The following is a 71,277-nucleotide window of genomic DNA, read 5'->3' on the forward strand; positions in this document are numbered from 1 at the left end:
CACATGGTATCAGGTCTGGGAAACAAGAACAAGTGGCAGAAAGATACGGGACAACTCCACATACTATCAGCAGAAGGGCCAGAATCACTCTGAGCCAAGAGAAAGGAGGATGGGCGCATGGAGTCTGGGCTGCTTGCCTGGCCCCACGCTCGTTGCTTTTCTTGTGGCCTTGTACAGTCTGACTGGCAGTGTCTCCCACAAAGTAGGTACAAACTCCGAAGGAGGGGCTCTTCTCCCCCATTTCACAGATGGGGACACTGGGATCCAGAGCGGTCAAGTAACTTGCACAAAATAAGTTGAGGGACCTGAGGAAAAGTGTGAATTTCAATGAAAAAAACACAAGTTGTGATCATCGACGAGATGTCAAGAAAATGTAAATGTTTTAACTACTACATTTATTATGATCGAAGACTAAGAATTTAGGTCTGTAAATAAATTTTCCAAAATGGAATTCATTGCAGGCTTCCTGATTTCAAGGCTGATTATATATCTACGATAATCAAGAGTGGGTGGTATTGGTAGAGGGACAAATACTGGGCTCTGTGGACCCGAAGAGAGAACCCAGAAATAGACCTACAGGAATACACTCCACCAATTTTTGATAAAGGACCAAAAGCAATTCAATGGAGGAAGAGTAGCCTTTTCAAAAATGGTGCTGGAGCAAAGGGTCATCCTCTTAGAAAAATTAACTTCAAGTGGAAAATGAACTTAAATGTAAAAAGTAAAATTCTAAAACTTTTAGAGAAAACAAGAAAGAAAATCTTCAGGCTCCAGAGCTAGGTAGAGTTCTTAGACTTGACACCAAGAGCATGTTCCATAAAAAGAAAAACTGATAAACTTACTTCGAAATTTAAAATTTTGCCTGTGAAAGACCCTTGTTATTAAGAAGATGAGGGGCGCCCGGGTGGCTCAGTGGGTTAAGCCTCTGCCTTCGGCTCGGGTCATGATTTCAGGGTCCTGGGATCAAGCCCCACATCACATCGGGCTCTCTGCTCAGCAGGGAGCCTGCTTCCTCCTCTCTCTCTACCTGCCTCTCTATTTACTTGTGATCTCTCTCTATATATCAAATAAATAAAAATCTTAAAAAAAAAAAAGAAGATGAAAAAGCCAGCTACAAAGTGGGAGAAAATGTTTACAAACCATATATCTGATAAAAGATTACTATCTAGAATATATAAAGAACCCCTAAAACTCAACAATAAAAAAAAAACCTCATTAAAATGTGGGCAAAAGACATTGCACTGGAGAAGACATACAGTTGTCAAATAAGTGTACCAAAAAAAAACAAACACTCAACATCATTAGCTATTAGGGAAATGCAAATTAAAATCACACTGAGATCCCACTCTGCATTTACCAGAGTGGTAAAAATAAAAAGCAGAGCCAACACTAAATGCTGACGAAATTGGTGAAAAACTGGATTGGTCACACATTGCTCGTGGGAACACAGAATAGTACCACCACTCTGCAGTCTGCCAGTTTCTTAAAAAACTAAACTTGTAACTAACATATGACCCAGCAACTGGAAATGTATCCCCATGCAATGAAGACTTTGGTTCACACAAAAACCTATGCAAATGTTTATTTGTAATAGCCTCAAACTGCAGCCAACCTGAATGTCCTTCAGTAAGTGAAGAGTCAGATGAGCCATGGTACGTCCACGCCACGGAATTCTCCTCAGTAATAAGAAGGAACAAGCTTCTGATACGCACAACAACTTGGACGGATCTCCAGAGATTCATCTTTTTTGCTAAGTGACTTATCTCTTGCCTCTTGGCCATTTTCCTGGGCTCACCGGGTTTCTACAGTTCTTCATTCCCTGTACATCATATGCCTCTGACCAAAGTCTAATTTAAGGCTCTAGCCTTCGAGGGCCCTGGTAGCAGTTTGAGGATAACCTCTACTTTTTAGTCCACAGTCTTAAAAATGGAGATTTAGTGCAATGAGCAACGTTTACAATGAAATGTTCTCAGGTCTTTCCAGGGCAGCAGTTCTGAGATTTTTTGGTCTCAGGACCTCTTTAGATTTCTAAAAGTTACTGAGGATCCCAAAGACCTTTTGTTTATGTGCCTTCTGTCTACCCATATTTACTGCACTAGAATAAAAATGAAGGAATTTTAAAAATATTTTACGAATTCACTTAAAAAGAGCAGTAATAAATCCTTTACGTGTTAACATAAATATTTTTATCAGAAAGAGTTCTACTTTCTGAAACAACATAACATTTAGTGAAAAGAGTAGCATGGCTTTCCATGTTTGTAAATCTTCAGTGCCTTGCTTTCTAGTTGGCCGATCTTGCCAACAGCTGATTCCCCTGTCTGTTTGGATCTGTCCTCATCTGTTGGTTGTGTTGAACTCTGTAAGGAAGCCCCACCTCCCACAGCTCTGCGGTTGAAAAAGGGAGAACCAGGAGGGGCCCCTGGAAGCAAGGGCTCCCCCAGGGACCCGCGGACCGCACTTTGAGAACAGCCCATCTGGTGGATTTCTCCAGATTTCATTTACGTGCTTCTTTCCTCGAAGCTGTAGAACATGTGAAAAGCTTGACCCGTTCTTCAAGTCTTTAGAGGACTTTGTCCTTTTCGACAACCTAAGGGATGTGTATGGAAAATAGGGTCATGAAGGAAAAGGGCACCTCCAGAAGGCTTTTTGTGGGGAAAGGGTGTGATGTCTTTTTTTTTTTTTCCCCCTTAAACAGAATACTCTGGAGATGAGATCTGAGCGAGCCCATGAGGCCCCAGCGTTTGCCGGAACTGAACAATGCGAGGAAACCAGCCCCAGCTCCTGAGGACGCCCAGGTGACCCAGTCCTGGGAAAACAGGGCGTTCAGAGCAGTTATGTAAAATCAGCGTCCATCTTCGCTTTCCTTTTAACGAGATTAGTCTTGCTTTCCCCCTCCTCTTTATTTCACGGTCTGCAGGCCACCTCTTGGCTCTCATGGTAATGTGATTAGCTGGCCTGTGGCCCACACCGAGGCCACTGTCACAAAGATCTCTGCTTCCTTGAGTGCACCTCTTTCCCGAAGGCAGAGTCTTGTGTTTATAGTCACTGGGGTATTGTTAACTCCGGGATTCCAATAGAATGGGATATTTACGACCTCCTCGTACCTCCCCCACCCCCATAAAAGTGGATTCAGGGAGACATTTAGGGAAGAAATAGACAGAAGACAGATGTGTTTCCTTCCCCAGATGCTAAAGAGCTTCAATTGTTCTGCATATGGAATGACTTTTTATGGCTCCTTGCAAATGCCTCTTTTGACTTTTAAAAAGGTGCCAAAGTCAAATATAGGTAGTTACTGAAAACATTGTGGTAATCTCACCGGACTCTCCAGCCGGCTAGAAACCCTCCAAAAGAGGATATATCACAAACATACATGCCTTTCCCATGTCAAGACGATAACCGTGATTTCTTTGCATTTCTATTCAAGACTGGGAACATACATACAAAAGACCATATAGTGTCTTCTTTGGGCACCAAATACCTTTCATAAACATTTAATGGTTCAATAATTCTTTTAAAAGCAGTTTATGTAATGATAACAAAAAGCAGAAGAAATTAATGGAGCATGCGGACCCTCATTTTTTTTTTTTTACAAATACGTTATTATCATGTCTCTGATTTTGCACGGCGTTTTACAATTTACAAAACTTTTTGATGTAATGTCAGCTCATGTGATCTTTGCGACAACACCGTTTCGAAGAAACTTCTTTTCTTTTCATGTAAATCATTAAATCCCATCATCCCTGAAGGGGAAGTGTGGTTTCACTTTCAAATGTGATTTCGATAATTTAGGTTAAACTGAGTGGAAAATGTCCAGGATTGGGAGAATCTTTACCCACGGCGCTGCATTCTTATCAGCTTTTCGCTGCGTTCCTCTCACTTGAAAGGTGGTCTGCTCATGGTCAAGAGGTCCTTGGTTCGATCCCAGCACACGGGGTCATCAATGGGCCCTTCTGACTTGATTTCTGAGGGATGTGTTCCACGGACTGGCTCCTACTGTCATTTCTCCTTCAGAGCATGGTGCTGAGAAAAAAATTCATGATTGATTAAAAAAAAAAAAAATGGCAAGAGAGAGCAGAGTCCATGGATGGATTTCCCAAAGCGCAGATTAACTGTGCTCAGTGGTAGGCTGGTAAATGTGTAACAACCAGCTCTTTGGGCAGAAAGTGAGCCCTGATTTGTGGTGTTTGTGATTCCCGTGGTAGAAACACCCCCACTCTAGCTGACTTTGAAACACCGCTGAGACGGACCGATGGGCTCTTGCCCGGATACCCCAGCTTCCTCGCGCCCTTCTGCGTTTCTGCTTAAATGATGAGTTAGATGCCTACAATGTTTGTCCCTCCAGGGAGATTTATAACCATGGCGAAGGCAAAGAGATTGTCCTACGGGATTTTACATCATTCACCATGCCTGGCACGGTGTCCCACAATAAAATCCCCCTATAAATCGTCCCTGAATTGCATCATTACTGTTTTTATTGTTGCTGTTCTTATTGTTGGTTAATATTTATTGAATTTAAATGTACTCTTCTAAGAGCTTCATTTGCCTTATCTCTTTGGCTGCTGATGAAAACAGGAATGTGTTAGAGACTCTGGAAAACAGTATGGTGGTTCCTCAAAAAATTAGAAATAGTTGAACACTACTTAACTGTGCACTTGGAAATTGTTAGGTGTTAATTTTTTTGTTATGTGTGGGTTTTTGTTTTTTGTTTTTTGCTACGATTAAACATTTTTTAAATAGAATTATTCTATAATCCAGCAATTCTACTTCTGGGTATATCCCCCCAAAAAATGAAAAACATGTACTTGCACAGATTTTTTTAAAAGATTTTATTTATTTGACAGAGAGACACACAGAGAGAGGGAACACAAGTAGAGGGAGTGGGAGGGAGCAGGGAGCCAGGGAGCAGTGATCCCAGGGCTTGGTCCCGGGACCTTGGGATCACAACCTGAGCCAAGGGCTGACGCTTAATGACTGAGCCACCCTGGCGCCCCTTGAACAGATATTTGTTCATCCATGTTATAACAGCACTAGTCATATTAGCTAAAAACTGGAAGTAATTCAATTGTCCATTGACAGATGAAGGAACGAACAAAACATGAGGTATATACAATGGAATATTTATTATTCAGCCTTAAAAGGAGAATTCCGACACACAGTACCTCATGGATGAGCCTTGAGGACATGACGTTACATGAAATAAGCCAGTCGCAAAAGAACAAATTCTGTATAATCCCACCTAGATAGGTGTCTGAGGTAGTCAGAAAGTGGAATGGTGGCTGCCAGGGGCTGGCTGGAAAAGGGAACGGGGACTTCTTGTTCACTAGATAAGGGGTTTCAGTTTTGTGAGATGAGGTTTCTGGGGCTGGCCGGTGGGGATGGTTTACAACAGAAGATACGTAATGCCACTAAACTGTACAGCTGAAAATCATTAGGATTTAGGATGGCAGATTGCGAAATGTGCTTTATGTTTGTGGGAATAAACATAAAAAAATGTTAAAGAATGTATTAGAATAAATAGATTTGTTGATAGAGTTGTTACCAGAAATACACTTGTTCAGGGATACCCGGGTGGCTCAGTCGCTTAAGCATCTGCCTTCGGCTCATGTCCTGGAATCGAGTTCTGCGTCCGGCTCCCTGCGGAGCAGGGAAGCTGCTTCTCTCTCTGCCTCTGCCCCTCCCACCACTTGTGCTCTCTCTCTCTTGCTCACTCTCTCTCTTTCAAACAAATAAATAAACTCTTGAAAAAAGAGAACACTTTCCGTATGTGAACTTATTTATTTATAAACTAGGAATCATACATTTTCTTCTAGCTTTTTTGTAAGGTTCAAATGTGTGAGGTTGTGTTCTAGAAGTACAAAGCATGATGTATGCCCACATGGGGAGAGTGTTAGTACCCAATAGTATATATTGCAGACACATTGATATGAAGTATTATATTTCTTTGGACCTTAGACCAGTGGTCTCATGCCCGATATAAACCTATAGGCATCTTACTGTACTGATCCAAATATAAAAACACTCCTGGTTATCATGAGCATGAAAAATGTTTATTAAATATTTATCGAATTTCCACTTTTGTTGTGTGTTTGTCCTTGAAGTCTGGGTGATTATCTGTCTTTGAAAAGAGCAAAGGGTTTGTGACCAGGAATCCCAGTCCTACTTAGCTACACCCATTGTTAATGCCTTAGGAAATGCTCTCAATTCCAGTTTCTGTAGGGGATAGTTCACTTCCCATCTCCCAAATTTCTGAATTCTGAAAAGTCTTGGAATTTCCAGTTTCCATTGAAGTTTTCTTCTGTGCTTTTATTTTTATTTTTTTTAAGATTTTATTTATTTATTTGACAGACAGAGATCACAAGTAGGCAGAGAGAGGAGAAAGCAGGCTCCCCATTGAGCAGAGAGCCCGATGCGAGGCTCCGATCCCAGGACCCTAGGATCATGACCTGAGCCGAAGGCAGAGGCTTTAACCCACTGAGCCACCCAGGCACCCCTCTTCTGTGCTTTTATTAATCAAGGCTGTTGTTGGTATAGTGCATGATTTTATCCTCAAAGGTGAAATCTGGCCAAAATACAGATGGGAATATTTCAGTAAGAATTTTATTCCAGCTAGTTTAGCCCTTTGTAATTATTTGGGCCATGTGTTCAGAGGATTTTCTACTTCAGATTACATATTCTCGAGTCAGTAACTTCTTGTTTTGTTTTTGTTTTTTAAAGATTTTATATATTTATTTGACAGAGAGAGACACAGCGAGAGAGGAAACACAAGCAGGGGGAGTGGGAGAGGGAGAAGCAGGCTTCCGGATGAGCAGGGAGCCTGATGCGGGGCTCAATCCCAGCACCCTGGGATTATGACCTGAGCCAAAGGCAGACGCTTAACAGTTGAGCCACCCAAGTGCCCCAAGTCAGTAACTTCTTATTAAATGAATGATGTTTTAGGGTTCATAGCTAGTCCTCCCAAAGTGCTGCTAGTAGACTGTTTCCCTCCGTTCCACAGCCCAGAAAGGAGTTCCAGCTTCATCCCCTTCTCCTCCTTACCCTCTGGCCCCAGAAGGGAACTTGGACTTCTGGGGTTTAAAGACAAACATACCAACTGTGCTCCAATAATAGACACCTGCATAAATTCATGAAAGAGTCCTTGGTTCAAATAGCTAGTTTTACATTCTCGGCCAGTTGTGGAACCCCACCCCACCCCTTAGCCCCTGGGCTGCAGCTGGGGGAAATCAGAGAAGGACTTGAAGTGATAGCACATTCCAGATGAAGCATGCTTGCTCACAGGGTCTGTCTTACTGCGCTTACAACCTCTCCAGGAACAGGAGGGAAGTAACTGCTAGGTTAGGATACCCATAAAACAGATGTGGAGATGGAGACACAGAAGAGGGCAGACCCCAGATGGGTGGACACAGTGAGCTCCTGGGAGTGCAGGCAAAACCAGGCACTCCCTATCCCCTGCTCCCTGCATCCTGACCCTGATGGAGTGGAGAGCTAGATTTACTAGAAAAAGGGGGTCATTGAAACCTCATCAGTTAAGCCCAGCAAGGAATGTTTCCTCCTTCAAAAACTAAAATACTTTTGTCGTCAAAAGACCTTTTCATTAAAGGAGTTATGTCAATAGCCATCTGGGCACGAGAAAAGAGCTCATTTGAATGTTCGTAAATGCTGTTAGTGTCACAGTTATTCAAACTGTGGGTGACGGTTGTGTTTCAGCAAGTGCTACCTGCATTCCTACTTCTCCAGGTGCCTCTTGGAAACCGGATCATTGTAGCTCAACCTGGCCATTTCCCTAATGAAAAAGGAATTTATGAGGCTGCCTACTTTCCTCAGGCTTCTTGTTCAAGAAGAGTTGATCTTTTGTCCTCTTCATCCTATTACTAAATATCGGTTCTGAGTAGAAGGGGCTTCTGGAACAGAATTACTTACTAGTATGAGTATATAAATTTATCTTTCCTGTAGTGCCTTTCAAAGAGCAGATTTTTGTGTTCAGAACTCTAGGATGGCTTCCAAACTAGGAATTTATTTGAACTCCTTTTCCAGAGAAGTCCACAGGTGAGTGTTCTTCTGAGAAGAGAATAGTCTTAAAGTCTAAGATACTTCCTTACTGGAATGACAGTAGCAAGGGAGCTGGGAGCCGGTCTAGGACAGTACTGCATGGGAGGAGGGCAAGGATACAGCCTCCCCTGGAATCTGCAGGATCCCAGTTCATTTCAACCAAAAGAAGGGAGTGGAAGATGGAGAAATGTTTTTGTCTTGTTCTCTTTTTAAACGAATGGACACTTCTCGAAAGACATGGAGACCTGTCATCACTGACAATTAGATACTGTGCAAAATAAAACTCCAACAATTCCACACTTGACCAATCATCGCACAAATGCAGTTAAAAAAAAAAAAGAGGGTTAAAAAGGGTTTTTAAAAAAGAGCATTTTTTAGACATCTGATAAAGCATTATAAAATGTATTTCATCCATACAGACCCCTGGACATGTCCTCCAACCCTGGAATTTGAGTTTTATGATCTGCCTGTGTAATTGAAGTTTTTGGTTAAGTTTCTAAGGGAGAGAAAATTAAACACCTTGAAAGCCAACACCTTGTTTCTCAAGACATAACCCGGGGCAGATTTTTATGGCTACACTAGGCTTTTAGTCCCTGGCTGGCACTCTCTTCCTAATTCTCAAACTGCTCCTAGCACTTCCTCTTTATGGCAGGGGGGCTGGGCTTCCGGCTGCAAGTTCAGACCTGTCCCGCCAGGCTCCCTGCAGAATCGCCAGGCTCCCCTGCAGAATCGCAGAATCTCGGGCAGCCGGGGCCTCCAGGTCGGGGGCTGGCGCTGAAGGGGACGAGCCCAGGCCTAGCTGCTGGCCAAATTATAAAGTCAAGGAAGTGAGAATGGGAAATACAATCATCATGTCTGAATAAATAACTAGTCTTTCTTAGGCCACAGTAGTCTTCCTGCCAGACACTCAGTGATGGGCCGGGCCAGCTGGTTCTGGCTCGCAAGAATCTCCCAGACCAGTTATTACACAGAGCCATTACTGGTCATTAAATTATGGAAAGGCAAAGGTAAGACTACTCGAAGATGATCAATTCCCTAATTCGCTTTTACTACATTTTACATTTACTCTGTTCTATAGGTACTTTTTTGGTTTTTTGTTTTGTTTTGTCTTTGTTTTTCATTTTTCAAAAATGATTTTATTTATTTACTTAAGAGAGAGTGAGAGAGAGAATGGAGGGAGAGAGAGGGAGAAGCAGAACCCCTGCTGAGCCGAGAGCCTGACATGGGGCTCCATCCCAGGACACACCACCCCATCATGACCTGAGCCAAAGGCATATGCTTAACCAACTGAGCCACCCAGCTGCCCTGTCCTGTAGGGACTTTGGGTTTCTGTGCCAGTCCGGGGACACACTCTTGGAGGGCGTATAACTGGGCATCATTCCCACCTCCACGTTCAGTGACGTCATGGCAGTCAACTGAAATCTGCCACGAGGGGAGTGTTTACACCATAAAAGTGGGCAAAATGTTATAAATCAGAGCTCAGTTTATTGTTTTGCTGATTGTCTGGACTTAAAGAAACTGACAGAGAAAAATGTCAGTGACACCGCCGATGAAACTTACAAGTGTGTCATGTGTTAGATGCTCAGTTGTGAAGAGCTGAAAAACTGAAAATATATTCTTCCAGGGTTTGCAGACATTAGCCGATTTAGCCGTCACACACATCTTTGATAAATGACTGAAGTTTCGACATCACCTTTGTCGTCCTATTTGGTCTTACTCTTAAAAATACCAACATTTATGTCAGAACTACAGTTTGTCCTCAGTTGCAACTATAGCTTGGCCACGGATATGAGAACTCAACAAAATCCACTGAAAGCGAGAAAGAGAATTATCATATGATCTTTCTGATATGAGGAATTTGAGAGGCAGTGTGGGAGGGCTGTGGCGGAGAAGGGAGGGAAAAAATAAAACAAGATGGGACCAGGTAGGGAGACAAACCGTAAGAGACTCTTAATCTCAGGAAATGGGCTGATGGTTGCTGGAGGGGTGAGGGGTGGGAAGGGTAGGGTGGTTGGGTGATGGACATTGGAGAGGGTATTTGCTAAGGTGAGTGCTGTGAATCCTGTAGGACTGATAATTCACAGACCTGTACCCCTGAAGCAAATAAAACATTATATGTTAATAAAATAAAATAAAAAATAAAAAAATAAAAATAATTTTAAAAACCCCAAAAACATCCGCTTAAAGCATTCTGTAAGGGTCATATGGCTGTGTGGAATTTCCAATCAATGCTGTATATTGTCTTATTTGTACATTGTGGGTCAGACATCTACTACATCGGTAACATTTCGAGTAAAGCTACAAATGAAACAGATCACACACACACACACACACACACACACACACACACTACCCCTGCACGCTGATTGCTAAATGTCGACTGGCACTCCCACACATACCCAGTGCAATGGCACTCCAGACTTCTGGGACAGTGAGTGCTCCAGAAACTTTCTGGACAGCAACCCACTTTGACAAACAAAAAATCATGGCCTACTTACTTCAAACAGTTTCCATATGGCAATAGGGGCATGGACGGATGATGTTTAAACACACGTGTATTGATGTGTTACCGTGTAATTACGGGGGGAGTGGAGGCAGATGCTGCACCACTGCACACAGCAGGGCTAATCAAACAACCACAACAAACGGAACTGACAATAAAGAAGCGAAAGCAGCCGGTGAGTTCTAATTTAAAAGCAAGAGAAGCCAGCAATTGCAAAGCATGACCAACTCAAGACAGAGGTTGATAACCAAGTGCTCCTCCCCCCGAAATGCAGGAATCCCAACCACGCTGCTCAGGAAGGAACCGAAGTGGAACGGTCAGTTTCTTCCAGTCCCGGGCTCATTTTGGTTTGAGAATGATAAATTGCACTGACTCCTAATGACTCACCGCTTGGGTCACAAATCATCAGGCATCAGTCATCTATAAAAATGTAAATGTCTGGAAGTGCCTGTCATTTACACTTGGGAAAGTTCTCTGTTCCCTGCTCAGCACGTGCGTGGGCTCTGCGTCAAGGGCAAGCTCCGGCAACCCATGTCCTAGGAAGCTCTGTGGCATCCCTTCATGCACAGATGCTCTGTCCACCAAACGTGACTCGGGCTTTGGAGTCCTTGGGCTAAAGAAGACCCATGCTGGTAGTTACTGGCCAGCAAGTGACCCATAGATATTTCGGGTCCTCAGGGAGTCAGCTGGGGCTGGGGCGGAGTCGGTCACAGAATGTCTGCAGGCTACCTTCTTCTCCAGGTGGATGGACAGGCTTCCCTGGCTCTGGTCACTACAAAGGCCCAGGTCCATGCCAGGCACTTAGGCAGACAGGCCCCCCGTCATCCAGATGAGGGCCGAGCAGCCGGTTATCTCTGCGGGGGAAATCCTGGGTCTGCTTCACCATGTGCTTTAAAGAGCTTATCTTTCTGTTTATTTGTTCTCCTGATGGAAACAGCGTTGGCCCAGCGACAGACGGCTCCCGGAACTGACCCAGCAGCCCAGCCTCCTCTGCCTCAGTCCAGGGTTGATTTGGGGGTTAAAGGTTATACTTTTGGAGAAAGGTAGTAAAACATTAATGATAAGTAAAGTTCTTTCTCTTCTCCCCCTTAAGTTAACTGGGTGATCCTGTCTGCTTTATAAAGTGAACTGTGTTTGCCGAGGGTAATTTGAGCTCGGCAGGACGAATGACCTTGATTTCCTCCTGCTGCTGGGCTGTGGCGTGGAGGTGAGCCCTGCAGGGTGTTATCAGGCGGCTGGGAACAGCCCTGTGGTGCCCAGGACTGCTCTCAGTCAAGCCCCCCAGGCAGGATAGATGCTGCAGGTTTTATGAGAACCACTGGACTTGACGCTGGAGTACCCAAAATGTGAGCAAGGCACAGACTTCCCAGAGCCTCCTCCTCACCTGCAAACGCACTGACGGTGTTCATCACACACACTGACGCCCAGTGACATTAAAAGCTGGGGAGTCTCACTCACTTTCATCACTGAAGGCTCTGATTTTATTCCCATCTCCAGCCCCCAGAGTCCCGGGTGACCTTGCAGCCTGCTTCGGATTCTACATCTAGAATGTGATGGATTTCTTTGTTCATCGTCTTCCCACTGGAATCAAAGCTCGTGAGAGCAGGACCTTGGCCTGTTTTACTCACTGCTGTCTTCCCGGGGCTTGGAGCAGTCCGCGCTCCGTGTGTGTCTGTCAAGTGACCACGTGGATCCCATCACCTGTTCTGCACTTGTCGCCCATTGCCTTTGTGGCCTTTGGCACCTCCCTGGGCAGACGTGGGTGATATGTGGCAGTCGTGAAAGAATGAGGCAACAACATAAGACCCACAGAGCCAGGATCTAACACATGGGCAAGGCGGGTACACCTCGGCAGGAAGTCCTCGGGCTCGGAGGCCCTCGTGGGCTAAGGGCTGAGGTCAGGAAGGTGCCTCTGTGTCTGCTGGGCAAAGATCAGGCTGGTGTGGGGTAAGGGCTGGGTGAGCATCGTTGAGCAGAAATTACATTCTAGGTTGCCCTAACAACATGGAGAAAACTGCTAGTTTTTAAAAATCGAGCTGAATTTTGTCTTAGTGGGCTTCAAGAGCATGGTCAAAGTCATTTCTAGCAGATCACACCCCATCTGGTTTGGGGCAGTTCCTCCATGCCTGGAAACGTCTATACCTTCTATACCGTGCCGGGGCTCTTATGGCTCCATTGTTTGTGGTCCTGAGACTTGGCTTTCCTAAACACGGCCCAGAAGTTCTCTTCCCAGCACTGGGCAAGTGGCTGAGAAGTTGCCCATCTGAGGAAGCACATAGAGAAGATGAGACAAACTTATTGGTCATCACATTTAAAAAAAAAAAAAAATTGTCTCTCAGGACGACTGGGTGTCTCTCACTGAAGAATCCGACTCTTAGTCTCAGCTCAGGTCCTGATCCCAGAGTCATGAGATTGAGCCCCTTGAAGGGCTCTGAGCTCGGCAGGAAGTCTGCTTGGGATTTTCTCTCTCTCTCTCTCACCCTCTCCCTTTGCCCCTCCCCCTGCTCGCGCTCTCTCTCAAATAAACAATCTTTAAAAATAAACAAATTTTTTAAAATGTCTCTCGCAATGAGTATCCAGTTTGCTTACGTGGGGCCTGAGGTTTGTAAGCAGAAAAGCACACGGACATCCGCGGTCACAGCTGACGCTGGGGTGACACCCTCCCTCTGGGGCAGGCTGTTGTAACGGTCCCGGTGGCACAGGGGAAGACTTGCAGCCGCCAGCGGTCAGGCTCAGACAGCAGCTGTTCCGCAGTGGGCACTCTGAAAGCCTGTCCCCGACGCCTGGTGTCGTGCTCTGTGCCGTCTCAGGGGTCAGTGTGTGTCGATGCTGTTTGGAATGTGATAAAAGTCCCCCGCGAAATGACGGAGGCTTCCAGAAGACAAACCGATATTCCACACCTTGTACCGTCTTGGACAAATTAGGTTTATCCTCAGCACAGAGCAGTGGCCGCCCGGCATGTGGCAGCATTCGGGGGAGTTTCTTATTTTCCCACGAGGTAAACATCAAAACCACGCAATTGAGGCAAATAACCAATCTTTCAGGATCACGATTACCCAATTTGGCTGTTTACTTTAATCAAATCACAAACTAATGATCAAATTTGGATTGGATTATGCGCCTATAAAGATAACCAAGGATCCCACGAAAGTGACCGTCAAAGCCTTTCAGACAATAGCTAGCATTACAACAGGCCAATTACATTTTTATCAGGTAGTTAAGATAATTACCTGTGGTAAATGTGTTAGCCGACAATCTAGATAGCTGTAAACATTTGCCGACCACTTTAAAATGCTGCCCGACCGTGTGGGAGGAATCAAGGGTACAATAGTATGCAGATGTATTTACACCCGGCTGATGGCATAGAAAATCCAATAAAGTTTTTCATCGGAAGCCTGTGTGTCCTTTTGCCACCACAAGATGGCTCCGTACCATTTCTTCCTGGGAGCAACAGGGGCTCCAGAACCAAATCACGTTAGCGAAGCATGGACAAGCCCTGGGGTGGGGGTATCATCCAAACTGGACAGACAGCTTGAACCGGTGAACTTCAGCCCCCTTGTCCCTCCCTCTCTCTCAAGTCCCTGATGCCCTGGGTTTTCTTCCAAATGCTGGACCCATGGGGCATCAGCCTCCAGTCGAGGGTGCATTGCCTGACGTTCTCCCCCACATGCAATGCTGGTGAAACTGCATACAATTTTTAATATACACTTTATTCCCTTTGGCTCTTTGTATTAAGATGATCCTTTTCCTGAACCCCAAACTTTGGTGATTCAAGACTTGCTTTCCGTCAGGAATGTTAGCCGCATTCCCATTCCTTCCTCTCCCTATTTCTAGATGGTACCAACTCCTGCCGGTCCTTTTTTAAGGAAGTCTGGGCATTTATCTCATTATCTCCACAGCATTGTCTTTTTCTCCCCCCCTAAGAGCCTCCAAAATGGTTTCACTGCATTTGACTGTTCTGAGTGTTTACCACGTATGAACTCCTTCAGCTTCTCGACTCTGCTGAATCAGTTACCAGCCAAATTTCTGCTTTGTAGCCTCCAAAATTTTCCTGCTGCAATCTTGTCTCTTGTCTTTTGTCCTTCTGGGATAATATGCTTTTGGGGAACATATCCATTCAGTCTTTTTATCAGGGTTTCGGAAGCAAGCCGTCAACGCTCATACTTTAGTCCATCATCTTTATTAAGAAGCCCAAAGGGAGCCCTCAGCATGTGGGCGCTCATGTCCTTATGTACTTATCACAATAACCTTGGCCTGTCAATGTCCCCATTTTTCAGATGAGGAAATGGAGGCACAGAAGAATCAAATAACTTGCTCAAGTCCACACAGCTAGGAAGTGGAGAGGAAGCTAGAATTAATTCCAGGCAGCCTGACATGGGCATTACGTCTACTTCTGGAAGAAACAGAACTGACTGACAGTCTGTTTAAGAACTGGTCAGACCCCAGGTACAGTGTTGGTGTGCCCGTGCACGTATAGCCCCCCCCTCCCCACTCCTTGCTGTGCAGTCTCCCCTTGCCTCTTCCATCAGAAGCTTGGAGTTACTCCCAGTGAAGAAGGTGAAACATGAGGTTTTTGGATTGATGGGGGTCTAGCACAGTGGAGGGTAGGGGAGACAGAGAGAAAATGTATCTAACGAACAGGGAGATTCCCAGTCTCCTCCTCCGCAAAGCTTCTGGGATTCTAGAACCAGAAGCATTACCTTTTGCAGAAACCTGGCACACGCGACCAGCTGGAGAGGACAGCCCTCAAGACACCAGGGTTCCCAGTGACATGGTGCAGCTCTCAGTCAGCACTCATGGGCACATGGATGAAACTGGCCTTGAAGGAAATTTGAGGGGGGCCGCCAAGGATCGCCACGCAGCTGAAGAAACTCTGTAACCTAAGACTAGGCTGAACACAAAAGGGAGAAAGCAGAGTGGAGAAACCAGAATCTAGGCAAGGAGGTGAAGATTTCAGAACTATGATCATTAATATCCTCAAATAGAGAAGAGAAGATACCAGATGCATGAAACAGGAACAGGATGCCATTGTGTGTGTGTGTGTGTGTGTGTGTGTGTGTGTGTGTGTGTGTGTTTTAAACAAACCCAGAGAACAAATTTTAAAAATTTCAAAACTTGATAGCGGAAGATATAAAAACATACAGTTGTGTAGAATATTAAGAAAACTCAGTGGATAGCTTCGAAAATAAAGGTGGGGAAATCTTCCAGAAAACAGAGCAAAAAAGTCAAAGAACTAAAAAGTAGGAATGAAAATGTGGGCACAGGGGCGCCTGGGTGGCTCAGTGGGAAAACCTCTGCCCTCGACCCAGGTCATGATCACAGGGTCCTGGGATTTATCCCCGCATCTGGCTCTCTGCTCAGTGGGGAGCCTGTTTCCTCTTCTCTCTCTGCCTGCCTCTCCCCCTACTTGAGATCTCTGTCTATCAAATAAATAAATAAAATCTTGTTTAAAAAAAAAAAAGAAAGAAAACAAGACAAGGTGGGCACCTAAGGGAACTGAAGGGCATCATTTAAGAATCAGTTAAGGAGAAGGGTACCTGGATGGCTCAGTCGGTTATGTGTCTGCCTTTGCCTCAGGTCATGATCTCGGGGTCTTGGGGTCTAGCCCCTCATTGTGCTCCCTGCTCAGCAGGGAGCCTGCTTCTCCCTCTCTCACTCCCTCTGCTTGTACTCATTCTCTGTCTCTCTATCAGATAAATAAATTAAAAAAAAAACCATCTTAAAAAAAAGCAGACTCTTCCAACTGTAGGACACAGGTTTCCAGAACATGTGAGCCCACTCTGCCTGGTCCAGCGGTCAAACAGACCACACCAAGACGCAGCACTGCCTACCCCTGGGAGATGTCAGGACACCAAGGAGAAGGAGAGGATGCTGAAAGCTTCCGGAGTCCTCGAGGAAAAAACAAAATCAATTCATAAATGAGATACAGAGATATAGATAAGGATAACACGTAATATACAAAGGATGAGGAGTCAAAATGTCTTCAGAATTTTCTAGCACAATGCTAGAGGCAAGAAGGCAATGAAACCACAAAATCCTGAAGAGAAAACATTTCAAACCTGGAATTCTATACTCAGCCAAACAATATAGTGGGAGAGTAGACAAAAGATTTTTTTAAGTACCTCCCGAGCGTTCTTTCTAGGGAGGCCACAGAACACTCCACCAGGATGACAAGCCAATGACACTGTAAAAATATGATTCAGGGATGTAAATGAACATACCAGAAAAAAAAGCTAAGAGGAACATAAAATGTTTGCTTCTGAAGACAAAATTGGAGGGAGCCTGGGGTGAAGGTGGGAAGGGCAGACATATGTTGTTTTTTGTAATAAGCCTTGTCAAATGACTTAACTGTCGGTTCCCCAGAAGCAGACCCTGAGACAAGGATTTGGGGACAGGATTTAGCAAGGAAGTGCTCCCGTGGGAGATAGGAGGGGAGGGGAGAGAGGGCTGGGGTGGACTCAGGCTGACTCTGCTGCAGGCAAGGTTGCTGGGCCAGCCTCTCCGCACCTCTGGCTGGGGGCCAGGTACACCCACAGGCCCGCAGGTAAAGGAGGCTCCCGCCGCCCCAGGGCACCCTGCCTCCGGAGAGAGAGTCCTAGGTGCCCGCTCGCTCGCAGAAGGCTGGTGTCAGGCTTAAGAAATGTACAAAGACCTGGGTGGTGGCCTTTAGCTAGCTAAAGGTCCTAAAAATAGTGTTCAAAACTCTCCAGTTTGTATCTCCAGCCAGACTCCTCCAGACCTCGCTGGGATGGGCAATAAACCCAACTTGTTCAACTCTGGGGACTCTTAGAGGTCTGTGGCTGGAGGGCACTGAGATAGCCTTCCAGGGATTGTTTTCCCCCCAGGTACCTAAGTTTCTCAGTGTGTACATTTAAGCACGGGGTAGGGTTCTTCCTTGAACCCCTGAAATCCCTCCACGTGGACTGGCACACCTGCCTTGTCCATCTCCATGCTATGAGCGGGCGGCTGCTCAAGAAATATAACCTTATCATTTACTGGCATCCTCCCCAAAGTAATTTATATTGTTTATGTATTTTTTAATCCAAATTCAATTATTTAACTTATAATGTATTATTTGCTTAAGGGTGTAGGTCTGTCATTCATCAGTCGTATATCATACCCAGTGCTCATTTCATCACATACCCTCCCCAACGCCCATCACCCGGTTACCCCATCCCTCCACCCACCTCCCCTACAGCCACCCTCAGTTTGTTTCCTAAGATTAAGAGTCCCGTATGGTTGGTCGACCCCTCTGGTTTTGTCTTGTCTCATTTTTTCTTCTCTTCCTCTATGATCCTCTGCCTTGTTTCTTAAATTCCATATATCAGTGAGAGCATATAATTGTCTTTCTCTGATTGACTTATTTCGTTTAGCATAATACCCCTCGTTCCAACCACATTGTTGCAAATGGCAAGACTTCATTCTTTTTGATGGCTGAGTAATATTCCATTATATATATACACATATTACATATATATAATGTATATTATATACATATAATTCCATTTTATACACACACACACACACACACACACACACACACACACACCACATCTTCTTTATCTATTCATCTGTCAATGGACATCTGGGCTCTTTCCATAGTTTGGCTATTGTGGACATTGTTGTTATAAGCATTGGGTGCACGTGCCCCTTCAGATCACTACATCTGTATCTTCCCCCCAAAGCAATTTAGACAGAAACAACAGTGTTTAAGTAAACTTTAGTACAATTATAATATTCAAACAGCACTTTTTGGCAAATAAACAACCAGCAACAAAATATCACCAAAGATTCTTAAATGCTCAAGATAACTTTGAGGGGCACCTGGGTGGCTCAGTGGTTAAAGCCTCTGCCTTCGGCTCAGGTCACGATCTCAGGGTCCTGGGATCGAGTCCCGCATCGGGCTCTCTGCTCAGCAGGGAGCCTGCCTCCTCCTGTCTCTCTCTGCCTGCCTCTCTGCCTACTTGTGATCTGTCAAATAAATTAAAAAAAAAAATCTTTAAAAAAAAAAAAAGATAACTTTGAAAGAAGAAAACCAGTCCTTCAACTTTCTCCAGAGGACACTGCCCTACCTTTCTTCCAGATTTACATACTTTCACCGATTGCTAAATAGAAGCTTAATAAAAAGTTTGTATATGATGACATGATTAAAATCCACAGAAAGTCTTTTTTTTTTTTTCAGCAATCCTACTGAAAACAAGAAGGGATCTCACACTCAGGTTTTTATATTTTTTACCACCAAAATGGCACTGGCCCAGGCATCCTGGTGGTCAGCTGGAAGGCTCTGTGGGACACACCCCAGCATCACATGGGGCTGGCACAGTGTCTCACCCAGAGATCCCCAATAAATATCTGAAGGAACCAACCTGAAGCCACTACATGCAGGCTCCCTCCCATTATCACAGGGATCATAAACACGTCTGTCTGTGGCAATAATATCATAATACATGGTAAATCTCTGTGGGAGGTGAATAAGCAAGCCATTGGTTTATGGACAAGATTTATGGTCACAAATGATCACACAGGAGAACATGCTCCCTTCTAAGTTGACAGTGCTTCCCTTCCTGTGCTGCCCCACCCTTTGGGATGTTGGAGGACACCGCTGAGCTGGAGACAACCTGTTCAAAATCATTGCTAATTCTAGGATTTAAAATGATGACAGCAACCACAACAAATCAACTGAAAGATCTAAAATTCTAAACCAAGTTGTTGGCTCCATTTCATTTTGGCTGTCCTAAGCGTTATGTATGAAAAATCTTTTTCTACTCACCTTCTGGAGCAGGAATTTTTTTTTTCTTTTCTTAGAGACAGAGTGTACGCAAACAAGGGGAAGGTAGAGCAGAGGCAGAGGGAGAAAGAGAATCTTAAGCAGGCTTTCCTCCAGCACAGAGCCCATCATGGGGCTTGATCTCTTAGCCCTAAGATCATGACATGAGCAGAAACCAAGAGTCCAATGTTTAACCTACTGAGCCACCCCATTGGCCCTGGAGCAGTAATTCTTAACATGGGGTCCAAATCCATGAGATTGGTGGACAATTTTTTTGCTTAGATGTGTATATTCTAGGAAGAGGACCCTGGAGATGATCTCCCAGTTGTAGCAGTAGGCAGGAAGGGTGACAAAGGGAGAGCTTTTGGTGCACGGTGGAATAATTTTTTTGTACATTTGGCAGAGGAAGTATCTCCATTGGGGGAAAGAATGACAAAAGGCTAGGAAAACAGAAAAGCCAAACAGAAAAAAAGAAAAGAAGAGAGAAAAGAAAAGGAAAGAAAAAAGAAAAGAGCCAAACAACCATTTCATCCACTAGCTGCAAACAGATGAAGGCATTTCTCCTTTCATACAGAGGCAGGGACCCAGATAGGAATGGAAGCAGCTGCTCTGACTTCAGTGACTGAGAAGGAAAGGGGGGAATAGTATTTCAAAGTCAATTCATAGGCTACAGGGACCCCATGAAGCACATGAGAGAGGGAAAGGTAGAAAGTAAAAACATTATCGGCATGCTAGAAAGCGATAGTTATACCTTTGTTAAAGGCAAAAAATTCATGTTTTATGTGAAGTGCTTTCTGGACCAATAAGTGTTCGACAAAGTGAGATGTCATAAAAATGTCCACTGTTATTTCTGCTGTTTCTTGGCAGTAGTAGGAAATGTATTGATTCAACCGAGAAATATTTATTGGCACCTACCATGTGCCAGGCCTTGTGCTAGACGCTGGGGTTACAGTGGTGAACAAGATCCACGGAGCCTGGCCTGCAGAGCTGTCATGATGCCAGGGACGATGAATTGAAGAATTTCAGTGAAGCGTGTCTGGTGCCAAGAGTGGAGACATGCCAAGTACTGTGGGGTCCAGAGCAAAGCCCCTTGCCCAACTGGAGCAAAAACCTTTGGAGGAATTGACCCTAAGCTGCCACCCGATGGATGTTGACATTTGCTGGTTTGGAGGGACAGCAGGGAGCAAGGAGGAGAGAGTGATACAAACTGCGGGAGGAGTATCTGGGGAGGTCTGAAGGGAAGCGAGAGCTGGGCAGGTGTGAGGAACGAAGGAAGCACAGCTTGGGCAGAGCGGAAGTGGCGAGGAATAAGGCTGGGATAATGCCAGCTTCCCTGAGGCCTTGCAAGGGTATTACTAAGGAGTTGGGACTTTGTCCTTTGTCCTAAAGGCTATGGGAGGCCGCTGTGATCCCTGGCATTTGGGAAGGATCCCTTGGCAGTGATGCAGAGAAAGGATTGGAGAGAGTGAGTCTAGATCGAGGATGGGATGAGATGATGGGCTGGACTGCGATGCCGGCAGTGGAGATGAAGGGAAAGGGATGGATTCTGCCCCTTGTGGAAACCAAAAATCCATTCCAAAGGACTCCCTAAAAATGCCTGCTCACCTCTGGCAGAGGTGGTGTCTGGTGGCTCAGCAAGAAAAGCTGGAGGAGGAAATCATCAAACACAAAAATCCTCTATGGGCTGTAGGTGGAAACTGCACGCATTCAAGCAGCTGTCCCTATGGGCAATCAGAGGGTCATTAGGCCTCACTCGCTGATGCAATCTGGCCACTCCAGACTAAAATGGAATTGAAGTGGGAGGGAATGGCGAAGTCCAGGCCTGTGGCGGTATCCTGGCGGGGGAGTTCCAGCTGCAGGAAAATGTGATGGTCAGACCGAAGCTAGAGGAGGGCTGATTTGAGAAGCCAGGTTAGAACTGCGCAGTGAGTAGACAACCAAGAAGGAGAAGAATACTGGGTCTAAGCATTGCGCACTGGTTAATTCTATGCCAAGTTATGGGGGACATTCAAAGAACAGGTGTTCAGAGAGGGCAAGAAATCTGCTGATACAGCACAGCTGGGAGCAAGGACAAAGATACAGGTGACAGCCTGGGGGACATCTTTTAACTGGGCAATTAGACAATCAGTGACTCCTCAAGGCTCCTTGAGAGATTGGCCATAGAGCGAGAATGTGGCCAAGGGGCAGAATCTTTCTTGCTCAATCTGAAGGCAAAGTGGAGGGAGCTTTGCCTAACCATTGTGTTCCAGCTCACTTTGGACTGACCTTGGCCAATGTAATAGTGCTCAGCCATTAATTCATTTTTTTGTTGTTGTTTGAGCCAATATCTGAGAACCTAGTGTCAGTTACGGTTTACAGATGTATAGCTCTTCACGGTGTTCACGCACACCATGCGATGATGGTGACAAGCGCTAACATTCCCTGAGCAATTCCTTTGAGCCATGCATTTTGCTACACGGCTTACATGTTTTCTCGTTCAGTCCTCACAACCTAGGGTACTACTGTCCTAAATTGACTTACAGAGAGGTTAATGAACTTACCTAGTTCTTACATAATACCCACAACAACTCTGTGAGGGCAGTAGGGCAGGGTCTCCTCTATTTTATAGATGAGGCAAAGCAGGTTGGGAAGAGTTGCCCAAAGTCATACTCAAGTAGTGGTGATGGGGGCCCAATCCCAATCTCTTTCTATCACATGCCTGTAAAGGAAGAAAGAGCATGTGGCTCTGCTTCATTAAGTTAAAGGTGTGTTTCGGGGATGATGTCTTGGTTCCTTGTCTGATCCAAAGGGCAAAAGCTCTAGCTAACCACCTTGCTTGTGCTGGGCCAACCCACAAGAAGCGAATATTGGAGATGAGAGTAAAATTGGGGTGAAAGGAACTACATGCTGAAGGTCTCCCGGAGCTATACACATTTGAGCTATTTTGTCCAGTTATGACAGTAACTGCACTAATTCTTGTTGCACTGTGCACCTGACTTGGTTAGGAAGAGACTTGTATAATGGCTAGATGCTGTGTCAGGGTCCCCTCTGCTGTCAGAACCCTCTTTGTTCACCATTCTGCCCTTAGTGAGAGTTCAGAAACACCAGGTCTAGCATTACTTTGTGTAACGAAAGATACTGACTCTATGTATTACTTATATTGCATAACAAATTATCCCCAGACTTAATGGATTAAACCAACACACATTTATTATCTTACAATTTCTGTAGGTCAGGAGTCTAGGCATAGCTTTACTAGGTTGCCTGCTTCAGGGTATCTACCTGGTTGTGATAAAGGAGTCAGCCAGGGTTAGGATCTCATCTGAAGGTTCAACTGGAGAAGGATCCACTTCTATGTCTCTATGGTTGTTGGCAGGATTCACTTACTATTCAGTCCTTCTGGACTGAGGGCCTCTACTTCTAGTTGGCTGTTGGCCAACCAACCAACCCTCAACTGTTTTCTGTGGGCTTCTCCAACATGGCAGCTTGTTTCATCAAAGTGTACAAGCCAAGAAGAGGAGGGGAGTTGCTAGGAAGATGGCAAAAGCCCAATATTTTGTAACTTAATCACAGCCCATCACCTTTATCTTTTTCTAGGAGTTAGAAGCAACTTACAAGGAGAGTCCTTGTCCGCACCCAAGGAGAGAGGTACTTACACAAGGACATGAATACCAGGAAGTAATGATTATTGGGGGCTATCACAGAAGCCTGCCAAACACAACTCTAGCTTGAGAGTAAAAGGCATAAGGCAGCAGCAAATGGGGAAAAAAATAAAGGCTACTATTTTTTGATGACTTATCATGTGCTAAGCCTTGTGCTGAGCACCACACAAGAATTAATGGTCTCATGTAATTCTCACAACAACCCCGTGGCATATATATTATTATTCCCATTGTACAGATAACACAAAGTTCAGAGGGATTAAGTAACTATCTCAAGGTCAAATAGTAAATGGTAGAGCCAGGATTCAAAGTTAGATCTGCCAAACTACAAAGCCCATCCGTTACTGGGATGCCTTTTTACCTGTGCACTCGAATGTCTCCTACTTGCCTCCCTCTCTCTGGTCTTATGGTCACCCCCTTGAGCCTGGAGCCTGGACTTCCACTCTTTTGACAGTCCTGTACCTTAGTGTGCCTTTCTAACATTAGGATCCACCCTTCTAATCCTACTATCTACATTCTTTTTCTTTAGTACCATTTCTGTTAGCGTTCTAAGATCTAGGTCTTGCTGGAGTAACTCTAGGAGGACTGGGGAGATCTGGAGCAGTTTGGGGGAGGATAGCTCTGAGCAGAATTCTCTCCAAATGGTTGGGGCGTGGCATAATTTGAACACTGCTTTTCTGATGGTATCACAGCCTGCAGTGGCAACTGGAAGGATCAGGGCCTTTCTTGGGTGTAACTGAAGATGGGGAGGTGAAATCAACTGTGATGGGCCATTTAATAAATGCAGGAGGTGAGAGAAGGGAAGAAGCCATGGGTTCAGTCAGCTGGGTGGATGGTGGCCACATTTATTGGGACCAGAAAACCCCGGAGGAGGAGAGGGGAAGGGGAGAGAAGTTTTGAATATGCAGAGTTTGAGCACCTGTGGGTGTTAGGTGGTTTGCAGGATCTACTGTTCATTTTGCTGGGTCTGATAATAGAATGAAGATATGATTATATAATTAGAATCAGCAGTTAGAGCTAATTCTCAAAATGAGATGATGTAGGAGACTGCTTTAAAATACTCTTTTTAAAAAAAGATTTTATTTATTTATCTGACAGAGAGAGAGACAGTGAAAGAGGGAACACAAACAGGGGGAGTGGGAGAGGGAGAAGCAGGCTTCCCGCTGAGCAGGAAGCCTGATGTGGGCCTTGGTTACAGGACCCCAGGATCATGACGTGATCTGAAGGCAGACGCTTAATGACTGAGCTACCCAGGTGTCCTAAAATACTCTTTAAAGGAGCATTTTGCTGGACTTTAAAATAGTCCAGAAAAAAAAAAAAAAGAAAAAGAAAAAGCATGGGGAAAGTTGGGGATGGAGGCATTTAGAATGAAAACAAATTGATGGTTGTCACAGTGGAGTGGTGGATCCATGGGGTTTCTCATACTATTCACTCTATTTTTACATAGTCTGAAAATTTTGAGGATGATGATAAAGATGATGATGATGGTGATGACGATAAGAGCAAGAAGAGGAAACGAGGAAGAAGGGCACAGACTATCCCTCTCAGTAACCTGGCTGGGAAGGGTAACCATGCAATGGATATGAGAAGCACAGAGACATGAAGGAGTTTTTTGTGTCTTTTGTTTGTTTGTTTGTTTGTTTTTTGTTTTGGTTTTTAAAGATGAGACTCTAGAGCACATATGTTGGCTGAGGGAAAGCACTTGAGAAGAGAGTACAACTTAGCCATTGACACAAAACTGCTTAGTTAGAAGCCATCCTACAATATAATGGCTCCCAATCATTTTTGGTCAAGATGTGTAGATAAGTGGACAGTCAGCGGATGGTAGAGTGATGAACACTGGCCTCAGCGGGGAAGACTCAACTTTGTTCCTCATGTCTCCCTTCTCCCTAGCGCAGGCTAAAGCTGAAATGTCCTCCGGGGGCCAATGACAGAAGCCTAAGAGAACAACACACAAATTCTCTTGAGGCCTGGGCTTGGAACCAGCACACTGTCACTTTCAACTCACAAGCCAAAGCAAGTCGTACAGCTGAGGAGAGAAAAAAATATCTCCAGCTCCCTTCACGGGAGGGAGAGGGTTAAGAGTTGATAAAAAGCTGAGGCTAGTAAATGAAATTTTCTAGCTGGAAGGGGGTATATCAGAATTCTGTCTATATTAACCTTTTGGCTTGACTTACAAGAGGCATAGTCTTATCCCTTCCAGGCTGAAGCTGTCTGGGCCTGGGGAAAAGAGCTTGAACCTCAGGTGAGCCCAAGATTCTCTTTCAGGAGTGATTAGCTATGGGCAATTAAGGAGCCAGATTATATAAAGTCAGGACTGCTTGGGTTGAGCCATAGCCCTTGGAAAACCACAGTAATAAGGGTAGAAACTCAGAATCTCATAGAAGAAGCTAATCTATAGAGAAGAGTGGAGAAACAGGCAGGGATGACCAGAGATCTGGGGCTGTGAGGGCATGAAGCCTGGGAGAGAAGGGGGAAGGGAAAAAACACATGCACATGCAGACATACATGCACACATATGCGTACACACAAACATACGTGCACACAGCCAGGCAAGTAGTTTCCTAGAGTAGTCTAACAGATGCCTGGAGAGAGGCTAAGGAGGACAGCAGATCCAAGTATCGACAGACGGAGAAGTGGACTGTCTGCAGATGACTGATCCTATCAGGTCTTTCCACGATCAGTGCAGAGAGACTCCCTTGAATGCTTACCCTAAATCTCTTTTCACGTGGATTAGTTCAAGCGTTCCTTGTACAGAAAGATTCCTTGATGAATATTCATGTAAAACCTTTAAGGTTTCACACAATAGTTCATGGTTGTGCTCATATAACCAAGAAATAATGTGTGCAAGTCACCTTGCTGTTGGGGACTCAAAATATGATCCAGTCTCTGACTTTATGGAGAGTAAATCAGGATCGGGGAAACAGGAAATTTATAGCCTGCTAGTCAAAGACAACCCAGACATTGGAAAACTTTCTACACAGTGCTATGGAAGGAAAGGGCTGCAGAAGTTCAAAGGCAGAAAAGATGGCGAGGGCTGCAGTACTCAGGTAAGGCTTATCTGGAGGAAATAGGACCGGATCTGTTCAGAGTAGGAAGGAGACTGCTGGCGGGCTGAGCTCAGGGCCCCCATTTCCCACCTGAGTGCTGTTACCTGAGCTGCAGGCACAATGGCCAAGAGGACTGAAAATGCTTTGCAATTAGCAGTCTTGCACACTTAAACTTATACAATCTCAGATGTGTTAGGGAGGTGATGCTGGAAGCCGCCTGACAGGCTGTTTCAGGTGTCTAGGTCCCAAGTATAGAAAAACTAGACAGAGAATGAGAAAGGGAAAGAAGAAGGAGGAGGATCAGGGATTCAGATTTCACTGGACGCCCCCGGTGTCATCGTTTTCAAAAGTGACTTTCCTGTGTGCAGCCAGGGCTGAGAACCACTGTTCTAGGATTTCATGAGTGGGAGACAGAGCTCATCACTGTTGACAGGGCAAGAGAGGGAAGGAGGTATAGCCAGATGGAGGAAGTAAGATTGATTGATTGCATGGTGTTAAAAAAAAAAATCCACTTGTCATTTAGGAGTATGGGTATTGGAAAAACACACTGGAGTAAACTGCAGGAAGAAAGAGGTGGAACAATGGATCCGTACACAGGAAAGAAAGAGACAGAAGGAAAAAGGTGTGGCCTGGATCCTATTAGCGGCTTTACATGCAGTGTTGTGGGGAAAACTGAAACTGGTGGTCGATGGGCCTAGCACAGGGGCCTGTAATAAATGGAACTATTGTTTCATATAATCTAATTCATTCCAAAAATGACTATAACAGGTGGGTATTAGGAGGGTACTAGGGTATTAGGAGAAAAGAGAGTCAAAGAACCTCATCCAAACTCCTACAGTTGATAAACTTGGAACCCAAAGGTAGGTGTAGTAGGAGGCTCTCCCACCACAATACATCACAGCAGAGGGCTGAGCACGAGAATGTGGGTACCGAGTTAAGAAGGTGGGAAGAACAAAAGAGAACTAAAGACACGGGAAAAGTCAAGAAGGCAGGAGGAGAGCCGTGGGCACACTGAATGGAGTCAGGAGGCTAAGGGAGTATCTTGAAGAGATTCACCCAGTATCCTTGACATGTCTAGGGTACAGTGGGAGTGAGGAGGAGAAAGCCAAAACCCACACAAGGGAAAGCATTTAAGACTCTCCGAGTTGCTGGAGGGTGGGAGGGAGGGATGCATGTGGGCTTGTCCCACAGATCCCGGCTACAGCAGCAATCCAAGAAAAGCTACAGGTGGACCCACATCCCAGCACCCTCTCTCAGTCTCATGACACCCTGAGACGGGCATTATTATCATCATCTTCACTGTAAAGATGAGGGGATTGAGCTCAGGGGTGAGTACGCTGTGAGGATCCCAGATCAGAAGTGGCCAGTAAGCCCTGGCTTGTTTTCGAAACTTCTCTGCAGGGACCTGTTCATCACCCTCTGACAAAGACCTGTTTCGATTTGGAAAGACGCAGGATATGAAAAAAACACACCTGGCAGAACGTCGGACAATCTATCCCATCATTGTTACCCTCATCCAAGGACATCCTTTAAACATGTGATCCTCGTAAAAAAAAAAAAGACACCTATATTCATTCGAGCCTCTGCAGCGATTCTCGAATTTTCATGTGCATCGCACCACCTAGAGATCTGACTCAAGTAGGTCTGTGGTTCTGATTTCTATCAATGTCGCCGGTCCGCAACCCATACTTGGAGAGGTCAAGGCCTTAGGGCAGTGGTTCCCAAACTTCCATAAGCACTCGAATGCCTGGGGGCGTTTCCAAAACTTCTGATTCCTGTGTCCTACCTCCAGAAATTATGGTTTAATTGGTCCGGGGTATGCTCTGGGTTTGGAATTTGTAAAAGATCTCCACTTAATTCTAATGCGCAGACAAGTTCAGGAAGCACGTAGAAAGCATACGACCAAACATAACCATAAGAAGCCAAACCAATAATGTAAGGACAAGTTAGTTTAAATTATGCACGGCATAGCGCAGAGGGCGGTGGTGGAGACCGGGAGCAGGTCGCAAACCAACTGCGCCTTCCGCTCTGTAGCGCGGGTTAACCAACCGTGCCTCCTACTAGGGATGAGGAAGCCACGCCCCCAGCCCCAAGCGCGGGAGGGGCGACAGCCCGCCAGCGGCTTGCCGGAGCATGCGCGGATGCGGCGCCGGCGCGGGGCGGGGCCTGCTATCTGCGCGTGCGCCGGTGCTCCAGTCCCGCCCCGCTGAGGTCGCGCTCCCGGAAGCGCGGAGGGCTCGCAAGTAGGGTGCTCCCGGAACGGAAGGCGCAGGGCTGAGCGTCGGTCACGCGCAGCCGTCTGCTGCACGTGCCTCGGCACTTGGCTGAGCCACGGTGCGGGGCGCCCTGGAGCCGCCGGCCTCAGTTGCGGAGGGCGTGTCATTCCTGACCATCGCCGACGCCTTCACTGAAGCCGGCGAGAGCCCCGCCCCGCCGCCCTCCGGGCTCAATAGGAGGTTCATCTGCTCCTTCCCTGATTGCAACGCCAGTTACAACAAGGCCTGGAAGTTAGACGCGCACCTGTGCAAGCACACGGGGGAGGTAACCAGGCACCAGCCGTGCGGCGGAGGGGCGTGGCGTCCAGCCCCAGGGACTCGGGACGCGGTGGCCCGCCTGGCGGGCTCTGTCCGTGAGGCCAGGGGCAGCACGTGGGTGCACATGCCTTTGCAAGACATGTTCAGCTTTGGCAACCTGGATCATAGAGGCGAACCAGCTCTGCCTTAGGTTTGGGAGGAGCCGAGGAGCGGTAGACACGTTCTGAGACCGAGACACTCTTGTCATGGGCACGGGGCTTTCTAAACCAACGCTTCCCCTTTGATCTTGAGCTTTGGCCAGTCATCACCTCCGGGTAATCTGTAAATAGGTGCAGAGGAAGGATACATTTATTTTCATCCCTTCTATATCCCCCGCTTTTCCCCCCAGCAGACACCTGACTTAATCCCTGGCCTCCTGGAACTGGAATGGGGAATGACTTCTAAGTACTGGAGCTTTGGCAAGCAGCATGCATTCATTCCTTCATAATTCAGTACCTTTCTAGCCCTGAAGAGAGAATAGTGAACAAAGCAGACAAGGCATCTGCTGTCACCCACCTTATGCTTTAATTGGGGCAAAGTAATAAGTCGGAATGGGACACAGCAAATTGAGAGCTCCTAGAGGATGGTCAGGAAAGGTCTCTTGTGGTCTGAATGACACAGAAAGGATGTAATCATGGAGACACGAGGGAAGAACAGTCTGGGCAGGAAAACAAAAAACAAACTGCAGAAGGAAGCGTGATTGAGTGTGATTGAGTTGGGGACAATACAAGAAGAGGTCTGAGAAGCATGTCTGGTGGGCTCATTTTCTGGCCAGGGTACAAATAGGGTTTGGATTTTATTTTGAGGGCAATCGAAGTCTTTAGAAGATGACCTCTGGGGAAAGGGAAGTTCACGGAGGCCAAGGAATCTACCCAATTTCCCAATGTTTGGCAGAACCTGGCTTCACATTGCCTCATCTGAAGGCCCCTAATTTCTCCCCCCTCCATCCTTTTTTAGATTAATTAATTTATTTTAGAGAGAAAGGGAGTGCAGTGGGGAGGGGGAAAGGGAGAGGCAGAGAGAGAATCTTAAGCAGACTGAGTGCTGAGTGTGCAGCGGCATCTCATGACTCTTGAGATTACGACTTGAGTGGAAATGAAGAGTTGGATGCTCAGCCGACTGAGCCATCCAGGTGCCTCTGAAGGCCCTTAATTTCTTAAACCAGAGGCCTGCAGCCCCTGCTTTTGCTTCTAGTACCTACCTCACATACAGGCCATTCCGTCGCATGTCCTCATGGCCCCTATCCTCCTTACCCTCTCCAGCATTGGAAGGTTGACCATTTCCTCCAAATCTTTTCCTCTTCCTCACCTACTGTTTTCACTGCTCCTTTCTGCCCTTGACTTTAGCCATGCTACCCAGTTGTCTTGGCAGTCTTACCCAGGGACTGTCTTCACTCAAAACATCCATTAAATTCTGCCACCCTATCCTTTCTGTTGCCCATTCTGTCCCTCAGATTGTGGGTTCTGAAACTTGTATGTCCAAGTAGGGAAGCATGTGGTCACTTTTTTTTTTTAAAAGATTTTATTTATTTGACAGACAGAGATCACAAGTAGGCAGAGAGGCAGGCAGAGAGAGAGAGAGAGGGAAGCAGGCTCCCCGCTGAGCAGAGAGCCCGACGCGGGACTCGATCCCAGGACCCTGAGATCACGACCCGAGCCGAAGGCAGCGGCTCAACCCACTGAGCCACCCAGGCGCCCCAGCATGGTCACTTTTGTGTCCCTCCCTGAAAACCCTTGGGGCAGCATGAGCCTCCTCTCCCTTCTGTGGGTCACCCCCAGAGCCATGGCCCAGAGGAAGGATAGACTGTCTATGACCCTGGGGCATGGGGCAAGTAGTCTCCATCCCCCTCCCTCAGCTCTGTCCTCTAGACAAGTAAACTGCCCTCTCTTTAAAACAACAAGGGCGCCTGGGTGGCTTAGTGGGTTAAGCCTCTGCCTTTGGGTCAGGTCGTGATCTTAGGGTCCTGGAATTGAGCCCGGCATCATCAGGCTCCCTGCTCAGCAGGGAGCCTGCTTCCATCTCTCTCTGCCTGCTGCTCTGCCTACTTGTGATCTCTCTCTGTCAAATAAAATAAGTTAATTAATCAAGTAAAAAAAACAAAAACAATAAAAAAAGAAAGACTTACAAATACTGTGCAAAGTTCCATGGATTTTACCCCAGTAATAAACTCTTCTGTCTTCCTGTCTACTGGCTTTGCTACTAGTACTGATATTTGAGGCTTTGGTACTTCCTTCCTAGACCGTCTTGGGGTTATGTTTTTCATAATCAAATAAACAAAACTGGTTATTTGGGGGACATTTTTGACTTTTCCTATAAGTTTAGAATGGAGACCCTTCCTGCCTGGGTCCCAAGTGGTGGTTGCAGTTAGGCTGGGAGCTGATGGCTTTGCTCTGGCACCTGTGAACGTCTTCCCGGTGGTGTGCTGGGCATTCTCGTAGCATAGGCACTGGGCTTGTCTGTGATGAGACGGAACCTGCACGTTCCTGTGCCGTAGGCTTCGAATGGTTAAAAACACGCTGTGGTTGGAAACACGTGCATGTTGGCCATGCTGATGGCAGACAAGTCACCTTCAGGGGTGGGGTGGTACCGGTGAAGCCTGCTGTCAGGCTAGGAGTAGGTTAGCAGTGCCGTCTCTTACTGTGAAGGCTACCTGCTTATTTCATCTGCTATTCATAGAACAAAATCTGTCACTGCCTTTGTGAGAAAGTTGTGGCATTTGTAGAACACCATTGTCTAGCCTCGGTGCTCAGCACTTACCGAGAGGAAACCCTCTCTGGAGGCGGCGTCCGTGGTTTTGCCTCCTGTACATTTTAGGTGTTTAAATAATACCAGAATTACTAACTGGGGCAGGATTGACCTGTTTTTTCTTTCCTTCCTGCTAGAGACCGTTTGTTTGTGACCATGAAGGGTGTGGCAAAGCCTTTGTCAGGGACTACCATCTGAGCCGCCATGTCCTGATTCACACGGGGGAAAAGCCATTTGTGTAAGTAGAACACAGTTCTGAGGCCTTTGAAGCAGTTGTATTTGGCATATCGACCTGTATTTGGCATATCGTTCCTGGTAAGAAAATGGATTGTTCACTCCTGAGACCAAGAGCGAACAGCTTCTCTCCTTTGCTGCTCTGGGTCCAAGAGGAGACTGGGTTTGGATGTGTGGAAGAGAAGAGGGGGTTTTGTGGGTCCTTTGTGTGGGATAACTTTAGCAGTGAGTTTATCTGAAGTTGTCTTGAGTTTGCATCCTGTCTTCTCCCTTTTATTTATTTTTTTAAGATTTTATTTATTTATTTGACAGACAGAGATCACAAGTAGGCAGAGACGCAGGCAGAGGAGATGAGGGAAGCAGGCTTCCCACTGAGTCCACTGAGTGGAGAACCCAACTGGGGGCTCAGTCCCAGGACCCTGGGATCATGACCTGAGCCAAAGGCAGAGGCTTAACCCACTGAGCCACCCAGGCGCCCCTCTTCTCCCTTTTGAAGTACATACTGACTGGGAAATCCTCCCCCCTAAACACCTTATTCAGACTAGATGGGATAATGGTTCCCTGGCAGAGTCTTGCCTCCGTGGGTTACAGGGTCTTTATGAACCAGTAAATAAGCTTCTGGATAAGAGATAGAAGCATGAAGAAGTAGAGCTTTTAATAGTTTTATCTTGTGTTTCTTCAAATTAAGCCCCTGCACCTCTCCCACACCAGGTTCTATTTTATTCTTTTTGGAGTTGCTGGTTCTGAAAGGATGGGTACTGCTTGCCTTTTGAATCAGCTACTTCTTTAAAGCAGTGGATCTCAGATTTAGGGAGCGTGAGAATCACTGGGAGAGCTTGTTAAAACCAGAGTGCTGGATCCCATCCCGGAGTTTCTGATTCCGTAGGTAATGGGTGGGGCCAGAGAATTTGCATTTCCAGCAAGTTCCCAGGTTATGATGCTGTTGGTCTGACATCCACACTTGGAGACCCACTGAACAGAACATTCCGTGGAAACACTTAGTTTTCATTGAAAAAATAATACTCTATTAGCTGTCCAGAGCTACATACAGGAGACCAGTTTTGCCCCTGTTGGAATTTGATACCGTAATTGTGTTCCATGAGACAGTTCCTTGCGCGTAAGGTTTTCTAATGACCTGAGTTGTTTTCTTTTAGTTTTAAGATGATGGTGAAGGTGAAGTGTCTCATGTCTCACTAAGGTCCAAACAGTCTTGGGGAAATTGAGTTGTCAGTAGTTGACACGGGATCATCTTCATGTCCTTTTCCACGTGGAGAGCCACCTCTCTGTGTGACCAGCGTGGTAGCGTGCGGGAATGGGACAAATTACTGGGGGGGCAGATGTCTTTATCTCACGCAAGCACATGGTGTATCATCAAAATAAATAGCCCTAAGTAAAGCTTAATGGATTTCAAAATGTAGTTCAGCAAGCCCAGCAGAGAGTAACTAAGTGTGGTCTGGAAAATAGAGCTGGACTATAGTTTTTGACCTGGAAGGTTTACGTCGGGAGATTTATTCTGTAGGTACACTCGGGCCTGTATTAAATGCATGTATGACACTATTAGTAGGAGCGGAGCATTGGGGTCAACCCACCTGCTGGTCGCGAGGGACTGAAGAGCATAGCAGCACAGTAGAGCAGTCTACAGCTGGAAAAGCGAATGCAGGTGTTGTCTGGGAAACAGGATCTCCAAGGCATAGTCACTGAAAGACCAAAGTTCAGAAGAGTGTGTACGGAGAGCTGCCTTTTTGTGTGTAAAAAGGAGGAGGGAAGAGTGGACAGGAAGAATCTGTATTTGTATTTGCAACGTTAAAAGTTACTTAATAGGGGCACCTGGGTGGCTCAGTGGGTTAAAGCCTCTGCCTTCGGCTCAGGTCATGGTCCCAGTGTCCTGGGATCGAGCCCCACATCGGGCTCTCTGCTCTGCAGGGAGCCTGCTTCCACCTCTCTCTCTGTCTGCCTCTCTGCGTACTTGTGATCTCTGTCTGTCAAATAAATAGATAAAATCTTTAAAAAAAAAAAAAAGTTACTTAATAAAACCGAAAGTGTCACCTGTCCTAAGAGTGGTGGGGCGTCATGCAGCTGTGTCCCTTTTCATGCTCTTTGGTTTGTGAGCTAAGTTACTCTGTGCTATTTAAAGACGAAATCTTCAAGGAGAACGAGCTGGGTACAGATGCACAGGGGGACCAGGAAAGCTGAGTGTTCTTCCCTCTGGACCAAGGCCACTCTGTGGTAATCCCGGCCAGCTCTCTCTCTCGCCTGACCTGTCTTCAGTTCCAGGCTCCCATCTGGATGGTGCTGCTGGGTGTCTCTCTGACTCCTTAAGTTTCGAGTGGCCCAAATCCCTCCCAGTCAAGTCTGAGCTCTGCTTCCTTTGGTCTTCACCTGCCTCGTTCTTGTCGGGTGGCATCTGTGTCTACCTGACGACCCGTAGCAGAGGCAAGGCAGCTCCCCTGGGCGCCTCACCCTCTCAGCTGTCCCTCAGACCCTGTCCTTCAGACTCTGTCCCTCCGGCTGCTGGGGTTTTACTCCAGCCTCTTAACTCCCACTTGAATGGTGTTTTCTCTGCCTCCAGACTGCTTCCCTTTTTAAGGCTGGGCACGGGTTTTAAGTGTGGCTTTCATAACCACGTCTAGGATCTTAGTATGTTGTATAAATGACCTTGGTGACTTCACCTTTTTATGATCTTGCCCTGTTTGCTTGACTCTCTGACACGAAACTGTGGTCCAGCAGCGCTTAACTGACCAGCAGCCCCATCTGTGATGCTACCTGCGTCTACTGGGTCCCTGTGTCTGTTCCTTGCTTCCTGTCAGAACGTTTCTGGGCCCTGTCCTCTTGCCCCAACTTGTGTTGGGTTAGATGCTTGGATCAGGATTCAAGGCCAGAGTGACAGAAAACCCAGCACCCTAGTGGCTTAAACAAGACAGTCTCTGTTTTTCTTGCTTAACTGAAATGCAGGAATGGACAGCTGAGGGGTGTGCCACAGTCAGGAGACCTGGGCTCTTTGTAGCCTTTCTCTGCCAGCTTCATCTTGGGGCTTCAACATCATGCTCCAGGAGGACTGCTGGAGCTCCAGCTGTCACACAGGCGTTCCAGCCACCAGGGTGGGCGAAGGAGCAAAAGAGGTGTGCCCCCTTCTCAGACGCTTTGTGGTTGCTTTAACAGGACAGGCCCAAAAGAGCCATGTGGCCACCCCTAATTGCAAGGGAGGCTGGAAAAAGCTCTATTTCTGTTCATCGTGTACCCAGCTAAAACTGCGTTCTGTTCCCAAAGTCAAAAACAACCCCTGTTGGGACGCCTGGGTGGCTCAGTTGGTTAAGCAGCTGCCTTCGGCTCAGGTCATGATCCCAGTGTCCTGGGATCGAGTCCCACATCGGGCTCCTTGCTCATCAGGGAGCCTGCTTCTCCCTCTGCCTCTGCCTGCCATTCTGTCTGCCTGTGCTTCTTCTCTCTCCCTCTCTCTCTCTCTGACAAATAAATAAATAAAAATCTATAAAAAAAAAAAAAACAACCCCTGTTGAAATTCATAGTGGTCTCTGCCCCAGCGCCCCTCCTGTGTGCTTCTAGTGCCATCGATCGCACGGCCCCTACCTGTGTGTCTCCATCTGTCCCTGTGGATAGCCCAGTGCCCGACGGGACTCCTACCCAGTGTTTATCAGTGAATGACAGCTGAGATCAGGGCTCTCAGGGAGGTCCTGCTTCGTCCACCAGGCTTTGGAGAACTCATCACAAGAAGAGCACACAGTAAAAAACGCAACCGCCCAAAGAATTTAGATAATTCAAGGGTGAGATATAGAAGCGCTCATTAAGGGGGGACTAGAACGGCTTGATGATATGCGAGAGGCCATATGGTTTGTGGTTTTGCTCTAAATATCTGTTTTTACCTCTGATGGTAAGCAGAAACTAGTGTTTTTGAGGTTTTTTTGGAAATGCAGCTTATTGTGACATTTCAAGCAAAATTAAGGTTATCCAATTCTAAATTGAGAACAGTTTAACTTAAATACAATTTAAGCCTAAGCAGGGTTTGGGCTTTTGGAACTAGTGTTTTCCACTTTCCCTCTGCCTGATTCACAAAGCATGTGTGCTGTACTGTGCCTGATTTCAGAGGCCTAACATGAAAAACGCATCTCCGTGCTTGGTAATCGTATCAGAACTGAGAGGCTGACCCTGACTTAACACTTTGGAATTTGTTAAAGACGATTTTATACTGTACTTGGGAAAGTACTTTTATAAAGTTGGAGGATATATGCACCTTAAAAATTCTCTTCCCTCGGCTTGTAAATATTTTGATTCATACAATTTCTTACAGTTGTACAGCCAGCGGTTGTGATCAAAAATTCAACACAAAATCAAACTTGAAGAAACATTTTGAACGTAAACATGAAAATCAGCAAAAACAATATGTAGTAAGTATGAATGATTTTCTGTGCCTAAATTCTTTATTTTTATGCTTATTGTCCATGTTTCGAAAATGCTCATCAAGCAGATTTTGTCTGCCAAATACCTGAATTTAGCCCAACTCCTAGCTAACTTAACAGCGGTTTATTTTGAAACATTTTTGTGCTAATGAAGTTTATTATGGGTAGGCTGCCCCAAATGAAACCCTTATGCTGTTTCAAATGGGTTCGTCTTCAAAGCTTCCTGGCCTAGAATTTGACAGTAACTCAGTGGAAACAAGTAGCAAGTATAAAGTTTCCACAATATGTTTATCTTGAGGGAATTCTCTTGTGAACGGTTTTCTTTTTTCTCCAGACTAACGAACCTTTATTAAACAGTGCACTTTTGAAGGTTGCAAGAAGGCCTTTAGGAAACACCAGCAGCTGAGAATTCACCAGTGCCAGCACACCAACGAGCCGCTGTTCACGTAGGTGCTTCCCGCGCCTGGGCTCTCTTACAGTTGAGGTGGGAATAAGATTGAAAGGCAGAAGTTGGGTGCAAGTGTTCAGAAACCATTTCTTAACGCTTTTCTGTACTGTGAATGCCCATTGATATAGTGGGGCATTTCAAAAGTTTGTGCTCTTCCTTTCCAACAGAAATAGTTAATGTATTTCTAAATGATTTGTGAAATTAGTACAGTTGTGGTTAAGCTCGAAGGGAAAGCTAAGAAATGACTTTATTCAGTTAGAACTCGTTTATTTTTATTTTTATTAAAGATTTTATTTATTTGTCAGAGAGAGAGTGTGCGCGCATAAGTAGGGAAAGCGGCAGGCAGAGGGAGAAGCAGACTCCCCACTGTGCAGGGAGCTCCGATGTGGGACTCGATCCTAGGACCCTGGGATCATGACCTGAGCCGAAGGCAGACGCTTAACTAACTGAGCCACCCCCGCGTCCCAAAGAGGCTCTTTAATTATGTGAACTGTCATTATGCAGACACGAAGCATTCCTTTGCTACAGAGCAGAAGTCACAGGGCTGTGTGCTTAGAGTGGCCTTCCTGAGGAGCAGGGATGGTGACTGGACACACGGGGCTGGACTTGCTGAGGGTGTCAGGGAGCTCCAGCTGCCTGCTCGGAGGTGCATCTTCAAGGGCACTAGCCAGCCGCTCTGTGGGCCACCATCCTGCCCAGTGCCTTCCTGGTCCCCCCAGAGCCGTGGCTTGCCTGGGGTCACTGCAGGGCCTGTGTCTCCTCGCTGGCAGGCCTGCCACCTCTTGTGCCACCGGGGCCTTTTGCACTGAAGCGGCTGTGCCCTGCGTGGCTCACTAGAGCCCGTGCGTCTGCCGCTGCTTTCCTTCCACACCGTCCCCAGGTGGCAGCATGAGACCCAGGAGACAGTTGAGAATGCCTTAGGGGTTTACCTCAGCTGTCTCGTAGCCACGAAAACAGCCCAGTCTCAGAACGGTGAAGATGAACACTTTAATATGATCACAACGCCAAAAAAAGAAGTCATGACTCTTCTCTCGGTTTGTTTGGTCTCAAGGCTGGTCAAGTCACTTGAATTTCACTTGGGATTCAGTCTCAATTTCACATCTCCTCTTTATGATTGGTTTGGTGGTGGGGAGAGACTTGGGTAGCAGAAAAGGACAGAGTCATACTCACCTTCAGCAGATGCTCCACAAAAGCGGATTGGCTCATACGGGATCTATTGTTAACCCAGGTGTGCCCAGGAAGGATGTGGCAAACACTTCGCCTCACCCAGCAGGTTGAAGCGACACAGGAAGGTCCACGAGGGTATGTCTGGCACTCCCAGGTGGCCCCCGCTTTGAGGAGACCCCAGGAGAGTGTGTGTGTGTGCGTGTGTGTGTGTGCGTGTGTTGTGTCAAGTTCTTTGACTGTAAGATGCTCTGTTCTATGCCGTGGTCCCGCGGAGGTACCCAACACCATCTAGGTGGGGGCCACGTGCTGCAGGTTCAGGTTTTAGACTGGACCAGAGACATTGCACACCCTCGTCTGTTCTTCCACTCCTTTCGTCACTGTTCACAGCCGGCGTCTCTTGGTCTGCCACAAGTGCCTGGGGGTTCTCTGCTTCTGAGAGTGTTCGCGCTCCGGCCACGGTTGGCTTTTTCACCACTGTTACCTCTTTGATGCCTGTGTCCTCCTCTTCCTTACGGGCATCTGCTCAGGGCTTGGATAACAGTTTGAGGTTTTGGAGTTACCAGATTGTAACTTTTTCCAGAAAGACTTGATTAAATTACTTGACTCTACTCTCTGTTTTCTTGAGGGTTGTTTTTTTTTTTAAAGAATTTACTTATTCGACAGAGAGAGAGAGATCACAAGTAGGCAGAGAGGCAGGCAGAGAGGGGGAAGCAGGCTCCCCGCTGAGCAGAGAGTCTGATGCGGGTCTCGATCCCAGGACCCTGAGACCATGACCTGAGCCAAAGGCAGAGGCTTTAACCCACTGAGCCACCCAGGCGCCCCTCCTTGAGGGGTTTTTTATTCTGTATTCCAGTTTTCTAAGTATTGAGTATATGGGGTTTTTGTTGTTGTTGTTTTAAACATGAGACTAGCAGCTGAAGAGTGAGAGGTAGCCTCGTTCCTTTTAGTTTCTCTCTGTTGAGTTGGTGAAACACAGATTGGCTGTTAACAGTGACGGATTCTTCCAGTTCTGGTGCTTCGCATGATGTCTACTTTTGTCTACAGCGTTTCCTCTGGGTTCTTATTTTCTCCCTTAATTGCACCCTGCGTCTTTCCTGTATTGTATAACTTACCAGATAGTAAGACTGGAGGCCAGGGGTAGGCACACAACCACTGAGATGTAGAGTTGGTGGTCTGCCAAGCCCAGAAGACCACGGAGCTTTCACGGAGGAACAGAAGAGGCAGGCAGAAAGCAGGGAGGGGCGGGGGCTGCGAGCCATGGCGGCAGGGGAAGGGCAGCAACTTACCAGGAACAGCATGCTTCTGTGAAGTGTGCGGGCCTAAGACCCTACGTGGACTACCTTGCTACATGATTATTAGGTTTCCCTGCAAAACTGAGTTTTTATTCCCACCTCTAAAGACTAACCGAACATTACTGGGAGCCTGGAGAAAGATTATGTAGGCTTACAAGTTTCCTTTCTAATTACGTTTGGTATTTACACTGAATATTTATGAAAGGCAATGCACCAATGTATTTTTTTCTCAACAGGCTATATGTGTCAAAAAGAATGTTCCTTTGTGGCAAAAACATGGACAGAGCTTCTAAAACATGTGAGAGAAACCCACAAAGGTAAGGCAGACATGTATGGCACAGTGTAAATATTTGTCACTTTAGAACTGCTTTTAAAGAGGGAAATATTAAACATGGGCCTTAAAATAATAACTTTTCTGTGTCATGTTTTGAGATGTGCTGGGTACCTCAGCCGTTTGGCAAATTAGCAGACAGAGCTGTGGTCCCAGGTTCAGGAGGAGCTATGCCAGGAATTGCTGTGCACATTTGTGTTTTTTTAAGATGTTATTTATTTATTTGAGAGAGAGCACAAGGCAGGGAGGAGAAGGGCAGAGAGGGAGAGGGAGAAGCAGGTTCCCCACTGAGCAGGGAGCATAATGCGGGACTCAGACCCAGGACCCTGGGATCATGACGTGAGCCGAAGGCAGAGGCTTAACAGACTGAGCTACCCAGGCACCCCTAAATTAGTAGTCAAGAACCTTGGGAGGCACTGGTGGCCTATGGGACAGTTTGGGAAACAGTGCTTTATGTATTGGCAGACAAGGAAGGAAACTGGTCGTCTCAATCTCCCTTTGCCCGCAGCCACTGTGCTGAGAACCCCTGCTCCCTGGTAAGGGAAGAGTGACTTTCTGTAATACAAGAACATGGGAGAATTCAGACAGACTTCCAAGCAATAAAAATTGGAGTTCGTTTTCTGATTTATGATAATCATGACATTTTCGGCATCAAATACATTACTTATATATTGAAGTAAATTTTCTCTGTATGGTCATACCTGGGGAGATCGGTTAAGTTTGTCTGTCTACTCCACCAGAGGACATAAAATGTGAAGTATGCCAGAAAACATTTAAGCGCAAGGATTACCTTAAGCAGCATGTGAAAACTCACGCCCCGGAAAGGGATGTATGCCGGTGTCCGAGGGAAGGCTGTGGTAGGACCTACACAACCGTGTTTAACCTCCAGAGCCACATTCTCTCTTTTCACGAGGAAAGGCGCCCATTTACCTGTGAACATCCTGGCTGTGGCAAAACCTTCGCAATGAAAGTAAGTACTCGCCCTCCCGGATGCTGTCCTTTAGGTCTGGGGCTTCCCAGCTGGGTTCCTGGGAGCTCTGGATTCCAAGATGGTGCCCCAGGGCCTACAGATGGGGAAAGCCGGGTGCTCTGGACCTTCCATTCTGGCTTCAGCAGGAGCAGTTCTTAACTCAGGTCTGCAGAACAACCGGATCTTCCTATGCCAGTGGCTCTAAAAGCATGGCCCTGGACCAGGAGCATCAGTGTCACCTGAGAACTTGCTAGAAATGCATATCCAGAGGCCCTCCCCGGATCAGAAACTCTGGAGATGGGGCCCAGTAATTTGTGTTTTAACAAACCCTCTGGGTCTTCACGTCCTTGAGAACCAGTGGCCTGCGGTACCACATGCTTATTAGTTTTAAGAGTATGCTGATACTTGGGTGTCCTTTTAGACTGTCATCTTTTAGGGGTTGAGAGAGTGGGCAACAAGGACATGAGGGACTATAGCACGTGGGGATCTAGTCTGGATCTTGGTGTGACTTGAATAGGTAAGAACGGGACACTTACCAGAGGACCCGCGCTGCTCTGCGGACCCTCAGTCTGGCAGGTGCTCCTACAAGTGTGAACCATGAGTTACAGCTGAGTCTGAAGAGACAGTGAGGTGGGCGCCTCGTGCGTCCAGACCGTTAGAAAACAACCTGGGGCTGACGGGGGTCAGCATTATTGAGGATCGGAAGGCCTCGGTCAGATTTTCCACTGGGGTTTGGGAATGCTGCTGAGGTTCAGCTAAAAGAACCTTCTTCGGCTTGGAATAGCTCACTCAGAACTGGTTTCCCCTCCTCTTACTTACGAAACAACTAAGAAGCCAGCGGAGGTTGAGACTGTATAAGTTCCTAACCTGGGTCCTTCAGAAAGATAGTGATTTAGGTCTAGGATTTGAGGAAGAATTCTGCTTCTGGTGGGGGAATCTTTGTAAGCTGAGGTCACATCCTTCAATGGGATGTAACAGAAAGAAGGTGGACAGTTTATTTAAGTAAGTCATGGAGTTTTCCTATTAAGAGATACCAAAATGGCAGTGTTCTAAAGATGTAACTGTTTGTTTCTCCTTCATTGTAGCAAAGTCTCACTAGGCATGCCGTGGTGCATGACCCTGATAAGAAGAAAATGAAGCTCAAAGTAAGTTGAGTCAGGGAAGCTGTTGATTTTAAACGTCAGTTACCTCAGCCAGATGCAGTCTAGAATGTTTCAGCTCCTTAGTAGCGAGTGAGCCTGCACTGCTGTGGAAGGGAGGGCACGACCTTCACTCTGTTCTGAAGGAGCACTGTGTGCCGGGGTGGGGGAGGGTAACAGCTAGTAGAAGATCGGTTCACACAGCTTGATTTTGAATTCCCATTATCTTGTTTTCTTATCTCCAAAGGTAAAACCCTCTCGTGAAAAACGGAGTTTGGCCTCTCGTCTCAGTGGCTATATTCCTCCTAAAAGGAAGCAAGAACAAGGCTTATCTGCACCTAAAAATGGAGAGACCCTGAACTGTACTGAAGACAAAGTACTCTCGACTGCTGCGGCCCTTACCCTCAGCTGAACCTCACACTGCTTTGTTTAAATGACACCCAGCAGCCAGCTCAGTGACTTCCGCTCAGAAGCACATTTTTCTTTATTAAAATCACTGATGCACAACATCTGATTCTTGATTGTTTCTGTTTTCTTTGTTCAAAGTGTCTCCTTTCTGGGTTCCTTGAGCTTCTCTCCAGGCATTCTCTTCCTTTTTGCTCAAATGACGAAGAACACACATTACAGCTTTTCCTCCCCGAACAGGCTGTGGCCGGGATGAGAAGGTAGCTAGTCCAGGCATGGTCTGGAGTATTTGATGACAGATCTCCTCCTAGAAAGGGAAAACACCCAAAGATTAATTTAAAACTGTCTCTGATGCTTTCTAGTGTTAATGCTCTAATACACATAAAAATCAGCATTCCTGAATTGCTGTTAAGTGACTATCTAATATATCAAATTGTGCCTATCTGGTTAAGCTGACTGAAATCTGTATGATAACCAGGAGTTTTATAAATGTCACATAACTAACTGATGCACTGAAGGTTGATAGTTTTAAATTCCCACTCTGTCCTGGCATTGCGGGACTGTGTCTGGGCCCTTCTACCATCTCAAAAAAAGGAAGTACAAAGCAGTGGGTTTCGGTACTGACAGAGGACCTCTTTATCCCCCAAACTGTCAGTCTAGTGCATTTCTTAACATTGGTAACATAGAGTCACTGGGGTGATTAGAACAATACACCCAGTTCTAGAGATTCTGGGCTGAAACCCAGGCCTAAGTGATTCTAACCTGGAGTGAGGGCGGAAACCAGCAGACTAATGCTGCCTTTTAGCTGCTAAGGTCTTGGACTCTTAAGGGCAAAACAAATATTCTAGAAACTTAGCCTGGGAGTATAAACTGATACTTTCCAGAAAGGCAGTGTGACTTTTTATACATAATGCTTCTCAGGGGCATTATAAATAGGAGACTTTTAAAAATGAATCTTACGTTTTTAAATTATAAATACTGTGCAGTCTGTAAAAAGAATAATAGATAGCCCTGCGATTATGCAGAGCAATGTTTTCACAGGACAAAATACTTACGCTTCCATGGAAAAAGTGATGTACCCAGAGTATGCTTACATTTTGAAAAATGAATTGGAAATCTATTGCCATCACTGGATAGAATTAGCCATTAATCATCTTTGCCTTTACATTCTCCAGATTTTCTACAATTATATCTTTAGATCAGAAAACAAAAACCGTGAGCAGTTCCTCATGCCTGTACTCACCATCTTCTGTTCTGGCTCCTCTGGGTTCTTCCCTTTCTTTATGGTAATTTGAACTTTGTATTGTTTCTCAATCCACTGCTGAATCTGTTTACTCTTTGTATCCAAGTCATGTTGTCCAATATTTGAAGAAAAACTGAGTTCCTTTGTCAGGGTAGATCCTAGTTTGAAACAGGGAGACTTGGTGCTAGGACTGCTCACTGGTCTCTTCATGAGACCTGAGCCGTATCACACACTTCGGGAGAGATCAGCTTGGCACAGGGGCCCAACGCTCCTCTCTGACTTAGTTTCAAATGTTTTTTTAAACAAGGGAGATGGACAGACTTAAAGGTACCGATTTTTTACCTGCCAAGTAAGAGTATATTGGTCTCAGCCTTTAAACGTAAAGTAGATATTCTGTAATGTATGGAATGCTTCCATTATCCTTACCTTCATTTGATGAAAGAACAAAAGAATGGTCCTTTAAAAGGAACGAGTCTAGCTTTATGATAAAACTTGACTATCCTTATTTTTCCTTCTGATTAGAGCAGCAGCTGGGAAGTCCTCTTCTCCTCTCCTTTTGCGATGGCCTCCTAGTGACAGTGGGGTCATCCAGACTGCATGAGACAAGAGGGAGCTCCCTGTGTACTGTATTCTGAAAATGGAAACCCTGACTTTTCGAAAAATTATTTTACAGGGAAGGAACAAACTACCTAGTAAAAGCGCCGGGACAATTCAGAGTTTTGATATGGGAGAAAAATTAGGTCTCAACCCATACAACAATCTCCCTAGGAGGACTGACTAAATGTGAAAAAATTACAACTTTAAAATAGAAGAAAGGAAAGTGTATGTGACCTCAAGACGGGAGAAGGATTTTGTTAAGAAAAAATCTGGTAATTTCCTATATCAAAACACTACTGGGTAATTTTTAAAAGGGCAACAAAAGAAATCTAACCGGGACAAGGTTTTGGCATCACACAGAACAGAGAACCCTATATAAATTGGGGGTGGGGGGAGGACCATACAAGTAGAAAAACAGGGACGATAAACAGGTAATTCACAGAGGAGGCAGCTCAAATGGTGAAAGGAAATACAAATAAGTAAGACAGGCTTTCCCATCCATCAGCATGACAAAAATGAGATGAGAGTACCAAGTGTGGGTGAGGATGTGGGGAAAGAAATTTCATACACTGCTGATCTGCCCCACAGGCTCAGGACACTGACAGGCGCATTGTTCTCAATGAAAGACTGGAAACGAGCCCAATGTCCACGCAAAGGCACTAAAGCCATGGTATATGGTATATCCTTAGGATTCTATTTAGTAATTATAATAAATCAGCTACAGCTGTTCTATCAACATGACTCTTGAAAACAGCATGACATAATTTTTATGTGTATAAAATCCTGCTCTACACTGTATATATGGAACCGAAGCTTAACAACACAGATCTACTACACCCGGAGTCCATGATGGTGGAAAGGGAGGACAGCACCGGGAAACGGCGCACAGGGGACTTCCAACTTTTCTGGGATGTTTTATTTTGTTTAAGAATCTGAAGCACAGCAATGTTAATGCTTGTTCATTCTGGACAGTGGATAGTAGGTATTTATATTTTTCTGTATGCTTTCCAATTTCCAAAATAAAAGCAATGTTTCTAAGAAAAGAAAGTCCTTTTATTAACACCTCCTTGCTTCCCTCAAGCCCCTGCAGCTGGTCCTAGGTCTCTCTCAGGACAAAATAATGCCTTTAACACCTTAGCCCTCCAAGTAGCGCTCACAACAGCAACGGGTCTTCTCCAAGCTTCTCTGGGCTGTTCTACTACTTTTCTGGGATACAGTTTGAAGTCTTTACCATCCTAGTTGGCCTCCTCTGAATGCTCTTTGTTTCCTAGTCAACATCTCTGCTGAATGTGGGCTTACAAGACCGAGCCACAGACAGTGTGTGGTTTTCTTAAGATACACAACCTCACTGTGGCAGCTTCGGGACCAGTCTTCCTGGTCCCTGTCCCAGGCTGTTTAACAGAAAACACTCTTTCGTAATGATCAGCACTTAGCAGGAATCGTGACAAATCCATGACTATTCAATTCATGGTTCCATGAAGGCATCCATGACAAGGGCATTGGAAGGTGATCCACAAAAATGCGTAAATGAGCATTACTTAACCAATATTGTAACAAAACACTGGGGTGGGAGAGCCTAGGAAGTTAGAATCACCTGAATCACCTAGGAGGTTAGAAAGTGCTTCCAAGCAATTAATGAAGCACTGCCACTTTAGAGATGTGGGGGGAAAGGCGGGGAATCGAATGGCCCAGCCCTGGAACAGGGACTCGAATCCGCCACCTCCGAGTCTCCTTTCACTCCCACTGCGAATAGCTCTGCCACCCCCAGATCAGAGACTGAGCTAAGGACCACAGGGAAAAGCGGTTTCATCACTTTGGGGAGTTTACCTTATCCCCCACCCTGCACCTTTTTACACAGGCTTAAAGGAAGAGATGCTGTCCACAGGGCATCCAGGAAAAAATGGAATGGCAATAACGGAGAGCTGAAGAAAGATGTGGGCAGGGGTGGGGAGACCGTGAACTTCCCTGCTTTTTCACATCCCTAAGGTCACGGGGAGCCTTGGCAGATGCCGCTCTCAACTGCTGGTCCGGGGTCCCGAGGACTCAGTCTGCAGACAGCACGACACCTACCAGCTTTGGGGTTGGCCTTTTCCAGTTCCCGAAGCCTCAGCTGCTCCTTGTGAATCTGTGCCCCCGTCAGGAGCTGGTACTGGGGAGACTCGGTGCCGCTGTCCCGTTTCACGAGCCTCAGGTCCCGCTTGTTCATGAGCCTGATCACGTCTGCTCGGTGCATGTTTCCCAAATCATTGCCCGCCTCATCCAGCACGTGAATGACTCGCTCGTGAATTTTTCTCCCGATGCTGTTAAAAGCTGGCTCGCTCCTTTTCTTCTTCTTTCTTTCGTCCTGGGGGTCCGCAACAGTACTGAAAGCTTTTGCATGAATCCAGGAGGACAGTCTTGGGACAGAAGCTCCGAGGGACCGCTGCGCTGGGATGGTCTCATGCAGGATGCATCTACCAAGACATCTGCTGATGCAGTTATTTCCAGTCTTTATGGATTGTGATGTTAGCCTCTTTAGAAGAAGGGCGGCCATCCTAAAAAGCAGAGAGAAGGTTTGTTACAATTCCATCAGTTCCTCCCCGTGCTTTGATGCTGTGGTACACGGAGGGCGTGTGTGAGGTTGCAGGCCTAGGTCACCTGTGAACATTGTGGATCCGTGCCTGGGGAATTTACGCCAATGACATGCACTGTCAGGGGACTGTAGTCATATTAAGTGGTGGACGTACTGTCCCCAGCACAAGTTATTGTGAGAATAAACCGTACCTGCACAGTGCTGTCATTTTCTGTCATTTCTTCCCCCAATACTAGCTCATTTGACTCTATTTCCCAAGGATCTTGTAGCGCCAACTCTAAAAGCAAGAATCATCCTAAAGGTTTATTTAGGAGAATGCATAAATAAAATGCTTGGTGGTTCATAAATACCAACTCAAAAGCTTTTAATACAATCAACTGCTTAAACAATTTATCAAAATATCCACTGGTACACAGAAGACAAGAGCTCTATTCAGGGGAAAGGGACCCCCACGAAGGAAGCTGACCCCCTGGGAGCACTGATGGAGACTCTCAGGAAGGAAATACCCTGATGTAAATCAGAGTGCTGAGCTCATAAACTGTACGATGACCCACAAGGGAAGGCATGACAAGCCAACGTTAATGAAGCATTCAGTACACACGGTGATTCTGGTTTATTTCATAGGAATAACCACTGTTCTTATAAATGGCATTTTGATTTTGAACTTGCTTCTCTCCTCCAATAAGTCTTTCTCCTTCCATTCATATGTTGGGCAAAGCCTAGAGGAGTAGACTGGAGGAGGAAAGAGAGAGCCCAATCATGTCATCTGGGGTGGGCAACACAAGGACTCAGGGAGGTGGGCCTGTCCACAACCAAAGAGGATGGGAGAGGGGCCTTCAGCAGTGCTTCTCAAAGAATGGTCCCTGGGTCACCTGCAGGAGAGTCACTTGGAATGTTTGCTAAAACTGGAAGTGCCCTCTGGTGCCTAGCTTTGATCCCACCGGGCTGTACAATCACTGACGCAACCTCCATCATCACCCTGTCTTAGGCCTTGGATTGGGTTGACTGCGGTCCAAGCTGTCCACTTGGATATCTAATTGTCGCCCAAAGTGAAGACGTTCCCCACCGAACTCTCAGTCTTCTCCCCCTATGCTGCCTCCTCCCTCAGTCTTCCCTATGTCACAGAAAGACCACATGCCCTTCCAGCCGCTCAGGCTGCAAACAGCAAATTTATCCTTCACTCTCCCTTTTCTCTTAGCAATTTAGCACTGCAGCTGGCTGTTCAGCCTCTAAAAACCCAACCACACCTTGCCTTCTGTGTTGCTGTTACCCCACTACAAAAATATCCCCCTCTCTCACCTGGTTTGCGGTCAGCCTCCAGACTGCCCTCCTGCCTCTGCCCTTACCCCCTCTAATTTATCACCCACATCAACATGTACATGGCAGATGACGTCCAGCCTCTGATCAGAACCCTCCACTGGCTTTCACCTCTCTTGGGAGGGGATGGGGGAAGCCAAGCCCCTGAAGAGGCCCACAGCGGCCCTCACCCACCTCTGCCCACCGCGCCTATCCCACCTCTGCCAGCTCTGTTCCAACCTCACTGGCCTAGGGGCTGTTCCTGGCACATACCGAACACAGTCTTCTTCTGGGTCCTTCCACCCAGGAGGTCCCTTCCCTTAGCTGTGTGGTTCATTTACCTCAGGCCTCCCTCGGCTTAAGGGTACTGCTCAGCGAGGCCTCCCCATCCACTCTATAGAACACTGTACCCCCGTCACTTTCAAATCCTTACCCCCGTCACTTTCAAATCCATTACCTTGCCTTTGAAAGAATCCACATCCCGCCATAGTCTATAGCTACTTTGCACACATGTGCACAATCTGTCCTCACTAGAATGCAAGTTCCTAACACTAGAGCCCAGAGCCCCTATCAGCACGGACATGCTGAGCGAACCAATGTTTGAGCCAAAGAGAATAGCCAGGAGGGAAGGCGGTGTCTGCTGGTGTCTGACCCCTGGGTCCTCAGATGCATCATTCCCTAGCAAAACACACAAATGCAGGTAGCCCCTGCGCTTCACGTTCTGGCTGGCCTCCCAAATGTCACTGGCCTCACTGAGATCTAAGGGCAGATGCTCTACCCACAGGGGAGGAGATGAACTCACTCACAGTTGCTACCTGGTCAGGACTCCAGCTGCAGATGTGGTAAAGGCTCAAGAACAGGAGCAGACTGGATCTTTTTTTTTTTTTTTCATTTTTATTTATTTTTAAAAAAGATTTTATTTATTTATTTGATGAGAAAGAGAGAGACACAGAGACAGAGAGAGACAGAGTACGAGCAGGGGGAGCTGCAGGCAGAGGAAAAAGCAGACTCCCCGCTGAGCAGGACTCGATCCCAGGAGCCTGAGATCATGACCTGAGCCGAAGGCAGATGCTTAACTGACTGAGCCACCCAAATGCCCCCCAGACTGCATTTTAAGTAGCTGAGATACTCCTGTTTAACAAAATAAGTCAGATATTTGTTGGTGGAGGAAGCCCCCAGACCAAAAAAGCAGAAAAGCCTGAGGAGACCAGAGAAGACGGTTTTCCATTTAGCATCAGAAAGATAGCAGCAGTACCAAATTTCACCAAGAGTCAGCTGGCGCTGACAGTAATGGAAGACAGCGACTGCATCCTGGGTAATGAATTCTCAACACATTAAAACAGAGAATATTATTTCAAAATGTAGGATTTTTTTATCTCAAAATGTAGGGTTTTCAAAAACAAGAAAGCATATGAATAAACAAAGCATAAGAAAAGGATAAAATAAAATTTATGAAAGCCCTGGTTGTTTGTGGTAAAGGACACAAGTGATTTTTCCCCCATCCTTCCTAATTGTCATTTTCCCTCCATCTTTTACACGGAAGAAATATTTTTTTTTTTTTTAAAGATTTTATTTATTTATTTGAGAGAGAGACAGTGAGAGAGAGCATGAGCGAGGAGAAGGTCAGAGAGAGAAGCAGACTCCCCATGGAGCTGGGAGCCCGATGCGGAACTCGATCCCGGGACTCCAGGATCATGACCTGAGCTGAAGGCAGTCGTCCAACCAACTGAGCCACCCAGGCGTCCCCGGAAGAAATATTTTTTACTAGTAAATGAAATTACAAAATAAAGATGATTTCAGAAAAATGATGTAGAATTTTTTTAAAAACTTTAAAAACACTTTCCAGGAAAAGGAAAAGGAGTAGAAAAATACTGTAACTATATTTTTCTTTAAGTTCTGCACCATTATTTAAATTTTAATAAAGTTTTAAATTTTCTTTCCTTTTTTTTTTTTAGATTTATTTATTTGACAGAGAGATCACAAGTAGACATAGAGGCAGGCGGAGAGAGAGGGGGAAGCAGGCTCCCTGCTGAGCAGAGAGCCTGATGTGGGGCTCGATCCCAGGACCCTGAGATCATGACCTGTGCTGAAGGCAGAGGCTCTAACCCACTGAGCCACCCAGATGCCCCACTTTTAAATTTTCTTGACAGTAATTAAGCTCCAATACTAGCTAAATTTTAGCTTTATGGCAGCAAAGGTAAACATATACATATTTCTTCAAAATCAGCTTTTCATAGATAAAATATAAATGTAATGTTAAGAAAAAAGCCGTGAGATCACTAAATTTGAATTGTAAATACCAACTTAAATTCTAATAATTAAAAAGCTTTTTTGGGGCGCCTGGGTGGCTCAGTGGGTTGAGCCGCTGCCTTCGGCTCAGGTCGTGGTCTCAGGGTCCTGGGATCGAGCCCTGCATCGGGCTCTCTGCTCGGCAGGGAGCCTGCTTCCTCCTCTCTCTCTGCCTGCCTCTCTGACTGCTTGTGATCTCTCTCTGTCAAATAAATAAATAAAAATCTTAAAAAAAAAAAAAAAAGCTTTTTTAAGAAAAGGTTTATTTATTTGAGAGAGAGAGAGAGCAAGTGCACAGGAACACAAGCAGGGAGAAGCCGACTCCCCTCTGAGCAGAAAGCCCAAAGCAGGGTGCCTGGGTGGCTCAGTTGGTTAAACGACTGCCTTCAGCTCAGGTCATGATCCCGGAATCCCAGGACTGAGTCCCGCATCGGGCTCCCAGCTCCATGGGGAGTCTGCGTCTCCCTCTGACCTTCTCCTCGCTCATGCTCTCTCTCACTGTCTCTCCCTCTCTCAAACAAATAAATAAAATCTTTTAAGGAAAAAAAAAAAAAGCCCAAAGCAGCATTTGATCCCATGACCCTGGGATCATGACCTGAGCCAAAGGCACACACTAAACCAACTGAGTCACCCAGGCACTTCTAAAAAGCTTTTTATTTGGGAATGTTTCAAAGATGTTCAGGCAGAACAGTATAATAAAGCCCCAAGCACCCAGCACGCAGCTTCTTAATAGCATGTAGCCAAACCAGCCTCCTCTCTGCCTCATCTACTCTCGTACAACCCCAGCGGCCCATGAACTATTCCAAGGTCAATCCTATCTCGCCAGCATATACCTCAGTAAGTCATCTCCAAGAGGTGCGGCTTCTTTTGTCTTTTAATGACCATAATGACATTACCCCAACTAATAATCATTCCTTTATGTTACCAAATATCCAGTTTTCTGGCTTCCCCCACACTATTGTAATTTCATTTGTTTATGTTTCATTCACAGGTTGGGAGCATGGACAGACTCCCGCTGGCGCAAATGTGTGGTAATCTCAACACTAAAGAACAATGGCAGAAAGTTGTTTCAACACATGGAATATGCAAAAATCTACAAAAAAGAAAGATCATTTGCCAGAACCGCCGTGACTATTATCCGGATTCCTTACCGTGAAAATTGGTAAAGAGAAAGGACTAACCATTCACCCTACCTTTTTAGGAAGAACTGACATCAGCAATCATCCCCAGCTGGTAAAGAAAAGCTCTTCGTTAGAGGAGAATGCCAGCTAATAAATGGAGAAGACAAGCCATTTAGAAATCACCATTTTGCCACCTTCAATCAAATCACAGGTCCAGGCAAGGGTGGATACAAAAACCATTAGATACAAAGCTAATGAGGAAACAAGGTATTTATTATAATGGTGCCCAAGGGTGACTCAAAGGTTACCTGCAAACTGAAATGGGAAAAACACTCTTTGGCTGTCACCCTCCTTCACCTAAGGTCAGACTCGGCATTCCAGCAATGGGACAAACCGACATCCTAGCGCACACTTCCTCCTGCTGCATGGCATAGGGGCGACACCTTCTGTGAAACAGTCCTGCCAAAAAAGCTTTAACCAGAACCTGGTCTGGCCTCTAGATGGTTTCTAGTTTCCAGGGAATACAAGGGCCAGACTTGGGAACAAATCAGACACCACCGCAAGGAAACAATCTGACAAATGCAGACTGTGGCTTGTATCCAAAAAAAAAAAAAAAAAAAGTCAATGTAAAAGGGAATGAAAAAAGAAGGGGGCTATTCTTGAATAAAAAGAGGAGACATAATTGTAAAATGCAATGGGTTTGGAAAAAAAAAAACAACTACAAAGAGATGTTGAGATATAGGGGACAAGCTGAAAAGTAAGGAGATTGCTGATGGACCGGCAGGGATCCGAGAAGTATTGTGACTGTCTCAGGTGGGAAAATGCCATTCTTGGGAGGGGACTCTGAAGTATTCAGGGTAGAGGACCATGACATCTGCCACTTGCTTGGACAGGGTTCGGCAGAAAATACATGTGCAGCATGGCAACATTTGCTGAATCTATGTTACGGTTATGTGAATGTTTGGTTATTGAGTCTTAAAACTGTCCTATAGGTTTAATTTTGTTCATAATTAAAAAGTTAAAAAGAGAAGCAGCTGCCCGAAGAAAGGAAACAGTTCACTAGTCGTGCCAATGGGACTGTTTTAATCCATATAAGTTACATACATCACTATAATTTAATAAATTGGCATTCTGGCTTTATATAATCTTCAAAAAAATGTTCTCTTTATTAGGTTCAAGGCCTTATCTAGATGAATTCTACGGAACTTAACAAATTGCAAAGTCTGAATTGTTTGGTAATGCAGATCACCTTTATTCTCCATCTAGTTTTCATCAGTCTAAAAGTATCTCCCCATCATAAAATGAAGATGGTTTCATGTCCAAGTAGAAATTGTGCAATGTTTGGCTAACTCGTGGTTAAAAGGGAACATGTTTTGGAGCAGTGGTTCTCAGAAATTGGAGGCCTACCAGCATCATCTGGGAATGCTTTCTTAAAACACAAGATGTTTCCTTGTTCCTCTATTGTTAAGAACCACTGGGTGAAGACCCTCTCAAAAAAGAAGACATAAGAAAATAAATGATGCAACATTGTAACATTAGTGGGCTCCAGTGGTTTAAGCTAGGCTGTCTGGGGAGTATAAGAGCAAAGGTTAAGAAAAGGTTAAGAAAGCTTTCCAGGTGGATGCAAAACAGAAAGCCTTGCTCTTTAAGAAATTTCTGCAATTAAATGTGTTTGACAACTCTGTCAAACAAATGGTAGGCTGACTGAGCCAGCAGTCTAAACTATAGTAAGTTCTCATGTTCTTATGACAATATAGGTGCTTTTAGTCACTCACTGCCACAGCTATCCCTTCAGAGACATCCAGAACTATTTGAAAAGCCAATGATCTTAAAGTCATTTACTTAAAATACATAATTGTGTAGTGAGACAGCCATATCTGGTTTCACAGGAACCTGGATCTGATCGAGATCATCCCAGGCTGCAGCTCTCTGCATCCACTGGGAGTTTGAAACTCCGCAGCTGACTCCACACTGTGGGGAGAAAATATAATATTTTTTGTTGTTGTTCCTTAGTTGCAGGAGATTGGGTAGGTGCGTGGAAAACTCCATATCCTCAAGCACTGGAGGATAAACGGACAAGTGCCCTCAGAGCCCCCTCACTCTTCTGTCTAAGCAGTCCCACTAATTTCAGTCCTCACTCCCCTGCTTGGACCTCTTCAACACCACCCCTAAAGTGCCTGGGACCATGTAAGAAAAATGACAATGGCATTATTCCAAATGCACACAACACAGAGTAATTTTAATGTTTGACCCACATATTCTATAAGAAATTGAAAGGATTTTAAATAATAAGCCATAAAGTGGGAAATTACGAAATAAACATATGGCTACTTCCATACACAGTATTTCGGGAGAGCTTGGGGCTGTTCTTTATACTTTCACACTAAGTGTGCAGTTGTTTAAAATGACTAATATTCTTTGAGGACTATTTTCCCCAACTTTTACCATGGAAATGTTTAAATATACAGAAATGAACGCCCCAATACCCATTCATCTAGATTCTACATGTTGCTATCTTTGTTTTATTTACCCATCTATTTATTCCTCTTTCTATCCATTTATGCTTTGATGCATTTCAAAGTAAAGTTGCAGACACTGACATCTTCAAATGCTTCATCCTCAAATACTTCAGCATGCATTCCATCAACTAGGGTTCAGTATTTGGATTCTTTCCATTTTTTTTTTTTAAAGATTTTATTTATTTGACAGACAGAGATTACAAGTAGGCAGAGGCAAGCAGAGAGAGAGGAGGAAGCAGGCTCTCCGTGGAGCAGAGAGCCCGATGCGGGGCTCAATCCCAGGACCCCGGGATCATGACCAGAGCTGAAGGCAGAGGCTTTAACCCACTGAGCCACCCACGTGCCCCTGGATTCTCTCCATTTTGAAGCAAAATTTACATATAATGAAATGTACAGGGGCCCCCCGGGTGGCTCAGTGGGTTAAGCATGTGCTTTCAGTTCAGGTCGTGATCTCAGGGTCCTGGAATGGAGCCCTGCGTCAGGTTTCCCACCCAGCAGGGAGCCTACTTCTCCCTCTCCTGATGCCCCTCTCCCCGGCTCATGTTCTGTCTCTTGCTTTTTCCCTCAAATAAATAAAATCTAAAAAAAAAAAAAAAAGTTTGAATCTTAAATATACCTTTTAATTACTTTTGACCAATAACCACAACTCCTCTCAACATACAGGATATTACCATCACCCAGAAAGTTACCTCATGTCTCTTCTAAGTTAGTCTCCAACCTCACCCAGAGGCAACAACTGTTCTGATATTTTTCCATCATAGTCTGTTCTCAGATTTCATACAAATGTAATCAAGCCTATGTACTCTTTGTTGTAAGGCACATCAGCATATTTTTGAGATTCACTGGTGTTGTTGGAGGTGTCACTCGTTTGTTCCTTTCTATTTCTCAGAATTGTCCCAGTGTACGGATATACTACAAATTTTAAATCCAGTTTTCTATTGATGAACATTTAGAATGTTCCCAGTTTGGGGCTGTTATGAATAAAGTTGCTATGAGCATTTTTGGTTTGGGGTGTGTGTGTGTGTGTGTGTGTTTTGCTATGAGCATTTTTGTACAAGAAAAAAAAAGTAATCAAATGATTACTGCTCCAAAAGATAGCTGTATTCCCCTTATGATACATTATTTTGCATTACCAAGTACTTCTTCAGGAGGTATGGATAATGTATTGTAATGAAACTTCTTGGAATATGATTTAAATATGTGGTTATGAGGGAGTCCTGTCCTTTAAGAAATTAAATTGTTTGCACGCTCACCACTCTTCTTTCCTCTATAGCTGATATTCACAAGCTCATACTTATTAATATTTGTTATTTCCAGGGAGGTTGGATCAAAGCTACATAGATTCTAGAGGACTAAATACTTGTGAAATTAATTTTGCCAGTTCCTATGACTTTAAGATTCTTCCTCACACCTTTCAAAAGAGTTTCACAAAATCCTTGCTTCTGCCTGCAGACCTGCCAACAGGCCATGTGTTCTGTTCCAGTGGGCTCTGCAGCCTTAATACCAGAGGACTGAACCATGGTCACTGAGCCTTCATGGTGCTCTCCCTTGGCTCCGGTTTTGCTCTTCCATAAGGAGTACAAAGTACTATCCATACTCATGTTAGCTTTTTAAGAGCAATAACACCGATTTACAACACTGAAAGAAGCCGACATATATCTTTGGTCAATTACTTAACCGTATTTTTTTTACCTATAAAATATTTAACTTACTTTATATTTTACTTATCTTCTTGAAGTAGCTTAATGACCATCCAGGAAATGTTTTTTAAAAAGCTTTTAAATCCAGAGCTACAGACTCAATATTAACGTTGGACTTATTCCTGCACATGTATCTTGTACCTGGTCCTTTGCTCTTCCAGAACTTCCTATCTCGGTGCCCAGCATCACAGTCCATCCTCCAAAAGAGTAACCCTCTTTTCCATCTCTGCTCTCCCTCACTCTCCTAGCTAATCCAACACCAAGTCTCATAAATTTTCTTCCTAATTCCACTCAAATCTAACCACTTCTCCCCACGCCCATTGCCACCACCTGATTCCCACCAGTATCCTACCTAGGATTTACACACTTGGAATGGCAATCCGTTATCCCTGCGCGGCTGTCACCAAACATCCCCACCCTCCCCACCATAAAACTGCCTCATATTATAGGCTAACATCTTTCATGAAGCCTAAAGGCTCGTGCCACCTCTCCAGCCTCGTTCTATACAAAACTTTCTACTTGCCTAAACCACACTGGCCGTCCAGATTCTTGAAACGCTCTTCCCTTAAGTTTAGGAAGCTCCGGATAGTTGCTTAGTGCTCCCTTTCTCCAGGCATTCTTCTGATTACCTTCCAAACTAAGCGATCAGCCCCTACTTCCCTTGCCCCCTCATCTGTTTGTTGAGCTCGGCATTAATGCCCAACATTAAATGCTCGCGTAGTATAGCTTATCTTTCCCTTTTAGTACTAATCACAATCACAATCACAAGCTGGTGACTATCTGATTGCTGTTTCTCTCCTTCAATAGACTGTAAGTTCTCTGAAGCTGGGAACGAATCTGATTTATCCTTTACTGTCCCGTCCCTGGCATACTAAGCGGTCGCTGACTTTGCAAACGCCCCTCCACTCTGTACCTTCTTAGACTGCGAGTTTTCTGTAGGAAAGTTTATTTACTTCGTTCATGAATCTTATGCCATAGAGCCCATTAAACTGTGAGTAGGGAAAAAAGAAATCCCTCAACCACTTAGCAACCCTCCCAGCTACTCCTCTCCGCGCAGTCGGACTGTCACGTGTGTCAGCCGCGGCCACGCCCACACCGGGAAGTGGTCCCCCGGCGCCCTCCGGCTAGAGAGGGGGCTAGAGAGGGACGTGGGGACGTAGGGCCGGCGTGCGTGCACGCGTGCCCGTATGTACGCCGCGATGGCGGGGCGAAACGTTCAGAGGCCTAAGGGCCGGCGTCGGGTCTAGGTCCTGCTGTTCCCGGATGCAGGGTCAGTATTCTGGACCCAAAGACGGCTCTAGAGACCGGCCGAATCCCCCACCCCGCGGCAGGGTCTGCGGCGTCTCTCCGCGCTCCGTCCGGCGGCAGCGGGGACACTAACCTTCCAGGGACACAGCTGAGCGCGAAGCCGCTTCCTCCGCAGGACTGTGCCTAAGCCCACGTCCTCCCGCACAGGCCCTCCTCGCACGGCGCCCCTCGCCTTTGGCTTTACCTATGCCGGGCGGGCGATTGTAAGGTCTGGCGGAAGAAGCCAGGGAACGGTCCCCGCGGGAAGCCCCCTTCGCCCTCCGTAGTGGGCGGGGCTCCGGCTCACGTCTTCTAAAGGAAAGGTGACGCAGGGAGGAGCGCCGTCCGGCTGGAAGGCGGAAGTCCTCCGCGGAAGTGTGGAGGGCGGAGGGCGGTTCTTGCAGGAGTTCTCTTTTATTAATTTAATGTTGAGTAAAATACTTCATAAATGTTCTTATGGCTCCTGTGGTTTAAGAAGCATTGCCTCCGGTTTGCCGGTGAGCAGACAGACTCGGGAAGTGAAAGACTGCCCTAGGTTCCCTAGCGCGGGGCCACCTGAGAAGATCTGAAGTGGGTTTAGGAGTGTAAGATTCAAGAACTGTTGTGACTGGGAGATCTTCGAACAGGCCGTCAGTTTCACGAAGGCGAAAACGGGCCGCTGGTGGTGAAGTGGTTTGTCAGGAGTCAGTAGGGCAGTTGCAAATCTCGGTGCTCCTGGCTGTCACCTGCCCGTGCGGGGGCACACCCCTGTTGCGAGGCTGCTGTGCCCTCTGTCGCACTACTGATGTCAGTGACCTGACCTGTCACCTCGTCTTCAGTGGGACGACCCAGTGGGAATCTGCAGTCATGACGTAGTGAAGCTACCTAATGAAAGAATTTACTATATGGGAGGAAACGGCATCTACGGATATAGTGCGGCTGAACACATAGCTTGATTCTCCTTAAATGACCCCGTGAATCAGTTTTTACCTGCTTTGTTACAGATGAAAACGCTAGTTCAGCCTTAAGAGCTAAAGTCCCGAGTTTCTATTTCCTCATCGAATCCCAGTGTCTGGCGCATTAGGTGCTGACTATTTTGCTGAAAAAGTGAAGCAATCAACCCAGAAACGACTCGTGTGTATGCAGCCCATAGTCCGAGGTTAGTATTTGTGTGTTGGCCATTTACCAGTTCAGCAAGAATTAGGCCACCCAAATTATTCCTTAATACCAAGATACAAGCTTGTTTAGATAGGGGGTAGAGTGACCAGCGGATGCCGTGGGAACGGTGGGTGCTCAACAGTTACAGATGCGTGTTTCCAGTACATACCTGTGTGCCTGCAGGTACCCTTCTAAGCGCTTTATTTCTCTTAGTCATTTAGTCCTCAAGACAAGCTTCTTACCCTGTTTCACAGATGAGGGAACTGAAGCCTGAAGAAGTTCAGTAATTTGCCCAAGGTCACACAACTAGTGGCGGAATCCAGAATAGAATGCAGGCAGCGTGGAGCCAGAGTTGGTGCACTTTTTTTTTTTTTTTAATTTATTCATTTGAGAGAGAGAGAGAGAGCACACAAGCAGGGGGAGAGGCAGAGGGAGAAGCAGACTCCCTGCTGAGCTGGGAGCCTGACATGGGCTCGGTCCAGGACCTGGAAATCACAGCTGGAGCTGAAGGCAGACTCAACCATCTGAGCCACCCAGGAGCCCTAGAGTTGGTGCTTTAATGCTAAATGTTCCTTACGCTGTTAGAGTAAAGTAGCTAGTGAAGCAGTGGAGTTACAAGTCTGCGAGGATATTTAGTGAAATGTGAAAAACTGAAGAGGTTTAACACCCAAACTAAGGGCTTGGAATTTGGTAAGACTGTAATTTGAATTCACTCCAAGTACTTGTTGGTAGCTGGAGCTACCCAGCCAGCACCCGTGTGGTGGTTGCTCTTTGAGGCGTATGTGTCCGGAATAGATGACCTGGGCAGTTTTCCAGACGGCTATCATTAGCTATCTCAAGAAGGGGTGCTTTACTGTTCCTGGAAGGAGATGAGTAGAGCAAGGTGCACAGAAGACATGCCCTCAAAGATATATTTTTTAAAAATCTCTTACTTGAACTCTGCTTTGACCTCCAGCTGAGATGGGACATGGCAGCTTTTAAAGAGTCATTGAGAGTCTTGGATTCAGCTCCCTTGTGTAGATTTTGAAGGCCCTTGAGTAAAGATAGTAAAGCAGGCAACTGGATCTTTTGGATCCCCTTCCTGTATATATGGCCTCAACTTCTTGGTTTAGGGGAAGTATTATACTGTGGCACAAATCCTCTGTAAACTAATTGAATACACGCATAGAACAGAACTCTCGGAAATTTACAGAGCTTTCCCAATGGCTATTGTTTCTACCTATAATTTACAAAAACAAAAGCAAACAAAAAAACCACCCCAAAATATAGAAATATGACTCAGTAAGACTCAAATCAAAACTTGTATATTTTCCTCCACAGAATAAATTCCATGTTAATTTCCATGGTTGGTCCCCAAATCACACGGTTTCTCACACAATACATATATTGGTGTTTTTCTCTCTTGAGAAAGAGAGAAACCTTTACCTGTTAGCTTCCAAAGTCCCCTCTCCCCACCTTTGGACCAGGGAGGCCCATTAGACACAGTCTTAGCCTAGTTCATTGAGATACAATTCAATGTTCCACAGAGTTGTTACTCTATGGGTGATTTCTTTAAAAAGTTTTTAACACTAGGCTGTATCTTCATGATGCCACAATCACTACAACAGTTACTTTAAGAGGCTAATCTTACACTATTCAAACTCTGTGTTTGTTTTGAAGTTACATAGATAAGTCAAAGCCTGTGTGGCTTCACATACTCACCGTATTCCTCAACAACTAATTGTTCATGGATTATAGCTAGTTTTACATACCCTATCCAACATTAGACTGTAAGCTCTTATCAGGACAGTTTTGCTAAAATAGGGAAATTGCAGTCTATTATATGTGAGATGCTACGCAGTACCAAACTAAATCTAGCTGACAGAGGGTCCATGCTTGCTCGCCTTAGTCTATGTTTACAAGCTTGTCAGCAGAGACATGGAAAGCAGGGTGTGTGGGGAGCTGGCAGATTGTGGGATAACTTCTCAAAACATCCTGAAGTTACCCTCAGCCCAATACCATGTGTCCATTATCATAACACATGAAAGCTGGAAGCCTTCTTATGGAATTTCTACTGTTTTTCCTCAGGCAGAACTGTGATTAATCTATTCCAAACACGTAAGCATCCACACACTTTAAAAAAAGAAAAGAAAACTCTAGGCAGGGAGATTTAGCTTTCCCTAAGTAGCCTATTTCAATGTTTCGCAAGACTGAGGGAATCTCTTCCTACAACCTAAATCCATCTTGTGGCTGCTTGTGCCAATTCCCCAGAAGCTAGACGACATCTGGTGACCACATCTGTGTTAAAACCCTTCCTGTCCTCTCAACTGTTACTAGATTCAGGATACATTTGCCATGAGCAAAATTTCTCATAACATTAGACTCCAGACTAATCATTCCTCTTGGCAAAAAATGATGGCACCAATTATTAAAATGTGATGGTGGTTGTGAATGAGCAAAATAAATTAATCTAAGATGAATGACATTGTAACATATTTTTTGAAAAGCTTTCATGTCTGCAAAATGAAAGAGTACTTCTACATGGAATGTCCGTTTATCTTCCGTGAAAAGTCTTGTGCAACTGAATGAAGCAGAAAATAGGTTCAGAAGTCTCCATTAGAAAAACAGCAGAGCCGTGTGTTACCTTTTCGAAGGTAGTAAATTTGGGGGGTGATTCAGTTAGCTTTCATCATTTTGAAACCCTTAATGAAAAGGATTTCCATCACCGTTGCGGAGTGTCCTGAAGATACATAAAGAGCTAGCATAAGAAACCTTAAAGCATGTACAATGTGTACTACTGTGTAACTCAGAGCAAAACAGAACCAAGTTATTAGCATTTCACATTTTAAGTAAAACCCAATAATGTTTTTATAACACCTGAGATCTGCTAGTGACAAGGCCCTTCAAGGAAGGCAGGACTGGCCACCAATATAATGTTCACAATAAAACAAATTCGTACTGTGTCAGAAGCATCTCCAGTGCGGAGTTCTACATTCTTCCTGTATCTGGAAGATGTCCCACTGTATGGCACTGGCTGCTCCTGTCCCCTCTCCGAAAGTTTCTCTGTTCTGCTCTAAAGATTTCCAAAGCTTTTTTGTTGGCAGCTTAGGACGCATGCGTGACCTTACCAAAGTGGAAGTGAAAGCTCTCAGTTTTTCTTTTTTCTTCCTTTTTTTTTTTTTTTTTTGCAACAGTAAATCTATTAATTTTACAGTCAGTTGAACAGCAATAGATTAATTTGTGTAAAGTCTGTGTTCACAAAGAAAACCTGAACTGCAGGGGCTTGAATGCTTGAAACCACAGCGTGGTGGCTGAAGGCTGGCCACTCTTAGAGCTTGCTGGGGAAGGATGAAGGCCGTCCCTTGTCACCTGCTTCTCTGCACAGGTGCTGACCCCTCGGTCGATCCAGGGCCTCCTGGCGGGGTAGCAGGAAGGCTGGGCCTTTTGTGTGCTACAGAGAACGCTTTTCCAAGGACTGGGCCCATTTTCTCCAGCAGCCTCAGGAAGCAGAAGAAAGAAGAGGTTAAGGGCCACCACAAGGGTCAGAATGGGTTAAATTTAGTTAACATCAGAGGTTATAGCTTTTAACAACAGCTTCAAGAAAACTTATTCGAAGATGCAATTTGTTTCTTCTTTGTCAACTGTTATTTTTTTCCCCCTATTGATAGTGACAGCTTAACAAAGTTGTTATATGCTGGAGGTTTTCATCCGTTAGAGAATAAAGGATTGTGTTCCTAAAAAGAGGTGCAGGTGGAGGACGTTATAAAGCTTCCATGATTTTCGAATTGGGAGCTTTAAAATAGACTCCCTGCTTGGCTAAGTCAAAAATAATCTGTGAGGGATGTGGGGGAAAAAAATCTCCACTAGAAATGGAGGAATGCTTCAGCAGTCAGATGCAGGGGCTCAGATTTCTAGAAGTTTCTTTGTGTGTATTTTACTTTCAACCACCAGTTGTTTTTCAAAATGACCAAAGAGGCCCCCTCTTGGGTTTCCATACATGTGTTTCTCTAAATTTAGAACTTAGTACTGAGCATAAGTAGTTGTGTATTGTTTCTCTATTTGAGCAAAAAAACATGGCTGTAGATTTCTGCATATGTCCTTCACGCTCCGCTCATTCTAGTATCCATATTTTCTGTTCAAGGGCCCAATTCTTGGTCTTTGGAAAAGAGAGTCAGGTCAGCTTTAACCTCTCAATTGGAAACTCACACTTCTCGATAGGTATGGTTTACCTAGAACTGATGTCGAGTGTCTTGCTGATCATAGGAAGGCCTCAGCCGCATTTCTATGGTAAATACGCAGCTTGACTTTTTTTGAAAGAGTTTTATACATTCACGTGGTTGAGGTTTTAGAATGCTGAACTTGGGTTTCCAGAGCCATGGTTTCTATCTGACAGTCAGAAGTGTGAGTGTAATCTACACATCTAAGTGCTATATGATACTATGCATTTGACGACATGTTTGCTTTGGGTACAACGAAGACTCATGTAATTATTATTTGGGAAATAAGATATTTGTCTAAGAGAATCCTCCAGATGCCTATACATACCTCTCAAATGAACACAAAGTATCTTACCATTTTGAGTAAAAGTATTTTATATAACTTATTATAGAGTATTGCATTCTGAAACATGGTATAACTTTTTTTTTAAGAACGAGGGCATCGTTATGACTATACATTATTATACGGTGCTATGTAATATAGTCATACCTGTATCAAATACCACTGTACCAAAATGCACTGTTTTTTGAATTTGTAATTTCTACTCGTCATAGGTTTTCTTACTTTTCTCTCACCATTATACTGCTCACTTCCCCTTCTTGTTGCTATAGTCGCTTACCTAGCTTTATATTTCTCCCCACTTTCTAACATTCTGCTCAAAGTCCAGTTCAGTCTCACCTGGTCTAATGCAAGGGTTGCTTAGAGGACTTCTACCCTCCATCTGTCCTTATTCCAAATCAGCCCTCACAGCACAGCCAGGCTAACCTTATTTTAGGAAAGCTGCACCTGCACACTTTCCTTGTGACGGTTTTCCTCGTCCCACCTGCTGAATTGGATTGTGAGGTTCTGCTCTAGCATTTACCACCCTCTGCATGGATCTAAAACCTACTGGAGTTGACAAGTGAGTCAGTTTGCTTGCTCTGCCCAGGCCCCTTCCTCAGCTCCCCAAAGTGGAGCCTTGCAGAACAAAAGTCCTGTCCTCTTTCCTTCTTCCTGTTCAACAGCTGATTGGACCAGAGGAGAAGACTGCCCTGCAGGAATCCAGTCCACAGACTGTGACAACTTGCATATTCTGAATGGGACATTTGCTGGATGTCAAATGTGGCCGGAGATACTAATTGGATATTCATTCTGCTCTTTCCCATGTTTTAGCTGGGCACATAGTTGCACAGAGTAAGGACAGTGTGTGTAGCCTCCCCAACAAATAGGTGTGGCCACATGACCGAGTTCTGGCCAGTGGAATATATGTATACCTACTCCCATGTGACTTATCCCATAGTCCCGAGGAGTCCTCGTTTATGCCTATTATCCCAGTATAATTATTAATATCCTTTTCACTCTTTCATGGCATATCACATGGCCACACTAAAAAAAGTCAGCTGTGGTATGTGCAACTTCCAGAAAGTTCTCTTAGAAGGAGAGTGTGCTCTTCCTCTCCTTCCTGCTTTCTGCCAGCTGAAAGGTGGACAGGATGGCTGGAGCTTGGTTGGCCTCCTGGAGCATGAGGGGCTCCTGGAATGGAAAGTGTGCGTGGCAGAGCAATGAGATAGAAGGAACCTGGGCCCTTATACGCCAGCACATGGTGCTTCTGGATTTACTGATTGTACGAGAGAAACAAGCTCTTATATTGCAGCTGAACCTATCCCTGCAACACGTCATTCAAACAAAAAGTCGTATAAAGTTGTTTATTTTATGAATCAGGCCAGCGACACACACTGGAGTTTTCATGCAGCTGAGTTGGTCTGCAGAGAGAGGCAGGAGAATAAAACAGACATGCAGAAAGAAGCATGCAGAAAAATAGGAGATCGTGGGGCTTGGTGAAAAATGGGGTAGAAGCTTTCATGTCTAACTTTCTGATTCCAGTCTCCATGGAGTCCACTGGTCTGCATTTCCTACCTGTACATACCTCTTAGGTGGATTTTCTCACAACACCTATCAGTGCCACCAAACATCATTATAGCTCTAACTCTCTCTTCTTCCACCACTGCCAAGGAGCTAAATGACTACTTGCTGTTCCCTAACCATATTTTGTGCTGTTCTGCCTCTGTGCCTGTTTTTGCCCTACCTTTTGCCTGGAACAGAGCCATCTTTCCAGCCCTAGCCCAAATGCCACCTCTTCCGTGAAGCCTTCCCTTACTTAGTCCAACTGGGTGAATTTCTCCTTTCTTCTGACCCGTGTCATTTTATGTATGCTTATTCTGTGGCTTTTCTTTTTCCTCTGCCTCCCAATATAGTTGCCTGAATACTTGGCATTTCCTGCCTTCTGCATTGCCAGCCCCTTAGAGGAAGGGACTGTACCCTTGCCAATTTGGTTCTAGCACCAAACTGCATACCTTTAGTGTACATTAAGTATTTGCTGAAGAGTTGTGGGCTATAGAGTACACAGCTAAGCCTTTTCTAATGGTCTCTGAAATAAGAGAAAGTGAACTCTCTTGGTTGAAGTACATGAGGTTTGGGGCAAGACTTTGTATCTTGTAGAGGCTTCCCTTACTGTTTTTTTTTTTTTCTTGCTTTGAGTTGAGAGCGCTTAGTAAGAGACCTCTAGGTATCTTATTATGGTTTTAGGAGGAATCTTCTCAATCACTATGGGAAGTTCGGCTGAGATAGGCATCTTTTACTGAAGCAAACTTCCATGCTAAGTAGTATACTTGTGACTCTCATGATTTACAATTACTGAATGAGACCTGCAGAGAGTCTAAAAAATATACGAAAAATATCATAGTCTGTCTCATAAAGGAGTAATAACGAGGTCTTTGATTCCTTGTATTAATTACTACATTATGGACTATATAATTGCAACCTACATGCCCTATAATCATTATCATCATTTTCAAAAAGATTATCAAATGATCACACATGTGTAACATTGGGTTAACCTTGCTAACTCTAAGGCAGGAAGGTCACAGCCCAGTAGAAAATCCAGTCTAACCATTTCTTTAATGTTCTGTACATAACTGATGGATTTTGTGACTGGCTCAGTCAAAGGTTTGGGTATTAATGCTTAGAGGAAAAAAAAAAAAACTAAAACCCTGACACCATAAAATAGACCCACATGTAATTATAACTGTAATTTTATTATAGTCTAGAAGGATGCATCACAAATGCGAGGCATGCAACAGAGTAATGGGGGATAATGAAGAAAAAGGTCTGTGTGCCTCACATTTATGATACATCACTTCTAGTCTATAATTGATAGCCTTTGACTTTCCTAAAACCCCTTTCACACTCAACCATCATATCATGACATACTGATAGGCCTAAGTTTATATTAATAAGAGCACAAGTCACAGAAGTTGGCACTGATTTCACTCATTTAATATTATTTTTTTACCAATTAGAATGGATTTGAAATTATTCTTTTTATAATTGGCCTCTCACTCACCTGCTTTCTGGAATGGGGGAGAGAGCTGCCGAGTTAGAGTTGGTCTAATGGGACCTTCGTCTTAGCCAAAGTCTGGGTCAGCCAGGCCCTCCTTGCTTCCTGAACATCCAGTGTGGCTAGAGGGCTTGCACACCGATGGCAAGGACAAAAGGATAAAACAGGCTGAGAAACACATTCACACTGTTAATGCAACAAAGCCAGAGAAGGAAACACAGGGCAACAAGGAATTAATTTTACATGTGTAAGGACACCTGGAGAGCCACATGGCCAAGTGCCAGTTACCCATAAGGCTCAGCAACAGGAGTGCAAACCAGGAGCTGGGACCTCAGGTCCCGCTGGTTTGGCCACTGTGTGCCCTCGCTCATGTTACCCTGTAGAGCAGTTTCATCATCTCTTACGTGGGGAGAGCAAAAGTATTTTCTGCGTGGACTTGTGAACATTTAAAAAATACACACGACACACATGCAAACTTGGTCAGTTCCTGGCACTGAGGATTGCTTGACGAACGTTAGCTATAAAAGTCATACATGGAAAACAGACCTATGGAAAGTAAGTGTGTCATTCCCAGGAAAGACCCACACTAGCCTTCTGGGACTAGCAGTAGATTAGACTGTATTGGCTGAATTTTCCTCGATCCCAAACTGATCTTTTTCTACCACCTTTTTATTTTTTTGTTGATAATGTGATTTAAAACTGGATTATAAAAGTAATCTTCCTCATTTTCTTTCAGTTGAATTTATTTTTCTTATACCTTGAGCATACTATATGGCTTCATTGTCTTAGGCTTCTCTGATTGAGTGAATCTTAATGACAAGTAGCCTATGGCTTTTTATACATCTTTCAGTTGCTACCATTTCAAGGCAACAGAGTTGTTGACTTCAAAGTCATTGACTTTTTTGATCAGAAAAAGGCATAAAAAGTTTTCGATGTTGACCTTGGGCAAATATAAAGATTTTTAAAATCGAAGGAGAATTACAAATCAAAACCACAATGAGATCCCACTTCTCACCCCACTGCGATGGCTAGAATTAGAAAGAAAACAATACCAAGTGTCGATAGGGATATGGAAAAATTGGTAGCCTTTATAAATTGCTGGTGGTGTGACTATTGTGGAACACAGTTGAGGAGTTTCTTTAAAAGTTAAACATAGACTTACCATAGGATCCCAAAATTCCATTGGTTAGATACTAACCAAGAGAAATTAAAACACATGTCCACACAAAGACTTGTACGTGAATGTTCATAGCAGTATTATTCACAATAGTCATATGTGGAGATAACCCAAATGCCCATCAATACCCATCAACTAAAGAATGGTACTGATCCATGCCACAACACAGATGAACTCGGAAACATTCCATTCGGTGCATGAAGCCAGACATAAGAGAACACTTACCGTTTCTCCATTTATATGAATTATCCCCAAAGAGCAAATCTATAGAAACCAAAAGTCGATTCATGGTTGCTTAGGGCAGGGGTGAGAATGGGGAATAATTATCAAAGGAAAAGGATTTGGGTTTTTTTAGGGTAATGGAAATGGTCTAAAATTAGATTGTGGTGATGGTCACACAACTCTGTGTCATTTAGTAAAACTCATTGAATTATGCACTTAAAATAGAGTGATTTTATGGTATGTAAGAATTATGGTATGTACCAATACTATATATCAATAAAGTTATTTAAAAAAAAAAAACAAAGAAGGGATGGCTGGGTGTTTTAGTTGGTTAAGCATCTGACTCTTGATACCAGCTCAGGTCTTGATCTCAGGGTAGGGAATTCAAGCCCCTCATTGAGCTTGGGGCCTACTCAAGGGAAGAGAGAAACAGAAAGAAGGTAAGAAAGAGAGAAAGAGAGAAAGAAAGAAAGAAAGAGAAAGAAGGGAAGGAAGAAAGGAAAGGAGAGGAGGAAGGAAAGAAAGAAAAGAAAAGGAGGAAGGAAAGAAAAGGAAAAAAAGGAAGGAAGAAAGAAAAGGAAGGAAGGAAGGAAGAGAGAGGAAGGAAGGGAGGGAGGGAGGGAGGAAAGAGGGAGAGAGGAAGGAAAGAAAGAGAAGAAACAAAAGAAAAGAGAGGGAGGAAGGGAGAGAGAGGAAAGAAAGAAAGGAAAGGAAAGGAAAGGAAGGAAGAAGAAAGAAAGGCTGTTTTAATAATAAAGTAATTAAAACACTTCTAGGAAAATCTTATATAATAAAATGGTCATTTTACCAAAGTTCTATTCTCAGTGTTGCATTTATTTTGTCTCAGTGAATACTTACTGGGATCTTAAATATGATCAGCATTTCTATTTTCTAAAATTATTATCGTGCAAAAGTGCAGTTTGTGTTTCTTCCAATTTATGTGGTAGTGAGTAGAATGCATTTTCCCTAGTGTGTCAGCATCTCATGGGATTGAGGGTGTTCAGGTTTTATACTTTGCCTCAGTAATTAAAAAATACAATTATAGCAAAACTTTTATGAAGCTTATGTTTAAAAGCTGTCATAACTTTAAGATATCATTTTGGTTACTGCTGATAGAATATTATGTACAAGAGGAATAGAAACGCAGCTACATTTCGCATTAGACTGCATATGAATCACACTTTTAGTGACAGATATGTTACAAGTTCAGGCCGTGCGCAAATGGAATTTCTTTTATAAATTAAGTTGTATGAATAGCAAAGCTTATTATTCCATTATCCCAATAAGAATAGAGATTTCTTATTTTTGCCGATTGTCTAAAATATTCGAATGAGAGGAGGCCAGGTTAGAGCTGACCCTTCATGTTCAAAGAGCTTGAGTATCTAAGGTGTCCATAGAAGGAAGCTGGATCTGCGACGTACTCCTGTAGATTCCAGAATTTCCATTCTGTCGTTAGACACTTTCATGAACATCTTGCCTCACTGGCTTAAGGGTTTCTGTCACAAAACAATGCTACTTATTGAATCATTTTTATGGCCTGAAGATACTGTACTGAACAGGAGTCAGGCTCCAGAGGAAAGGAGCCCAATGGTGTGGTGAATTCTGTCCTTAATCCCATGACAAATGACCCCTGGGTTTCCGGAGGGGAGCAGCACGCACAGCCGCCAGGAGAGCTGCAAAGGAGAGATCAGTGCAGGAGCCCAGTTGACAACGGAAAGGATGTGCTGGTTGGAGCACTAATGATGATCAAAAGGTCTCCAGGTCTAAGTGAGTACCGGAGAGGCTCAATCAACCTGGGGAAGTAACTTCCCAGAGTCGGTACCTGGGGTTTGCACAACACCTGGCTCAGACCAGGGGCGTGCCCTTGGTGGCAGCATTGGCCACTAGGGGTTGCATTCCCCAGCTGCCTAATTTTCAGCCTCGGTGCCTTCTTGGAAATGACACTGTAACAGCCCCAAACCCGGGTGACCCAGCCAAGTGTACATAGGGAGGCAGGGAGTTGGGGGAGGGGGATAAAGGGATGGGGTGCTCATCCAGCAAGGCTGCCCAGCATTTCCCATCTTGCTCCTCTGGCGGTCCCTTCCCACGGGGACCTTTGGGCTCTTCCTGCCTCCAAGACCAGGGTTGGGTCGGGTTGCTCTACAAATTCCTCCTTGATATTCCTTTTCAAGAATTCTTCTTCTCTGGTCTTGGGGATGGAGGGATTCTATCTTGTTTTGGAGAAAGAGAATTCTGGATCAGAAAACTGAGCCTCAACACCCAGGGCTCTCACCCTGAGTTATGGCTTCCCATATCTCCCACTTGACCCCAGCCTAAAGGCTAAATACCTTCAGTGCATTTTCTCAGTGATAATGATACAATAGGTAAAAACATGTACACACATACACGGATATAGAGCATACCATGTATGTCAAACGGCTTGACATATATTGACTCATTTAGTTCCCATGAAAGATCCTATGATTAAGTCCTGGTATTGTTCTTCTATACCTTTTGTAGATAAGGAAGCTGAGGCAAGAGAGGTTAAATAACTTGTCCAAAGTCACACAGCAATGGATGGTAGAGCTGGGATTAGAGTGTAGGAGATCTGTCTCCAGAGTTCATACTCTTAGCTACTGAACCAGAAGTGATAGTTAAAACAAAATATTGTGGTATGTTATTTATATCATAACAATCAAATAGTAATTTTTTATTCTTGTTAAACTGAATATGGGACTAGGTCTTGTTTAAAGTGAATTATAATCCCATAAAGTGAATTATAATTCCTTTCCTTCTCAAAAACACTGCCAGAAAGGCCATACCAAAAATCATGAGGTAATCTTTATATTACTGTTTACTTGGTGCTAAAAATTCTCTGTGTTCAGTGGGGAGGACAGAGCTTCATAGTGAGAATCAGGGGACCTTTATATATTTCCTAACTCCCTATTTTACCAGCTGTGGTTCCTAGAGCAATTAATTTTGATTCTCCGGACCCTTGCTTCTTCCTCTGTAAAATGGGGTAATGGTGTCGCAGGCTTGCAGGGATCAAGTAAGATGTACTAAAATATTTTTGAAATTGTCAAACAATATACAAATATCCGATATTATTCATCTCCTGATCCAGGTTCCCTCGAAATATTTTTCTCTGAGTATTTTCTGACTTCTGGGCATAAACTCGAGAGAAGATATGACGTAAACCAGCACTACTCAGAGTAGGGTCTGTGGACCAGCAGCAGCCCCTGGAAGCTTATGAGAAATGGTATTTCCGGGGCCCCTTCAGAGATCTACTGATTCAGAAACTGTGGGCCTGGGAACCAGCTACCTGGCTTTGACAATCTCCAGGTGATTTAGATGTGTACTAAAGTGTGAGACGCACCAATGCAGACAGGTTTTCTTTCACTCATCCATTCATTCTCCAATCATTCATTCATTTGTTCATTCAGTACTGGTGGAGTATCTCTAGAAAGGGCCGTGTTGGGAGGATAAGTAAGACACAATTACTATCCTTAAAGAGAGAATATTTTTCTTAATTAACTCCTTTTCATTCTTCAAGGTTCTGTTCAATGCCCCCTCTAGGGGCTGACACGGGCCCCAAACATGGGCTGTTTCCACTAAACCCTCCTGAGAAAACAAACACCAAGTAAATGGCGAAGTGCCCATCACCGGAGTTTGCTGTATACAGTGGTGGTTGAGTAGGTCGCATGGTAATTAGTAGAGCTCAGTCCACAGTGCAAACTCCATCATGCTCACCAATCCTTCATCACCCTGTGAAGGGTGACGGCTAGGGACCCCTACTGAGGACTGCTAAGAGCCCCTACCTAAAACTGACGACTTGACTTTGCTGATTGCCGCCAGAATGGGGCACAGGGTCAGGAAAATGAGGGAAACAGCATTCTTTCTAAACTATTGCTTCAATACAGCTCCGTTCTGATGGTAGGCTCTGTGCAACACCTACTTTGCAGTGACTCCCAGTGTCTGCTGCTGTCCCCCGGGAACACGGACAAACTCAAATGACAGGGTATGATCACAGCTTTCTTAGATGGGGAGACCCTGAGCAATTCTCCTGGCTTGGCATGTTTCCCGAACAGAGACCACCTGGCAAGGTGAGAAAGAGCCTAGGTTTGCTGGTAGGTGAAACCTTGGCCTTGGTGAAACCTTTGTCAGCGGTTACGTTGGGCATGGTGTTGTACTCCTCTGCCAAATGGGGATAAATAATTTTAATGCATAGCTGGAACATTGCATCTATATTAGATACAACAATTTGAGTGCTGTTGTGGTTTTATGATAAAGTACTTCACTAAGGGCTGGAGAATGGGCAGGTTTGGGGTTTTCACAAGCTGGTGATATTGGAACCACTAGAACCATTCACATTGGGTCCGCGCAAGAAGAAAGCCTTCAGCAGGACAGCAGCCAAGGTGGCCATCACTGGGGCTCAGAGGGGTACAGCCACGTGTGGTCATCCCTGACGTGGCCTCACCATAAGGGCCACAGATCTTCTCCCCATCTCATGGCTGTCTCCCTGCCCCCCATAACTTGTTTCCACCTTCTCCCTACCCATCTAACACCCAGGGAGAATTTCGGGTCAGCATGGGGCAGGGGACAGGGGGGAGATGATTGTTTGATGGGTTAAACATGGGAACTCTTCCCATGGCATTCTTAAGCCACTGCTGACTTCTAAATGGAGGGCGGATGCCAGAGCCCTCTGTGAAGTCCTACATTCCTTCCAGAAGTTGTCACTGAGAGCCATGCCATGGCATGCTACTGGAGACCTTCTGCAATTATATTTGAGCTTCTGCTCTTTTGTTGGGAGGTGGGAAGTGGGAGGACGCTGGTGAAGGGGAG

The 71,277-nt window shown here is 45.1% G+C and overlaps 2 protein-coding genes across 3 annotated transcripts; one reads left to right on the forward strand and one right to left on the reverse strand.

The window, feature by feature from the left end:
• Positions 1-25,984: 25,984 nt before the first annotated feature.
• LOC111158521 (general transcription factor IIIA) lies at positions 25,985-41,832 on the forward strand. Its single transcript, XM_022520599.1, has 11 exons — positions 25,985-26,007; positions 28,072-28,250; positions 28,337-28,548; positions 31,463-31,563; positions 35,863-35,959; positions 36,329-36,417; positions 37,648-37,721; positions 39,115-39,195; positions 39,950-40,179; positions 41,265-41,324; positions 41,566-41,832. The coding sequence occupies exons 1-11, from the start codon at positions 25,985-25,987 to the stop codon at positions 41,728-41,730; spliced, it is 1,311 nt and encodes a 436-aa protein (XP_022376307.1). The 3' UTR covers positions 41,731-41,832.
• Positions 41,781-56,716, reverse strand: LOC111158522 (mitochondrial translational initiation factor 3). Of its 2 annotated transcripts, none has more exons than XM_022520601.1 (4): positions 56,553-56,716; positions 45,634-46,097; positions 42,967-43,124; positions 41,781-42,030 (listed from the first exon to the last, which is right to left on the reverse strand). In XM_022520601.1, exons 2-4 carry the CDS (start codon positions 46,094-46,096, stop codon positions 41,812-41,814), a joined length of 840 nt encoding a protein of 279 aa, XP_022376309.1. In that variant the 5' UTR covers position 46,097; positions 56,553-56,716; the 3' UTR covers positions 41,781-41,811. The 2 variants fall into 2 exon arrangements, with proteins under 2 accessions (XP_022376309.1, XP_022376308.1); XM_022520600.1 differs by having other exon boundaries at positions 56,442-56,716.
• Positions 56,717-71,277: the final 14,561 nt, after the last annotated feature.

The sequence above is a fragment of the Enhydra lutris genome, unplaced genomic scaffold, assembly GCF_002288905.1.
Source record: "Enhydra lutris kenyoni isolate GAN:26980312 unplaced genomic scaffold, ASM228890v2 scaffoldscaffold60, whole genome shotgun sequence".
NCBI classification, from domain to species: Eukaryota; Metazoa; Chordata; class Mammalia; order Carnivora; family Mustelidae; genus Enhydra; species Enhydra lutris.

Coding starts and splice junctions, on each gene's coding strand:
- LOC111158521 (XM_022520599.1), top strand. CDS start 25,985: ATGGCGAGGGCTGCAGTACTCAG. Junction 31,564..35,862: donor ACGGGGGAAAAGCCATTTGT/GTAAGTAGAACA, acceptor AATTTCTTACAG/TTGTACAGCCAGCGGTTGTG. Junction 37,722..39,114: donor ACACAGGAAGGTCCACGAGG/GTATGTCTGGCA, acceptor TTTTCTCAACAG/GCTATATGTGTCAAAAAGAA.
- LOC111158522 (XM_022520601.1), bottom strand. CDS start 46,096: ATGGCCGCCCTTCTTCTAAAGAGGCTAACATCACAATCCATAAAGACT. Junction 43,125..45,633: donor AAAGGCCAACCCCAAAGCTG/GTAGGTGTCGTG, acceptor GTTTCAAACTAG/GATCTACCCTGACAAAGGAA. Junction 42,031..42,966: donor AGGAGCCAGAACAGAAGATG/GTGAGTACAGGC, acceptor TTCCCTTTCTAG/GAGGAGATCTGTCATCAAAT.